At 40.7% G+C, this 72,089-nt stretch overlaps 1 protein-coding gene across 1 annotated transcript; it reads left to right on the top strand.

The window, feature by feature from the left end:
- Nucleotides 1-7,594: 7,594 nt before the first annotated feature.
- Nucleotides 7,595-53,193, top strand: NEIL3 (nei like DNA glycosylase 3). Its single transcript, XM_088021366.1, has 10 exons — nucleotides 7,595-7,813; nucleotides 21,754-21,881; nucleotides 30,730-30,864; nucleotides 31,156-31,369; nucleotides 33,606-33,680; nucleotides 35,286-35,452; nucleotides 43,666-43,820; nucleotides 45,267-45,690; nucleotides 51,170-51,344; nucleotides 52,911-53,193. Exons 1-10 carry the CDS (start codon nucleotides 7,658-7,660, stop codon nucleotides 53,091-53,093), a joined length of 1,812 nt encoding a protein of 603 aa, XP_087877492.1. The 5' UTR covers nucleotides 7,595-7,657; the 3' UTR covers nucleotides 53,094-53,193.
- The last annotated feature ends 18,896 nt before the right edge of the window (nucleotides 53,194-72,089 follow it).

The raw sequence follows: 72,089 nt of genomic DNA on the forward strand, positions 1-72,089 counted from the left end.
AATATTTCAGCAGAATTTGGGGGAGAACAGGAAACATTGTCTAAATATACCTTGAAAGCTTGAACATTCATGGAAAGCCTAGTATAATTTTGAGAAGGAAGACTGAAAAGCAGGAACTCACAAGACATTAAGACACAGTATAATATCACAGTCATAATAATAGTATAGAATTGGTGCAGGAACAGATAGATCAATGAAACACAACAGCGAGACCGAACATATTTGTATATTAAGGATAACTTTGCATATAACAATGATGGCATCATAGCTAAAAGACTTAAAGATAAACGTGTTTTAATTACATTTCCCTAGGTTATGCTACATAACGAACCATCCCAAAATCTCAGTGACTTCCAACAATAAACGTTCTATTTCTCCTTCACAAGTTTATGATCAGATAAGAGAATTCACGCTCCATTGAGCAAAGGTAGTCACATGGCTGGTCCTGACAATGGGGTGGTGAAGTCTAGTCCTCTATAAGAACACATGGCAAGGGTAGGGTTAATGATATTGTCTTGAAGAGGTGAGTAATAATTGGGAACAATAACTAATTGATCATAAGAAAACTATAAGTAAAGTTAATAGAAAAAATGTAGAGAGATATTTTATGACACTAAAATGACCTTGGACGGGGAGGGGAGTATGAATCATAATGTGAAATCCTGATAAATTTGAATATATCAAAAATAAAACTTTCTATTCAAAATAGAAAAAGTTAGCTGATGTACAAGGGATGGGGAAAGGAAATTAGCATTATACAAGAGATTATTTTCTGGAGTATAACAAGAACTCATAGAAATCACTAGTTTGTAAACTTCAAGAGAGCAGGAATTTTGTTCGTTTCCTGCCTTGCTCACTGTTGTATCTCCAGTACTCAGATAAGTGCCTGGCATGACTGACATCTCCTTACTGTTTATTCTGCCTCAAGATTTGCTTTCTATCTATCCCATCCTCCAAAACAGATATATCAATTTCCTATTGCTGCTATGACAAAGTACAAGTTAAGCGACCTAACACAACACAAATTTATCCTCTGACTATTCTGGAAGTCAGAAGTCCAAGATCAGTCTTACTGGCCTGACATCAAGGGGTCAGCAGGGCTGGCTCCTTTTGGAGGCTCTCAGGGAGACTCTGTCCTTGCCCCTTCAAGCTGCTAGAGGCCACCCACATTCCTTGGCTTGTGGCTCCTTCTTCCATCTTCATAGGCCTCAGACTGGTGTCACCGCATCTCCTTCAGTGACTGCTTCTGGGCTCACGTTACCTTTTCTGTCTCAGATCCTCCTGCTTCCCTCCTCTCAGCACTTATGATTACACTGAGCCCATTTGGGTAATCCAGGCTATTCACCTCATCCCACAGTCCTTAGTCACATCGGCAACATCCCTTTTGCCGTGTAAGGAAACAGTCACAAGTTCCAAGGATTAGTGCGTGAACTAGGGGAGCAGGGCATTAATCAGCATAGCACATCAGGGTTTCTCAACGTCAGCGCTATGGATATTTTTGGCTGGATACTTCTTTGTTGTGGTGGCCCGTCTTGTGCATTGTAAGCTGTTTTGCAGCATCCCTGCCCTCTGCCCATTAGATGCCAACAGCACTCCCTTCCCCCTAGATGTGACCAATCGTCTCCAAAAGGGCAAAATCGCCCTGGTTGAGAATCACTGCTTCACACTGTTCTGGTGACCATTAAGTAAAGTTTATATAATCACGTCATTCTCCTGCATAGGATTCTTTATTTGCTCCCCCGTTACTCTCAAAATAATATCCATACTTCTTTGCGTATCATCTTAGATTTTTCATAATCTTGGTTTGCTGACTTCTCCGGACGCCATCAGCCCTCACTTCCTGACCTCTCGTCTTCCAGACATTCTTACAGTTCCCCTAATATGAAGTTCTCTCACACCTCCTGGCTTCAGAAAGTGTTTCTTCCCCATCTGCCTGAAAATCCCCTTCTCTGACTCTTCATGAGATGCGCTTCTCCCTCTTCCTCCTCAAAAGGGAGCTGGGATGTCTGGAATCCCACGTCTCCTGGCCACATCTGCTTGTGGCGCTCAGAGTTCACCTGTTAAGAGAACTGGTATTCATTTCCTCTTCTCCCTGCGCTAGTCTGTGAGCTGCTTCAATCTCCGACTTCCATCCGTATGCACGGATCTAGCACCCTTCCTGCAACATAGGAGGAGCCCAGTGATTGTTTTTTGAATGAATGAGTAAATGGTGCATTTCATGCCTCAACCTGAATCCATTCTCTGGAGGCTGAGACTGTTGAAGAATGTTGCCCCAAGATATTAACAAAAAATAACTCACTGGTCTCTTTCAAAATAGCAAAGAAATCAATTCTCCTATCCTCTTTCATGGGGGAAAACCCTCACAAAGGGATTATTTTGGCTCTTCTGTGAGGGCTTAATAACTCTTTAGCTATTGATTTCCCCCAAATCAATTTCATGTTCAGAAACCACCTTTAGTTGCTTAATATGCTTAAGTTACAAAACAAATGAGAAGAATCCCTTCTGCGGAGAATTGTGCGAAACAAAGCTGGAATGAAAGCCCGGCCATCCTCGATTTCACAACACTCTGAAAAGCCTCAGTATGTCAGGGTGGTGGTGTGCATCACCCAGGAGGCCGTGGTTGGTTTCGTAGTTTCGATTGTGACTTTGCTGGCAGAAAACTATCACCTGGCTCTTCCGGCCTTGGCAGTGGGATGAAATCCACTGCAAAGTCTCAACATTTGGTACCTGCCTCAAACAATAAAACTGTTGAAATGGTTTCTGTTGCTGTGTGTTTTATTATTCTTCTGGTAGTCAAATGTTAAAAGTTTCTCTTAATGGGTAGAAACTGGAGACTCTTTAGTAAATACCACCAAAAACACCTGCACCTCATGTTCACTAATGACTGCTCTATTCAGAGCTCAAATTAAGAGGATGTTGAGAGAGGATAGATGTTATCTCTCTACTTGTTAAATATATTCAGGTAATTTATGTAAAACACAGAAATTAAAGAAATTACCCCCTTGCTACCTTTTTATCATTCCACCTAAAAAAATTTGCCCACAGACTTTGTAAAGAGAGGGCTGAAAACAAAATTTCACTATCCAAAATATGTCAAAACTTAACACACTAAGAGAAGGTTTTAAGATTGTCTTTAATTCCTACATAAGGCTGACTAAACGGTTGCTTTTCCTCTAAACCACCATTTCTTAAGTCATTGCAGAAAATATCTGGTTGAAGGCCCGTGTGATATAATTAATGTTGCCGAAAATATTTGGCTAAGACCGTGGCTTGCCTGGTTGGATCCCAACTCTGCGGCCTTGAACAAATTACCTAACCTCTCTGTGCCAGTTCCTTCATTTGTAAAATGAAGATAAGGATCGTGCGAACCTCAGAGGATTATTGTGAGGATCAAAAGAGTCTGTATTTGCACAACACTTTGAACACTGCCTGGCACATAAAAGCACTAAATAAGTATCTGGGATAATTGTTACTGAAAACAGAGGAATTTGGAACCAAGGACTCTTCAAAGTGGTATGAACTCAGCATTATGTAAGCAACTCTGCCCACTTAGTATGAGCAACTGTGACCCATCTATTTCTTTTTTTTTTTTTTAAGACTTTATTTATTTATTTGAGAGAGAGAGCACAAGCCAGGGGAGCAGCAGAGGCAGACGGAGAAGCAGACTCCCCACCGAGCAGGGAGCCCAATGTGGGGCTCGATCCTGGCATCATGACCTGAGCCGAAGGCAGACGCTTAACAGACTGAGCCACCCAGGCTCCTCCATCTATTTGTTAATGAAGAATAAGCAAATTAGGGATCCAAACTGCAGAGCGGGTTCCTCTTCATAGTTTGAATGGAGTTCTGGATTTCAGTTTTAGTAAATAGGTATCATGAATTTGTGGGCTTGGGGTCCCTACATCTGCTCAAATGTTTCATGGTTGCCCATATCCCAGGAAAATGAATTTCACTCTTCCTTATCCTGGGCTCTCCACCAACGGTCCCTAGGAGTCTTTCCACCATCATCTACCACTACTCCCCTGCCTGACAATGTCTGCTTTAATCACTCTTTCAAATATATCACATTTTTGCCTGTATTCCTCTGAATTAGAAGGCTCTTAATTGACCTTTCTACTCGCCAAGGGCCCTCCTTCATAAAGGACTGGCTCAGACTCCATCTCTTCTCTGAGCCTCTCCCAGATATATTGCTTCTGAGTGGCGTGTCTCTTCAATGAATTCTCTCCGTCTCCAAGTCCTTTTGTATACATACCATAAGCTCTCTTTTCCTTTTATATCTTATGTCAGTATCCCTAACTACATTGAAATCTCTCGTGTGCAGCCTGACTCAGCGCCTCACGCAGAGCAGACATTAAGTATGTTTTTATTAATGCAAATCTTTGGAAGTAAAATTCAGGTTTATGTTTAGCTCCTCTCCATCTCCTTTTGGCGATTTCTTACCCTGTTCAACACGTTTTTCACTAGTGCCACATACCTATATGGTATATTAGCGACTTAAGGTCCTGGAGAAAGCTATCTTTTCCAAAGTTTTAGACATCTTTATTTCATCTACACTTACTTGTGGTGTTAGTGAAAAGAATACTGGTCTCAGAGTCAGAAAATTTGGGTTTCATTTCTCTATGTTTGTTGGTCCCTACATGTGATTGTGGAAAATAACCACTGGTTTGAAACTCAGTTTCTTTATCCATAAAATACAAATATTAGCTATCCTGACTATCATACAGGGTTATTGTGAAGATAAATAGATAGAAATGAATGTACACAAATGATTGTACTTGTGGTTGATCTGATTTCCTCAAGATACATCAAGATTCTTGTGTTGTTGATCTAATAAAGAAAGTATACCATAGGGTAACTTAATGTATTACCTATTTTTGTTGATGTTTATTTTAGCAAGAACTTCTGAGAACATAAAATCTCAATTCATAAGAATGACACTAAAGATATGAGAAAAGGTATTTGGGAACAGAGAGTTCCAATAATAATAACTGAATTCAACAAATATTCGTTGAATGTTTTTTATGTGCAAAAGAGCATCCTGGGTGCCATGGGAAATCTAAAGATAAACAGGACACTCACTCGACAGTCTTCAAGGAATGAATCTAGTGGGAGACTGGTATGTGCCCAATTAATTCTAATACGAGGTAGGTTTGGTAAAACCAACTTCAGAAGACAAGAGATTGATTCTGACTATACCTGGAAGGTTTTTTTAGAAGTTATGCATTCAACTAGGATTTAAAGGTGGGAGAATATCAGTAAGCTAGGTTGAAGAGGAGTTAAAAAGAAAAAAAAAAGGTAAGAATAATAGCATGAGCCAAGAAACAAAATACAGAAAATCTTCTAAGAGTAGTAAAAAGAATGTATCCTAATTCCTTGAACTTCTAGAGTGTTTTCCATTTCTCAAAGTGCTTTCAAGTATGTTATGTTATTTGGGAATTAGAACAATCATGTGGAGGTTAACAGGAAAAATGTATTTGATTTTGCATATGAAGACAGGGAGTTTTATAAAGTCTTCATGCTTAAGAAGATGACTCTGATAAGAGTGTGAAAGGCTAAGGGCAGTTAGGAGGTCTCTGACACAGTCTGAGGAGACCACCAAGAGTCTGCATCCAGGTAGATTTGCTTGCAATGGTCAGGCAGCTCTATAAAGGCACCGCAGATGCATGATGCATGTGATTTTACTCGTAATTGGATGCAAGGAAGCATAACAAAGAGAAGTATCAAAAGACTCAAAGGCAAGTCACGTATAAACAAAATCTGGCTTGGCTCTTCAGGGCACATCCATGAAGTCCCTTAGTATCTTCAGTGTTACTCTCCAACTCTTACTGAGCTCTCTGAGGAATGGAAACCTAATTCTAACTAAAGATCATATTTGATCCAAACGGGCACACTGTGCAACCTGAAGAGAAATGAGAAGTCCATGATGAATCATTCAGATTAATGAAGATGGTGATGGTTTTAAAATACTGTCACCAATTATTTAATACTCTCCCCTTCAAGAGATAAAGATTCATTCCCCACCTCTACCCCCTATGGGCTCCACTGATGGACTGCATTCTAACGAATAGAAGTAGTGAAGGTACGGATGTGTCACCTCAGAGACTAGGTAATAAAGATCATTACAGCTTTCTCCTTGCCTTCTTAGATCATACCTCCTGGGGAACTCAGCTGCCATGTCGGGAGAAGATTCAGAGGATGAGACACCAAGACCTCCTGTCAACAGCTGTGCAAGTGAGATGGATCTTCCAGCTAAAATCAAGCCTTTATATGACTGCAGCCTTGGCCAACATCTTCACAGCAGCTGCTTGAGAAACGCTGACGCAGAACCACCCAGCCAGACCACTGCCACATTCCTGACCTGCAGGAACTCTGAAATAAAGAATGGGATAATTTACCAGGTAGCAGTAAATAATTAATACAAAGGTAGAAGCAAATAAGGTATATAGCACTTTCCTCCATCAAAGGGCAGAGATTATGACTGAATTTAGGTTGTAATGAGCAGAAGGATTCTTTCTCGATTATTTAGTAATTGACCTGGAAGAGTAAACAACAATTAAACAAGGGAGTAAGGTACAAAGAATCCTGAACGTGATCCAGCTAATCTGATCACTAATCTCTCCCCACAAAGAGAAAGATTTAATGCTCCTTAAATGTTTGAATTCAAGGCTCTAGTACATATATATATATATTTTTTTTTTCTTGTGGTTTAACTACAGCACAGTGATGGGCTGATTAAATCACAGACAAATTAACATTCTGTTTTAATGTGCTATATTTTAATTTTCAAAAAAGATTAGATTTTTTTATTATTTACAAAAGTGTATGGAGTCATTAGCTTCATATATTTATATGTATGCATCTTTGTGTAAATTTGAAAAGCTATGCATTGCCTTCATATTTCTATAGAGCCCTGCCTTTTACAAAGCAATTTCAAATAGCATTCATCTGGGGCATCCCATAAAAGAATGGTTGATGAATTTGGGTAGAGCTCACTTAGCTCAGCTATCTAAAAAATGAAAGGGTTTTTAATATAGAGACTAAAATGTATTTGGCATATAAAGCCACATTTTCGAAAATATGCTAACTCTACAGGAGAATATATATAAGCTGCTTGTTCTAAAAACCCTTTTCTGAGTCCTCCTCCTTACCCACATCTGAATAGGGCACACAAAAACCAAAGCCTGCCAAGACTGAGACGACCTTGAATTTTAGGGCAGAATATTTGGACAAGATCACAGAATGGAAGTGTACTGAATAGTTCAAGGGCAAGAGCAAAACCTCAAAACAAAAAGGTTTGGAGTTTCTGAGGTCCCAATTGCTTGGGCTCTTACAGTTTAGCGGGGTTGGGTGGGCTCCACGCACTGTGGGCGGGTTGGGGCGGGGCCAGGCGGGCCTCAGTGGGCGGGGGCGGGGCGGGGCCAGTCGGGCCTCAGTGGGCGGGGCAGGGGCGGGGCCAGTCGGGCCTCAGTGGGCGGGTTGGGGCGGGGCCAGGCGGACCTCAACGGGAGGGGGCGGGGCGGGGCCCGGCGGCCGAGGCGGTGCAGGAAGCGCGGGAGATTTGAATTTCCTCTCTGCGCAAGTACCGGCGTAGGGATTAAGCTGCACAGCGACTTTCTCCGCGGGGGCCTGCAACTAGTGAACCACAGTTCGGGGAGGGGAAATGGTGGAAGGACCAGGTTGTACTCTAAATGGAGAGAAAATTCGGACGCGAGTGCGCCCCGGCCAGGCGGTGACGGACGTGCGGGGAAGCGCCCTGCAGAGCTTGGGAGGCCAGGTCTTGCCTCACGCAGCCTCGCTGGCTGTGGTCTCTTCCCAGGTGAGCCATTAATATTATTTGCTCTGGGGTCAGCAGGGGACAGTGGAATAAAGACGCCGTCAGGTTTCCAGGGCCCAAAGTGTCATCTCTTTGCTCTGGAACAGGCGCCCTGGGGCTCCGCGGTTCCCTAACTTTAACTTGACTTTGCAAGGGGGACAAGTCAGTGCTCACGCGCCTGTGTAGTTAGGGACTACCTGACAGCCGAGCGAAGGCTGCCAGAGAGAGATGCCCAGGCAAGAACTGACCGAAGGTGTTTTATTACTAATCACCTTGCTTAACTTGCTCTAACCCAGCAAAAGATGTTCTCCTTGTGTCTGTAAGTGCATTTTCTGCTGTTAATATCATTAGACCTCTCCATTTTTTTTCTGCACATTTTTAAGACTATAAACTTTTAGCATGACTGCTATTCTGCGGTTGACAAGTGTAGCAGAACTAACATATAATTCTAAAATTGCACACAGAAAATTTAGCAGTGACCTTCCCACTCAATATTGCCAGTCTAATGAAGAGGCTGTGGAACCTAGCTCTTGTTCCCTTAAGTGAATTTCTTTCTTCTTAAAATAAATTGTAGCACAGCTTCTGGCCACTCAAGGCATTCATTGCAGATGGTGGAATATTCATTTGTTAAGAATTTAGAACTTGTACTAAAAATATTCTGATTAAGCCATCATGCCTTAAAAGCCCTTTAGATGTGTGGATGATTCTATTTCATGGATGCGTGCAATATTGTGCTGTACCTAATTTCTCCTGCAAAACTCCCTCCTAGCCTTTGGTCCAGGAAGAAAAAGTGGCTTGCTATGAAATTAGCATACGCTTACAACTTGAAAGAAATGAGGCTCTAAGGCAGAGAAATTAATATTTTTCAAACTTGGAAGAGAATAAGTTTTGCATCTTCTTCCAACAGTCCTTGTATTTTATTTATTTTGACTTAATACGACAAGTGCTCTGCACCTATTCTTTTAGTGTAGTGTTTCTCAAAATCAGGTCAGGGTACCACAGGGCTGGATCTTGAGTGTTCTCCTAGAATATTAATGTTTATAAAAATCACGCATTCCACAAAATTTTGAATATTCAAGTCACCTGCGGAGCAAAAACAAACGGTTCCCTTGTGGAGCCTACACTTGAGTTGGGAAGGTACCCGGGCAATCATTAAGAATATAAATTGATAAATTCTCTGAAGCCTCTCCTGCCTGGTTCTGTAAGGACTCGGGAAGGTCAGGAGAGGCTTGGCTGACAATTAAACTGAGGTATGAAGGGGGAGGAAGGAATAAGCAACACCTGGGTGGGAGGTTGGATGGCAGAACACGTTAGGCAGAGCATTAGCAAAGGAAGAGAGCTTCAAATATTTGAAGGATTGAAAGAAAATCAGTGTGACTGGAAAACAGAAAATGAGCTAAAAGGTAGGTCTTTTGAGGTTGCTGGGCAGGAGCCAGACCATGGAGATAGTAGACCTGGTTAGGGACTTCGTATTTATCTTAGGAATAATGGGAGTCTCCAAAGTGTGGTAAGATCCACTCACACTTTGGAAAGATGACTCTGTCTTGAAAAGGAAAAAGACTGGAGGAAAGTAGATACTGCACCCTCACTTAGGAGAGGGCTGCAGGAATCCGGGGGGAGGGGGCTGGTGGTGGAGGTGAAGAGGGGACAGAGTTGCTATTTCCCAAATAAAGGTAGTAGGGCTCAGAAATGGATATGATATGAATGTGTGTATGGGTATCATGATTTACATCATTCAACAGTCATGTATTTTGTGTTATGTTTTATGCTAGCTCCCGGGGATGCACAGGTGAATAAGATAAACTTCCTGCTGTGAGAATCCAACTTAATGTTTTAAATTAATATCACCTCATGGGTATTTAGGCCAAACTAGCAGGAACGTTTCCTCTAAGTTTGTTGTGATTATCTCTGGTGGCAAAGCATGAAGTGCCTTTGAAGAACCTTTACATTTTATGTAGTTAGGAGAAATAATAACCCTGTGATTCTACAGTTGAGGAATGAGAGGTTCAGAGTGAGTTTAATTAAGTTGCCCAAGATCACATGACTAGTAAGGGTTTGAACCAGGGGTGAAGGGGGGAAGGGTTCCCTCTTTCAGAATCCAAAGCCTATTCTCTTAATTGTAGTTTTTCTCAGATATAAAAGATTCAGTGGGAAAGTGGCTAATTCAGAGGCAGAAACACCATATTGCCAATATATAGTAGCGATTATTAACTAGGGAAGTGAGACCTTGGGTTTTTGGTTATATCCACCCACCGTTGTAGTTTTGTTCCATTATCAATTTACCTAAGCTGAGAATTCTCTTTTAAGGACTTTCAATCCTCTGTTCAGATGGCACAAGATAGTGCAACCTGGTAATAGAACGCAAACACTTCATTAATTGTTGGGCAGTTGTTAACATCTCTCTTGGAAGTAGTACTAAGTAAGCTATACCCCTTAAATAAAAAGGCCTGCACTTAAAGCTGTTCTGTTTAATACCTTGACATAAAGAGGTATTAAAAATTAGAATATGTCTCTATGACTGGGATCAGGAATCTGGTTTTATGGGAACTGGATTTGAAAATCAGTATGGAATTCATAGCAATCTCTTTGTGGTTATTGGGAAAATTATAAATATTTTGCCATGGTTTCGCTTGCTGGGCCTTTGATCAAATAATAATAATAACAACAATAATAATCTTTGTAAACAGAAAGGGTCTTTCGCATTTTAGAGGGTTGCTGGATCTATAGTAAATTTCATCAGCATGTGGTAGGTTGTCACTGATCTCCAGCATGGTCATTACTGTAACGGATGATCCCGCGTTTCCTGGGCATTTACGGCAGGGAGTTAAAGCTGTTTAAATGTGTCTGCTACTGGCTTGAAATCACTAGTTTTCACAAGGCAGAGTTTAAAAATAAACTATTGTTTAAAAATAAGTTGTTAACTTATTTTTAAATTTCTTTACATTGCACTAAACATGAAAAAATACAAAGAGTTAAAGAAATATTAACTGGGCCTTTAAAATAATGCAGGTAATCACTGTACTGAAAAACCAACCAGAAAACCCCCCATCTGTGTAGCTGCTGCCATTAATGAACCAGTTAGTGTATGGGATAGCATTCCTTGCTTTTTGCTTCAGTTTAGAGTTGAGAGAACACACCTTAATGTGTGTCTCCTTGTGACAACTGATCCTCGTTTTGAAGAAGCCTACCCGTACAAGATCTCAGCATCTGCTAGTCGTGTATGCATTATATTATTTCTCTGAATTTTGATCCACTGTCTTTTTTTTTTATTTATTTATTCATGAGAGACAGAGGGAGAGAGAGAGGGAGAGAGAGGGAGAAGCAGGCTCCCAAGGAGCAGGGAGCCTGATGCGGGGACTCGATCCCAGGACCCTGGGATCATGACCTGAGCCGGATCCACTGTCTTGTCAGCATAAAATTATGCCACTGTGTAAGCACATTGCATAAAACTCTGCTGAAGTTTGTGGAGCCTTATGGTAAGAAATAATATTGGAATATTGATGGATGAACGCTTCTGGTTGATGAGCTGCTAAGAGTCAATCCTCCGATTTTAATTGTCGGGTAGATACAATGTTTTAGTGAAATTGGTGTGTAATCTGCATATGTTTTCAATGTCCTTTTCACCAATCTGGATATGAAACAGTTTATTTATAAGCATTCTTTTCATTTGAAACATGATGCCCTGGCTCTTCTAGCCTTCCTTAAGATTTGATACATGTATTCAATATGATAGCGACTCTTACTCATCTTTATATGTCCTTCACAGTGTCGTGAAGAGAGTAGGCATTTAATAAATATTTTAAATGGATGGAGAACAGAAACGTTTGAATAGCCCAAAATGATTAAGGATTTAAAAGTAAATTCAGTCTGGACTCTTTCATTATGGGTATGTGTATTTTGTTATGTATGTTATGTGGAAATTCCTACCATGAAAAAATAATGAAGCCACAAAGTAAAAGATTTCCTCCCTTCTTCCTCTTGTTCATAGTGGGGAAAAAAGAAATCATAGCTCATTTTAGTGCCATTGTATGAAGGGATGAGCTAATCCACAGAGATTCATTTTCTAGCTAAAGGAAGCTTATTCCTTTCAATACAAAGGGGTTTTAAAATTTCATAGAACATGCAATATGATACTGACCTGGCAGGGGAGATACCGTGATCGAGAACATGCATTATATAATCCCTTACCTTTTTAAATGCATACTGAGAATGGTTTTACCTTAATGACTGAGGATCATTATTATCAGCTTTCAGCCTTATATGGAATCATGGAATAAAGAATAATGGAGAACAGGTAACAATCTTACAGATGAGAAGACTAAGGAAGGTGATTTTTCATGGCCATTGTAGCTTTTAATCTGACACTGAAGTACTTGGTTTGATGTAGAGAAGAGAACATTTGACCATCTTGATTTTGAATTCCAGCTCTTTTGTTACTTCCTCCTATAGAGATGCATTCACCCACATCTTTGCAGATTGGGTCAGGATTAGATTAGAGGATGCATGAAACTCTTAGCTTAGTGTCTAGCAAAGTAAATGTCCTGGAAATTGTTTGCTACTTTTTCTCCCAGATCGGGCTTTCTTGCCAGACCCATACATTGGAGTAACGCTCTTTTCCTTAATGAAGGGTTTGCAATCATCTGGTGCCCTCAAATTATGTACAAAGCATTTAGCCTCTGGGTAAATGCTTGAAGGCTCTGCTCTTAAAAAGATTGTAGAATATGCTTTGATGTATGAACCTAAAGACCTCTCTTTTGGTGCTTAGAGACCATTTTAAAATTAGGTTCTTTGATGGTTTAAATTGGTAGGTAAGGGACCTCTGATTAAGAAAAGTGTTGTAATAGGGGAGAAAAAGGCATGTGGCAAAAAAAAAAAAAAAAAGGAGAGACTATGAAAGTAAATATGGTATTTTCTTTTCTCTGTGGGGAAAATATATAGTTACACTAGAGTTAGAACATTTATCTATGGAAAAGTCTTGCTGTGTTCTGAAAAGTTCGTCTTCCTTGTTCATCCACTGATGGGCAGGATAAATGGTAATCAGCACAATAAATCATGTGCTGTCTCTGAAGATACATGTTGTTTTGGTGATTTCATATTATTAAGCCACTTGAAAATGGGAAGGTGAGCCCTTCTCAATCATACTTAAAATTGTGGCATAGGAGATTTTCGTCTCTATTTCAGGGGAAAAAAATGAAATGTTCAAATCACACAGTAACAGGATTATAAGTGTCAATGTGAGAAAGTCAAGCATCTATTGGGCATTTGTTTATGTTAACAAAGATAATAGGCTGGTGGAAATTAATTTCTGAATTTGTCAGGGCAGCTGGAGCTTATACAAAGAGGTGATAACCCCAGATTCTACAGTAGCACAAGTGAATATCTTACAAATCTTAGGTTTATTGCAAAAGCCTTGGCCAGTTCATACACAATAGCTCTCAAAATAAGTGGAACAAGCCATCATTGGTATACCAGAATTTGCTCCTAAGATGGAATTAAAAAAACAAAACAAAACAAAAAAAACCCTCCAAAATACATGCAAGTGCTTGAGATGGTCATTCATAAGTTGAAAATTTTATTATGTCCTAAGTATATTTTCCAAAGCTGATTATTTTTAAATGATAGTGTGCCGGGAATCGGGTAACTTGGGTCTAGTGCCCAAACGATAGACGACTGAATTAAAAGAACTTCATGTATCATTACCCTCAAAACCCACATGAAGCAGTAGAATCGATGTTTTAAAGCAACCATTTAAATGCTGAGTAAACATCTCAAACAGAAACCAGGGCATGCAGCACTGGTACTGGTAGCTGAAAATACATCAGTCCTTTCCTAAATTCCTCCCCCTGAAGAATTTTTAAACAGAATTCCTAAACCTTCCCATAAAGCTTACTTTATGCGAAATTCTGGTAAATACAGGATTTTACTCCCATCTAGCTTTTGGTCCTTATGCGAACGTGGTTCTCTAAAATGTAAGCCTCACTCCATTGCAGATCATTAGAAAACAAGATATTAGGGGTGCCTGGGTGGCTCAGTCGGTTGAGCATCTGACTCTTGATTTCAGCTCAGGTCGTGGTCTTGGGGACGATGAGATCGAGCCCGTGTCAAGCTCTGAGAGTCTGTTTGGGATTCTCTCTCCCCCTCTGCCCCTCCCCCTGCTCTCATGTGCTCTCTCTCTCATGATCTCTCTATCAAATAATAAATCTTAAAAAAGAAAGAAAGAAAGAAAACAAGAGACCGTAGTGTTAATAATTTTCAGAGGAGATGAAACAGTGGAGTAGAAGTTTTTGCCAAGAAATCCTGGGAAAGGTTAAGTAAGGATGGAGATGGTAGGTGGGGAGACAGCCTGTATTTTTTTTTAAATCATTAAAGTAGAGTTGATGCGCAGTGTTGCATTAGTTTTAGGTGTACAATGTGGTGATTGGACGTGTCTATACATTATGCTATGAGTGAGTCTGTATTTTAAAGCCACACGTAGTTTTAGGAGGGGAAGGAGGAGGGATCTGATTAATCCCACACATGTTTATGTCACTCCAGGCACTGTGTGAAGCTCTCAAACCAGTTAAACACCATAGTCACTGTCCCCAAGGAGCTTAGAGGCATTCAGAGGAGAAACACAAGTCCTGGTCAAATACTCGCTCAGTATGGAAAGTACTGTGATGGTGGTTGCTCTATTTGGCAGGGAGAAAGCCTCAAGATGACTCTGCTTCCCAGGTGGGGGAAATCCTAGTCCCAGAGAAAAGTGCAATCTATATGTGTGAGCAAGGAAGAGGTTAGGCTAACATCTCATTTTAATTCCCAAACACCTCATCAAGTATTAAAAAACTACTTCCGAAATGTATTCAAGCCAAGGTCATGCAGCCTCTGTAGCTGGAATGGTTTCGGCCGCCCTGAAGTCGTCTGAGAGTCCTTGCCCTACCTGCGACCCTTCCTGCACTTGCCCTCCTACGGACATCTGTGTTGTCCCGCACACTGTCGTCGGGCCATAAACCTCTTTTTTCAGTATGTGTAGAGCTGTTAGTTTCATGACCGTTTCAACATTCCTTCCTTCCTTTCTTTTTCTTTCTTTCTTTCTTTCTTTCTTTCTTTCTTTCTTTCTTTCTTTCTTTCTTTCTTTCCTTCCTTCCTTCCTTCCTTCCTTCCTTCCTTCCTTCCTTCCTTCCTTCCTTTTACTTTCTTTCTTTCTTTCTTTCTTTCTTTCTTTCCTTTCTTTCCTTTCTTTCCTTTCTTTCCTTTCTTTCCTTTCTTTCCTTTCTTTCCTTTCTTTCCTTTCTTTCCTTTCTTTCCTTTCTTTCCTTTCTTTTCTTTCTTTTTCTTTCTTTTTCTTTCTTTTCCTTTCTTTTCCTTTCTTTCTTTTTCTTTCTTTCTCATATTGTGTGTTATCTTTAATCATAGGAGGGTAAAACACCAGTAAAATAGACCTGTATTACACCTGTAAGGATTTGGTGTGTGGTTCTCTTGGAGGCCCTCTCAACCAGAAGGACATATTTCACTTTTCACTGACAGCTGTGCAAAGAGATTTAATAGTCTCATGCATTTTAAGTATATCAGCCTTTATATTTTTGGACTCATCCTCCTAAGCATGACAGAATTTATTTACAAGGGCACGTACTCCCCTTTGGTCTTTTAAATATGTGGTCCAATAACCATAAAGTTTTGGAGGGCCATGCACTGAGACTTTCTTTTGCTAAATAGCCAAATTTCCCATGCTTGGATCTCTTAAACTTTCTAAAATCTCTGATAGCTGACAATAATTTGGGGAGTGTATAGGTGCCTGCACCAGGACAATGTCTGATGTCTTGAGGAACTGATCCTGGATATAAAAACATTTTTTTAACCTACCTCTTGGCATTGGCCATAAAGGATGTGTCAGCTGTGCTCTCCATAAGCTGTCTGTGGAACCAAATTTCCCACAGTGAGGGTTCCAGATAGTCCTGAGGAAGGACCTTATAGACCCCTTTCGCACATTGTTAGACATCCCTGGGAGGGAAATCTGGGATAGAAATCAGGATAAGCTAGGTTTGAATTTCTTCTTGATAGACATTATTAGGAGCTCTGGGGCATTTGACTACACGGATTAAAATAAAACAAAACAAAAGACAAGTTTTTATTAAAAACCCATATTTTTTTTTAACCAGGTTTTTACTGTTTCTTTCGATGAATCTCTTCTGAAATGTATGTCATAGAGTGGTTCAAAGAATGAGTGGCACAAAAAGTTTGATATGAATTGTACTCTTAAATATTTTGTTTAACCAATTACAACAAGACCCACTGATGTATTACTGCTGAATTAAATTCGGATGTTTTGATAATGCGGCAGCTATGGATGGTCCAGTCTAGCCACTGAACAGTGAGCGCTAGTCCTTACAGAGTGGAAAATTTCCCAGGAAATAATCTGGGTTTTCAGAAGGCATAGAATAAAATAAAAAATCAGGGAACATTAAGATCCTAGTAAGCCCGATTATGTAGACAAATACAAATGGGTACTTCCTTTTAAGAAGATTGACGCCATCAACTGATGAGCATTAGGTTGATGTAAGTAATTAAGGATACCCAATGTGGTCCTAAACAGTGCGGTTTTAATGACATTTTTTCATAGATGTCTCTAGAATGGAATGAGGGACACCGTTTGTGTCAAGCCATTGGCCTCTACCTGTGAATGATGATTCTGAATCCAGTCAGAATCTGGCAAAGATGACTCTTATTATTAGGTGCTGCATATACCTACAGAGGAGGCAGGGTGGTGAGGCCTACCTTTCTCTTAGCTGATCCTTTGATTCCCATTTTACTGAGGAAATGTATCGACCACTAGAGAATCGGCACAACCACATCTAACTGCAAGCATCTGAAGGAAGAAGCTGCCTTCTTCCTGATGCTATAGATGGACTGACCATGTTCCCTGACGGTTTCCCATTCCTCCCCTGAGCCCCACCACCAGGACATGGCAATGCGCTAGCCCACCGTTCTTGGGCCCCTTCTCTTGGTGATCTGTACTTACGCTCCTGCTGACGTCATCCAGTCTCAGAGCTTTGGAAACCATCTCTCTGAATGCTGACGGCTAGATACATTTACATCTGCAGCCTAGACCTCTCTCCTGACCTCCAGACTCACGCCCAACTGCCTGCTCGATGTCTCACCTTAACTTACCTGAAACCCAGCCCTCACCTTCCTCTCCCATCCAGTTCCAACCCAAATCTTCATCGTTGCCAGTGCCACTGTCTTCCCAATAATTCAGGCCAAAAATCTCCCACATCCAGGGTGCCAGCAGATCCTCTTTGCTCCACCTTCAAAATCTCTCCGGCAATCTGGCCACTTCTCACCACCTCTGCCGCTACGGTATCGGCCCAGAGTTCCTTCCTCTCTCGTCCGGATCGTTGCAGTGGTTCTTCTGAGTTCTTCGCCTGCTTGTACCCTGATCCCTGGAACCAGAATTCTTTTTTCTTTTTTTTTTTTTTTTTAATAATTTTTTCCGGAGCCAGAATTCTACCCAGCAACCAGAGAGAGCATTTTAAAAAGTAATGCAGATCCTATTTTTCTTCATGCTCTTTTGTGTCGAGAAGCAGCCAGTCTGTAGAGTGGACCTTGTGGGCCTCGTGGTCTGGTTCTCATCTGTCTACACCTTCCCCTGCGAGCCATCCTGGCCTGCTCGCTCACTGGTTATCGGAAACACTTTACTGGAGGGCCTTTGCATCACTGTTCCCTATGCGTGGATCATGGCTCACTCAAAACCCCCTTGAGACATGCTCAGATACCATTTTCTTCATGAGATTATGACTGCCTCATTTAGAATTAGAACCTGCTACACCCTCCCTTAATCTTGATTTCTTTTCCAAATGTTTTAACACAGTTACTATAGTTATTGCTTACTCTCCCCTGCCTGGAAGATTATAAGCTTTGTGAAGGCAGGGGAGTTTTAATTTTTTTTTTTTCTCTCACTGATGCATTCCCCAGCATCTGGAACAAGGTCTAATACATACTGGAAGGTCAATAAACTTTTCTAAAATGAATGAATCTGATGAACAGTCATGAATGGTCCCTCTTTAATGGTGAGGGGCATCTTTCCAGGTGTCACATCCCACCTTTGTTGTCAGATGGGGTCAAATTACAGACACAGCCCAGTGAGTGAGTAACAGTGAACTGTGGTAGCTGTTGACAGTGCGTTTTAACCTGAATGGTGCGAGTGCTCCTCAAAGCTGTGAATCTGGCAGTGTGAGCAGACTTCACGGGACTCGTGTACTGTTTATTAGGTGTTGTGCCATCCTGTCTAGTTCAAGGTTACCTTGTCTGTCTCTTTGCCAGGAGCCATGATAACACACGGTAAATTCGGAATGAGGTGGAGGAAAGGAGGTGTGGGCAGGGAACAGAGAAGTGGTCGAGTAAGAGCTGCTTCCCATTGGGTGAAGTAGCGCGGGGGGGCAAGATTAGCTTCAGGGCGATACCGTGAGAAACAGAGAAACCGAAACGTGGGAAGTGAGAGGGATACTGTGTTTTACCATTCCCTGGGGGTCAGGCTGTGCTGAAGGCTAGACCCTAACAGGACGGTGGCCAAGGTAAAGGGCAGCTAAGTGCTACTGGAAGAAACCAGCCTGATCCCAAGTTGCTGAGAAAACATGCACAGCAGGTTCAAGTGGCCCAGTAGGCGCTGACAGCACCAGGCGAGAGAGAGCCCAAACCCAGCCCCTCACAAGGCATGGGCCCCACGGCCATCAGGTCCTGTGTGCAGGAGACACATTCAGTGTGACTCCACACCCCCCACTTTGTGCAGAGGTGGAAGGACGCCGAGCCCTCCCCCTGGGGTCTGCAATTCAGAAAGCTGGGGGGGTCGTGCCTGAGGGCCAGTGGTGCACACAGGAATGTACATCAAGCCTGGATGAGGGAAAGATACTCGCTCCCAAGGCAACAGAGTGTGAGTGCTCTTTGTCTCTAGCCGGGAAGTGTTCCAGGCCCAACGCCCCTCCTTAGGCAGCCAAGGGGATGGAGGTATGATGGACTGCATATGATTACCTTCCCAACACACTGGAGACAGGTTGAGTTCTTGGTGAACTTGTAAAACTTGGAGGGTTAAAGGAGATGGAAGCACTATGGTGGCAGTGGTCGCCAATTCCCCCTTGGCCAGCAAGCAGGAAAGCCACGACAGCGTCTGGGGCTGTATGTATGACATGGGATCGACCAGCTAGCCTCTGCTGGGAACCCTGACAGAAGCCAAAGGACTTTGCAGGGCGTGGCTAAAAACACTTGCTAGCAAACATTGTTGGGAGAGGATAAGAGATTGTTGACATGGGAGCGGTGGGGAAAACATTAATCTAGAAATGAATGTTTTTAAAATGTCCCTAGGACCTTAAATCCAGGATCCAAAAGTGTATCAAACCCAATCTATGCTGAGGCAAAGGCGATTCATAACAGATCTGTATCTGCTCTGTATATCATCATCTTAAAAGTGTCCAGGCTAGTTTAGAAGAACTTTTTACCTACTAATTGGTTGTCATGGAAACCTGCATTGAAACCTACCCTCTTAACCTACCCTTGGCTCCAAGTATATTTATGTGGCAAGGTAAAGTCTGTTAGGCAGGAAAACATCAAGACTCCTGGTGCTTCTCAATTCAGGGCTGTAGCAGATTCCCTTCTGAAAACAAGGCAAATGTGCAAGTATATTTTTCCCTCCCTGAGTCCTCAAGCCCATTGTGAGAGTGCTTGATGATCCCCGCTAGGCCCTGGGGTTCAACCAAGAAAGAGGAAAGGAATCAGAGGCAGACCCATCACTGGGCTAACACATCCCCCACCCCTCCCCTCTAGAACCCTCAGTTTGTTTCTCAGAGTCCATCGTCTCTCATGGTTCCTCTCCCCCTCCAATCCCCGCCCCCCACCGCCCCTTCATTTTTCCCTTCCTTCTCCTAAAGGTTCTTTTTGTGGTTTGGGCAGAGCTGGAAGACTGCAACTTGTAATCCCTTCTGTGCATTGGTTCGTTGGTCACTCCAAGCGTGTGACTGATTCCCAGTTCTTATTATGTGGAGGAGGGATTTGAAGCCCGTCCCCTGAACGTCAGGCAGCTGGGAGATTCTAGCATCGGCCGTAGCCATTGTAACTGAACGGGGGTTTAGTGGAAGGATGTTGTCTGTTCCTGCCTTGGTCTGCTTGGGCTACCATGACAAATGCCGTCACCCAGGAGGCTTACAGAGATTTATTTTCTCCCAGTTCTGGAGGCCACAAGTCCAAGGTTAAGGTTCAGGCCAGTTTGGTTTCTGGTGTGAGCTGTCTTCCTGGCTTGCAGACACCACTTCTGTCTCCCGTGGCGCCACCTGTGAGCACACAGGATGGGGAGAGGGAACTCTCTGTGGTCTCTTCTAAGGATGCTAATCCTGCGGGATCGGGCCCCCACCCTATGACTTCATTAACCTTAAGTACTTCCTTAAGGCCCTATTTTCAAAATTGGTCACATTGGAGGTTAGAGCTTCAACGTATGAGTGTTGGAGGGGACAAAATTCAGTCCCTAGCCATTTTCAATCTTTGTTTTTTGTTTTTGGGGGTTTCTTAAAAATCTCTTATCCTCCTGTTCCTTTGAATTAAATACTATAATGTGTCTTTTTAAACAAGGCCCAAATGAGGAAACTAAAGACTAGAGTGGACATACCATCTTAACTATTTAGAATGACAGATGTCTGTAAACCAAAAGTTTGAGAATCACTGAATATCATTCTACCGTAAGTGGAGGGGAAGTTGTGATTTTCTCCTAGACTATGTCTAAATTGTTTTATAATTATTGCCCTGTCACCCCCATCATCACTACCTCACCACCCACCAAGATTTTATCCTGGATCTTCTGAGAATGAGTAGGTCCATTTGAGAAAAAGAAAGGTTAGAAGTATGTGAGGATATTCCCTTAGGTGAAGAGTTAATGTGTAAATATAATTATATGTACCTATTGTATCTTATAGAATAGCTAGGTATTAATGATTGTTTTAAATTTTTATTATATGTTGATTGCAAATTAAAGAATATTTATAAACGTTATCTCAAGAATGAAAAATAACGATACAAAGAACACCAGTTTACCTACTACACATTGAGAAAAAGAGCCTTACCAATATCTAAACCCAGTACCATTCCTTTCCCTGCCCCACAGAAGGGAAAGTTTATAACTTCCTTGATCTTGGTAGTGTTTAGGGCATATACTGTAATCCTCACAATATATTGTTTGGTTTTGCACGGTGATGGGAGGAAGAAGTAGTGGGTTTCTTTTTCCTTTATTCTTGACGTTGTGGTTTGAGGAGGGAGAGAAGAGCATGTCATGCATCAGCTCCTGTCACTCAGGGGAGCCTGGTCTTTACCACTGATTCCCTACACCCCACAAGACCATGGAAACTGAAACTCCTTCCCTGGGGCCCGTAGATGCCTTTCTAACAAAAGCCTGCTTTAGAGAGCTGCTTATCTTTGGGGTTCTCACCCATTTTTACTTGGTTTTCAACCTCTTATTGTTCCTTCCTGGCTTTTGAGTTCATCATCAGAGGTAAAAATATTTGGTTTCCATATTTTATCCACTGTTGTTTAGCTCTTTCTGAATCCTCTCTCAGAGACCTTGGCTATGCTTCTGGAAATGGAAGACTGTCCTATATTTTAGTTTTAAAACATTCACATCATTTTTCTGTGCTTCTTTTCATATGTGCAGAGCTATATGGTCCTGGAAGAAACTCATTTTGGTTGTGAGCCAATTACATTCTTTTGCACTTAATTTTTTTTTTTTTTTTTGGCCTCTCTCTTGAAATGACTCCACAGTAATTTGACAAAATGTATGTAAACAGCTGATTCCATTACTTGACTTGCTGGAGATTATTCCTTTTACTGGGATGCACCTGGGCATGAAGTAATAGAAATACGTTTAAGAACGAAATTATAATTTTGTTTAGAGTTTGTACGTGTGTTTACGTGGGTGTGGGTGTATTTTCTCCTAGGCTGCTGCACTGAACAATAACAAAGATTCCAGCCCGAATTCCTTGAGACTGTTTAATGGATACGTTTACAGTGGTGTCCAGACTTTGGGGAAGGAGCTCTTTATGTACTTTGGGCCAAAAGCTTTACGGTAAGATAAACCTGCATAGTACATCTTATCTCTCTGTTTAGAGATGTGTAAAAGGCTTTTCTCGCCGCTCACCCCGTGTCACATTTAATCATGTAGAAAGTACTCCATTTTTAAGAGAGCTCTAATATAAGAGGTTGAGATTCTATCGTGGAAAGCAATAAGAAAATGAATAGATTGTGATTATTACTTGGAGGGCTAGTCAATGTATTTCTTTTAAGAAAAACAGATCTGCTAGACAGGCTTCCAGGGGCTGGTAGAGCAACACAGCTCGGCTTGGCTCTTCGCAAATCTCCCACACGGCTCTTCTCCCAGCCCTTCTCCCCTCCTGTTTTCCCTCGTGTTTTCCCCAAGCTTTTATTGTATTAGCGACATTAGTTTCTTTCTATTTATAACAGCTTCCAGTTTGGTTTCAACCTGTCTCTAGATTTTTATAGTTCTCTGTCTTCCTTCTTTTTCTGAAGGCTTGTACGGAATTGGAAACTTATTTATAGAATTTCACAACTTTTCCCAGAAGTCCCGAGTTCTCCATTCTTCCACAGTCCTTAGGGTAATTCATTGCTGATGGGTTGGCAGTGAAGGACAGGCAATCTCCCGCCTTGGTTGACTTAATGATTAGAATGTCAAAATGTGTGTACTCGCCAGAGCATGATCACCTGCTGAATTTTTGCAGGAAAAAGAGAAAGGCCTATGGATTAACATGTCTACCAAATCTTTGTCTTCTCCGAGTTTACCTAAGGTATTGCAATGCGTGAACGAAGGTAGTGCTCCCTTGAATCTCTATTAATGTTTCTGGAAGCTATTGAAGAATTTCACCTTAAAGGAAAGCCCTGTTACTAGGCCGTGGGCCTCTAACTGGAGATGACTGATGCTCACAGAGAGCTAATATGACTGTATGATGGTTATTTGCCGCCCCTCATCTACTGCACGTTTCAAGGATGTCAGAGTTTATGTAATTGCTTCCCCTTTGAAATGTTCTCTCTTTGTTGTCAGCAGCTGCCGTCCTTGGACAACAGCGTCACTTGGTGGGTTTTTTTTCTCAGTCTGGAAAGGATAATGTCAGCATAGGCTTCCTGGCTCATGCAGCAATGATCTACTGCAGGTTATATTGCTGTGGTGATAGATGGATGTGATGGAAAACTTTGCTCTGAACGGAGGAGGACACAATGGCATCCATGGAAGATGGTTGAACATTGATATGTTATTGATTCCCTCGTGTTAGGTGCGGATTTATTTCTCTAGGATGAGACGGTGGTTTTTATCAAGTGTTCTCCACCAGACTGATAAAGGAAGAATCATTTCTCAGTGCAGGGCTGTCAGTAAATGTTCCCTGAAGTTCTAAACAAGGGCAGTCACTTCCTTAAATTCACTGAACTAGTACCATCCCTGGGGAGTTCGTATCTCAGTGTATGCATGGGGAGAAGTGCAGTGGCTTGCTTCCTTTTAATTTCCTACAGCCCTAATGACTATTTGATATAATAATTCAAGGGCAGTGGCAGATCAGCTATTTGAATATAAACCGAGCAACCTAAAATCAACTGCGTCCCTTTCACAATTTAATAGAAGTTTGTTTATATACATACATACACACACTCTCTCTCTCTCTCTCTCTCTCTCTCTCTCTCTCTCTCTCTCTCTCTCTCTCCCTCTCTCCCTCTCTCCCTCTCTCTCCCTCTCTCCCTCTCCCCCTCTCCCCCTCTCTCCCCCTCTCCCCCTCTCCCCCCCTCTCCCCCCCTCTCCCCCTCTCTCCCCCTCTCTCCCCCTCTCTCCCCCTCTCTCCCCCTCTCTCCCCCTCTCTCCCCCTCTCTCCCCCTCTCTCCCCCTCTCTCCCCCTCTCTCCCCCTCTCTCCCCCTCTCTCCCCCTCTCTCCCCCTCTCTCCCCCTCTCTCCCTCTCCCCCCCAACCTATGCTTCTTAAGAGAATGGATGACTCTGTCACAGAAATGTGATCGTTGTGTGAGGTTGCAAGTCTGTGAGTATGAGATAGAAATGTAGTCTTCATTCCTCACCTCTTCTTGCTACCCACCAGGCTGGTCTGCATTTTAGAGAGCATGTAGCAAGAAACACGCTTAATGCTCACTTATATTTACCCCTTAACATGCACCTTTTTACAGTTAAAATTGCCCTGGATTTTAATGCATCTTACAGGGCAGGCCATGAATCTTCCTAGGATTCATTTGTCACAGAAATAGAATACAGACCTAGCCCTCTGAGAGAGAATCTACCATGCAAAAATCCACACTTCAGAGAGATACAAATTAGAATATTTCTGTTACTAAAAGATTTATCAAAGTGCTCAAGTGATCCTAAAAGTGCCATAGAATGCAAAAAAATTATTTGATATGCATTTATTCCAAGAGCACAGTTGTGGTGTTATGTGTGATTAATAACTATACTCCTGAACACTTTGAAGAAGCTCATCATCTTTAACAAAACAGAAATCATTTTTAAGTTTTTGGCTATATATGTAACAAATACTCATTAGAGAAAACTGAGACATAAGGAACAAGCAAGGATAAATTTATACATTCACAATCTCACTCCCAAATATAACCTCTATTAACTGTGGATGTATATATATTGCCAGTACCGTGTGGGCATGTATCTACCCGCCTATTCACTCAGACACACCCACCCCACCCTGGAAGCTGCCATTTTCCATCAAAATGAACCCAGCTGTTACATCTTGGACTTGCATTTAAAAGATATATTTTTTTAATGAATCTCTCTTTCCAAAACACTTTACTATTTCCAATTTGTGATTTATATGACTCTGATGGTTTGCAATGATCATCTTCTGGAAGCATATCTGAAATATTTTACAGGATTGCCATTTTAGAGAAGCCTTATACATTATCAATTTTGTAATTTATTGGAGTTTAAGTCATCTGATCCTCGAAACAGCAATGCATGAGATAATGTGACAGTTCTTTGTAGTTTGTGAAACAATCTTTAAGGAGTCTATTCTACACTACTCAAAAAAGGGTTTTACAGCTTAGACATAGTTTTTGTGATCTGCCACGTTACCATGTTAGAAAAATTGAAGCGTGATAATGGTTCTAAATGAAATCAGATACTTGAAGCGTAGTCAGTCCTGCTTTCTGTCTACCCAACATGCTCACTTGTCTTTTAGGGACAGCGTTCCTTCTGGAAACTGGTCATCCGGCCACACTGACCACAGAGTTCAAGTTAACTCTAGCATGATCTTACTGGACATTCTGTCTCATACATAGTCAGTTGGGTCAGTGTGGTTCTTCCGTGAGATTTCCTTATCTGGAGCCAAGGAGGGTCAGGCTCTGTAACGTAGGCAAGCTAGGATGTGAGGCCTTCGGACTTGTAGGTGGCCATGTTACTCGGCTTGTGAGGTGGTAAGAAATAAAACCAGCCTGCACAAAGCCGAGAATCTGAAAGGGCTTCTAGCCCCTCCTTCCATCTGTTTCTGAGGTCCAGGGGCTTTCCTTCCTTTCCTGCAGCTTGATTCTTCAACCCTCCCTCAGGTCCTGTGAGCTACTAAGTATTCCTTAGTGCCTAAACCTGTTTGAGTTGGGTTTCTGTCGCCTGCAATTTAAGAAAACTGACCATTGTCAAAAGACACAAACTTCCAGATAGGAAATAAGTCCTGGGAATGTGACATACAGCACGGGGACCACCGTGTTTCACAATACCGTCCCGCAGAGTTGAAAGTTGCAAAGAAAGTAGATCTTAAAAGTTCTCATCACAAGAAAGAAGTGTGACTGTGTCTGGTGACTGATGTTAACTAGACTTAATTGTGGTGATCATTTCACAATGTCTACAAATACTGAATCATGTTGTACACGTGAAACTAATTTAATGTTATATGTCGATTTAAGTGAAGGAGAGAAGGAAGGAAGCAGGAGAGAAAGAAAGAGAAAATAAGAAAACTAACCATTAAAAGTAATCTACAGGCAGAAAATGAAACATCTTTAGTTTTTGAAATGGTAGATTTTGAAATTTTTATTTTCTATTTCAGTTACCATGATGCTTTCAGGTGTAACTGGAGAAAATCTAGAAAGCTTTACCTTTTTCATTGGCTTTCCCTTCTGCCCCTGACAGCCTACATGATTACTAGTTCTGCTTTCCTTTTCTTGCTTTATTTAATAATACACATCATTTTATTGCATTTTTTCCTTATTTTAAAAGTAATATAAAAGTCAGTTATAAAACATTAAGATAGTTCCAAAAAGTCTAATGGCAAAAATAAATATCACCCGTAATTATTACCACCAAAAAAGAGCACATTTAAAAGTTTTTGTAAATATCATAGATAAAATATAAATTGTGTATATACCATATATTCATACATAATTTATATTACATATGCACAGATCATGATATCATCACTACTGATTAGCATTTTCCCCCATTTTTCATTCTAATGAATAACTCTGAAGTTAACGTCCTTGAGCATATATCTTTTACCATTTTGATGTTTTCTTAGGACAAATTCCTAGATGTGGATTTGCAGGATCTTGGTTACTGGTGCTTTCTTATATCCTTTTTGAAGGCATATAGAAATCTATCATGAGTGGGAAGCATCTACAACGGGCCGTACAATAGAGAATGGCCCATGCATGGCCTGCCTTGGCTCTGACTGTGTAGATTTATCTACACCTCTGTGCAAGGTTATAAAAGCCTGGAAACATGTTAGCATAAAATGCATGTGCAGCACTATAGTAGTTGTGGAAGGTAGAGATCTTATCGTAGCAGAATTACCTGGCATGGTATTCTCAATTGACAACTGTAATTTTAATTGTTAAGTTGATTTTAAATTATCTGCCTCATAGTTCCAACATCTGGCACATCTTTGGGTCTGGCTCTGTTGACTGTTTTATCTCTTGACATTGAGTCCCTTTGTTTTTTTTTGTTTTTTTTTTTTTTCCTTATGGGTCATAAATTTTTTGAATTCCAGATAGTCGTGTTTAGAGGAACAGTAGAGACTGAATTAAATAATCTTTAACCCCCAAAATAGTAATGCCTCTTCTATCAGGTCATTAGTGCAGGGGATTGATTAGTCGAGCTTGGTTCAGATTTTGTTGTGTTGTAGTTGGCTTTGGTGCACCAATGACATCAAAAACTTCAGCGGCTCCAACTTCTTTATGCCTCAAGTGTGGCCTGGTGTGGCTGGAGCTGGTTCTCTGTGTTTCTGTCCTCTACTCTCAGCTTTTAGCAGACCCTGGGTATTCGTAGCATGAGGGGATTTCTCCACACGCTTCCCTTCCCCTCCCCCACTCCCCCCCCAGTGGTAGACTGCTGTTGTCCGTTTTTCAGGGAGAAGTCCATGATGGGGAAAATGGTTCTTCTAGACCAGCCTTAATCTTAGGCCCTGTGCACATGGACCTGAGGGTTGCACTTTTCTCAGAGCTACTGATCCTTTCCTCCCCAAGGCAGTCAAATTCTTCCTTCCACGTGTGGGTGATCTCCAGTAAAAGAGCATTTCCTTCCTCTCTCTCAGTGGGAACAGATGTCTCCACATTTCACTGCAGGATTCCGTGACAAAGCTGATGCCCTACCTCACCCCTAAAGACAGATGGCTTTTGCTCTGCTCATCCTCAGCAGAGTGCATTTGGCCTGAGCCTGGTGGCAAACACTTTCCTGCCCTCCCCTATGGCCTCCTGCTTCTGTTTGCTGCCCGGTGCAAGGCTGACTCTGTGTGCACGACGTTTTCTGTTATTCCTTCAGGGACAGAGAGCTTTTGGTTGGACCTCTCCCTCGGCTACAGGCCGGTGCCATGTTACCAAGAGTGGCTCTGTCCGTCCCCTCCCATGACTCATCTTTGTCACGCCCAACTGGTGCATACCCGTGGACAAGAGCTTACGTGTGAGCCCATGCTCTACTTGTGTCTGAGACTCCAGGGATTCTAAACAGTTAGCCACACCTGGTATTTAGAAGTTTGTGGAAAATTTTAGCGGTTTCCTTCTTACCTATTTTTACAGTAGCTGACTCTTCTGCCTGTACTCTGCCACAGGTAAAATAATTTGTGTGTCTGTCTTTCCCCATGGAGGGGGAAGGGGCTTGTTACTCTTTGGAATTTAGCTCACCTGGCTCCCTGCAGCCTGATGTCTCTGATGGGTTCAAGAGAATTTACGGTTCTGTAAATAATATGACTTTTCTCTCCATGTTAGGATAGGAGCTCTATGTCCTTTGAGCTTCTGTACCCTAAGTAGATGCAGAACTCCCTGTTCCTTTTTTAACTCCTATGTTCATTCCATATTGTTTTATAACTTTCTTCTTTGAATTCCTAGCATAAGCTTTACAATAATTCTATTCAACTATTTTACACTCATTATTATCCTTAGGTCACTTTTGACCACTTGATAATTTTCATACACAGTTGCCTTATTAGCAATGTAGTTAGTCGTCACTCAGATGAACCTGTGACAACACCATTATTTATGCTACTTATGTTTGCTTAAGGATGTTCTGATCATTCTGATCATTCTCATAGTGATAACCTGGAAGCATGTGGCTGATGTTTAAAATAGTATCAGGTCTTATTTATTGATTTGTTTTAGGAAGTTATTCCTAACTAGAGGCATTTTCTTAATATCAATTCAGTGTTTAGTTTGGACATAATTTTTATGTTAGAACTTCGGTTGTAAGTGACAGAAGTGACAGAAGCCCAACTTAAATGAGTTTGGTAATTATTTCTTACAAGAATATGGGGTATCTTACCTGAAGATAATGCGGTCGGGTTTCAGGCAGAATTGGAAGCAAAGGCTAACTGCTACGAGGACTCTGCGTTTTTTGACTCTGTCCCTCACTGAATTCTGCTGTACTCTTCCTTTCTATAGACAAGCCTCCCTTGGCTTCTCTGCTGCCCATGTTGGGTAACATTCCCGTAGACAGTTCCCATGTTGGATCTCCTAGTACTAATGGGAAACTGATCTCTCTGCAGCCAAAATCCATAAATTCGTCAGGAGAAGGCAGATGAATCCAGGTACTGGATACTGATAGATCTAGCTTGACTTGGGTGTCCATTTCTGATTCAACTATGTCAAAACCCAAGATCTGAGACAGGAACAAGACACCAACTCAAAGTTGGGCCTAATGCCCACTATTGGCAGGCAGTCATGTTATGCAGAGTAAATGATCTTAGGTAAGGTTGGGTTGGGGGTGGAAGGGATTTGAGAGGGTAAAGAGTTAGAAATAGGATCTAATAAAATTTTCTTAAACTAAGTTGATTATAATGAGGAATCTTGAAAAGCAAATCGAACTCTTGAATGTAAATGTGATATGAGCCTATGTCCTGGTCTATAAAAGATCTATATGGCAATTGTTATAACAGTACAGATGTTACTGTGCCAAAAAATTTCCATGATAGTGGTGTATGTTTCTCAGTTTAATATAAAAGGTACTTAACAATAAACCCAACGTTTGTTGGTTGATTTGGGCTCAATTATCACAACATTTTGCTATTTAATAAAAATAAAGTAAATAAGAATGACCTAAAAATTGTGATTTTTTTATGCATATGTTCTTCTAAATTGAATAGATTTAATAAGGCCCAAAAAAGCATACTTAATTTGATTCAGAGTTCTTATTGGGGGTACTCCTGCATTTCATTTGGGTCTTAACCTTTGAGATTTTTTTATGTGGATGCAGTTTCATTATAGAAAGTGATTTAGAATCCACTTTATGAGCCATGCAGCTGAAAAGATTTTAGATATGATGGCTTCTGGGCATGACAGTTGTACACCTTTCACTGGGGTTGAACCTCCATAAGCTAAATTATGGAGTACTTACAGGCACACATTTTTCCTGTCAAGAACCATGGGGCATGCATGTAAAATGCATTTATGATTGATAGTAGGGCACACAGAGTTTAAAACCCACATTTTTAAAGTTAGACTGGTTAACCTTGTACAATACTATAACGTGGTGCTTTTGAATTAGAAGCACAGTGCAGTAACATTTGCTGCCAAAAGAGCCGTATTTATTAACTCAACAAAGCTAGAAGGAGAAGGATTTGAAAGGCGGAACACAGTATTTCATCTTGAGAATCATTTTTGATCTTCATCATCAGAGGTCTCATAAAACCACTTTCTCTCTCTCTCTCTCTCTCTCTTTTTGTTTTTACTGGACATGCTAATCAATCCTATAAAAACTGAAAGATTATAAATTTTTCATCACTGCATAGTGGCTTTCAAACTAACCGTAAATATTTATAAATCCCCTCTTCCCAATACATATAAAGGTAAGAGAAAACTAAAAGAATTGAAGACAATAGCATTTTGACTTGTTTTCTTCTCTTTTGATGCATAAGATTTTGCAAAAAAATTGTTTCATTGTGTATCCTAGAGCAAGGGGGAAAAAAAGAGTGTCTTCAACTGTAGATATCATTTTGGAGTAGGTAAACATTTCCCATCCATTGTGGCTAGAAATACAGAATTTGAATGTCAGTGGCTTTATAGAATTTATTTAAAAAAAAAACAAAACTGTAGGCAATTTAAATTTAGCCTCATCTCATCCAAAGCCTTTGACTCTGAGAGAAAGCTGAAACACTAGACTGTTCCATGAATAAAAGTACTTCATCTGACAAGAAAAGAAGAACAGGGTATGTTTTCTTGGGCTTATTGTCAGACCCTATTATTTCTCTAGGAATTTATTTTATTTGTGGTTTGAAAAACTGAATTGTCACATCTTCTAGTTTTATGAGGATACAAAGCCATAACAGAGAAAGATATAATATTGGCTTACAGTTTTTGTCCCCTAAAAGTGCCTATCTTGAGTAACATTTGTTTGCTTATAATCCAAAAAGTGAAATGAAGGAACAAAAATTAGGTATACTATGTACTTGCTGCCACTCAAAGCTGTGCTTTATGTTGTTTCAGGATTCATTTTGGAATGAAAGGCTCCATCATGATTAATCCACTTCACCATAAAAATAAAAATGGAGTTTCTCCTGTTTTTGAAGTGCAGCTCATCAAGGATCTGATTTGTTTCTTTGACTCATCAGTAGAACTCAGGTAAAAAAAAAAAAAAAAAAAAAAAAATACTTCAGCTGAAAAATTGCAGTGATGGGTCTGCAGTTTGGTTTGAAATGTGGAGATAGATGTTTTACAAACGGTCTATAATTGATAAAACCTCATTTTGAAAGCGCCTTCAGATAATCTAGTTTGTTGGGGTCTTCATTGTTTGGCTCTATAACTCATACCCCGATTAACAGAAAGTGTTTATATCAAAGCTCTTTTTTAAATGACACTTTGTGAAATTATAACTAGACTTATGATTAATGTGTTTTATATTCCTTGCCACAGAAACTCCACAGAAAGCCAACAGAGAGTAAGAATGATGGAAGAATTAGATGTATGTTCCCCTAAATTTAGTTTCTCAAGAGCAGAAAGTGAAGTTAAGAAGCAGAAAGGACGGATGTTGTGTGATGTGTTAATGGACCAGAAAGTGTTGCCTGGGGTAGGGAACATCATCAAAAATGAAGCTCTCTTTGACAGTGGCCTCCACCCAGCTGTTAAAGTAGGTCATAAGTATTTTTTTTTTTTAAATGATTTCTGTATTTTTAGATACTGTTGAGGGACCAACAGGGAACACTTAAGCCTGTGTTTCAGTAAAACATTCTCCCCAAAGAGAGGCTTCTGGGGTCTGTCTTTGTGTCAGCTTCTCAACGCATCCAACACTGACCACTCCGTGCATCCGCTCCTCCCACTTCACCTTCCCTGTCTTCTAAAACTTGCTTTGCTTTGCATTTCCCCCATACCATTGATCACTTTCGAACATAACCTAGTTTTTACTTGTTAGATTTATTATTTAAAATCTGTCTCTTCCTGCTACATCGCCATCTCTTACGAGGAAGGTGTCTGTTGTGTTCACAGGATGGATCCAAGCCTCTAGAACGCGGTGTCTAGCACAAGGAAGGCATTCAGGAATTATTTTTTGGGTGTAGGAATGAAGTAAGCTCATAACTTGCTCTTTGTACCTGGCATATTAAGTTCACACCCTATACACAGTCCTGTATTCCTATTTCTAGCTACTTTGACGTTAGCAAATGCTGTTTTGAGGGAATAAGCACTGCAGTTGGGGAGTGGGGACTGAGGAATAAGGGACTAGTGGTGAGATGGAAACAAAATTTGGAGCACTTGAAAAACAGCTCTACTGAAATAAAGGGAAAACACAGGCCACAATGGGAGTTGGGGCGGGCGGTCAGAACAAGGACCGGGTTTGTTGTATTTTCCTTGTTCTTCAACGGCAGAGACACAAACTTATTTATATAAGAAAAAAAAAAATAGGAGGGAAAGGTTAAAATTGTAGGAAAGAGAATGGTGATTAATAGGGCCAAGTTGTAAGAAAGTCAGAGAGATTAGAACCCAAAGCCAGGTAGAAGGCTATGTATATTTTAGTTTCTAAGGGAAGAACTCTACTTTAGGGCTCTTATCTACATCCAACTGGTCTCTTTAAACGAAATCATTTTTCACGTGAGTCCAAAGATACCTTTTGATTTTCTGTCATTATTTCCTAGATAGTTTTCGTTAAATCCAAATCAGTAAGAAATAAGTTTTCAAAGAAACCAGTTAGTGATTTTTCTAGATTAGGTTCTGCTTTTTGACTCTTGGGACAAGTTGGTTAAATTTCTGTAACATGGGAGTAATGAAGCAGAATTTTAATAAGAACAAGCTTTTTGAAATCATCTAGACCTCAATGGAAAAATGTTTTAGAAAAAAAGAACCCAGAGTATTGTTACTCAGAGTATTGTCATTATCTATGATAAACTGGGAATTTACTTTTTATCTGTATATCCAGCAGGCCATTTCATCTAGTAAAAGATCATTTGCCCATATGTCTGGGAGTTTAAAAGTTAATGACAGTTCTCAAGTTTAGCTATTAGCCGCCTAAAAGCGCATGCACAATTATTGAAAAAGTGCAGTTTAACATTTGACTAAACATAGTATATAAGATATGCTAAGAAATAACTCAGTTTCAAAAGTGTTTATGTTTTAAACTTTAAATAAATGAAAAATATACATATTTTCATAATGATTATGTTGATTCAATGATTTTAGGTTTTATAGTCACTGATAAATTAGTTTCTATTGTATATAGATGTTTGTATACATTCATGTACATAAACAAGAGTAAGTCATCAGACAGGATGTTTTCTGACATCACCATTGAAAGCACATGCCAAATGATAATGTATTCTACAAAGATAACACTGAGATTTATGCCAGGCCATGACACAAAAAATTCTTCTGTAAGGGCTATTTCTGAGTTCTTCCAGGTGTTAACAAGTACTCTGATACTAATACATGTATATAAATTCATATCTTTTTTAAAGCTTGAAGGTGACCTTGATGGTCATCTATTTCTGTGCTGATTTTTCCCTTTTCCCTCCCTTCCTTCTTGCTGTTTTTTTGTTTGTTTTGTTTTGTTTTGTTTTTGCAAATCCAGCGAGACTTTTCAAGGTGGCTGACACACAATGCTGGGACTTTGACGATGTCTGATACAGAAGAGATACTCATTTAGAATGACTTGTATTTAAAATTAAAATTTATAAACAAGAATGGTATTTTTTTATCTGTAATGCCGTCACTTAAAGCCATTGTTAATGACATTAAATAGATGTGTGAGAAATAGAGATCTAGAAGAAATGCATATATTTTAAATCTGTGTATGCTTTTCTTAGAACTTGCAACTGGTATTATTTTTCAACAGAAACAAGTTATGAAACTGTCCTCAGTTGTTTTTCTATTTTAAGGTTTGTCAGTTGACAGATGAACAGACCCATTACCTTGTGAAAATGATACGTGACTTCAGCATTCTTTTTTACAGGGTAAGAGGAAAAATGTTTCTACTATGTAAACTGTCAACTATTTGCCTTTGGATTGCACCAAAAATGTTAAGGCTGTTTGTAGCCATCTAGTGGTCAGTATGTAGAGGTACAGGAAGGGAGATGGACGTGTGTGTGGCATAATTCACTTCTAGAAATTTTATGTCATGGGTCAGTCCAAACTTGTCTAACAATAATTGTATTAAGTTCTCTTTATACTAAGTTGGGGAACAACTATGTTAGCATTTTACTTAGATTCTTGTTCTATTTTTGGACATCTGAAAGTAAAATGTAGGAACCCCAGAGAGAGAGAGACTCAATTCTTTGGAATAAATGGATCTCAATTCAGTCAGATTTTGCCACTTTCTATCAGTGTGGTTTAGATTATTTACATAATTTAGGTTTAGTTTCTTCATCTGTAAAATGGGATAATAATATTTTTCTATCTACCCCAAAGACTGTTTCGAGAATGAAGTAAGTACTTGTTAGCCTGTAAATTTTGAAAGTTGTATATATGCGTGTACATCTGCATATATAGAATTCAAAAAAACACATTTTCTCTTTTCAACAAAGCATAATAAATATGTCTGTTTTTTTTCTCCACAGTCCATTTTCTGTATTCAGAATTTTTATTTTTACTATGTTCAGAAAGGCAGGTATGATAGGAGTCTTCATTTATTGGCCTAAAGTCTTAATGAACCTCTTGCTTTACAAGTCTGCCTTGAGGATTATGGCTATTTTAATATTCTGTGTGCTTACTTATTCTTTCAGGGAAACATGATTGTAGACCACTACCCATTTTTGACCCAGATTAAGTTTTGGATATTTTAGTACTTTGCTTAAATCAGTAGAAGTTGTTTGTGTAATTTTCAACTTATATATGGCAAGTCATATTTCTGCGCCTTGAGATTTTTTACAGTGCTGATATAAACCCCAAACATTGTCTTTTTGGAAGCCTTAAATATATATGAGTAGAATAAAACTGTGACCGAATATCAAAATGTCTTTTGAATTAGAATGTCTACCAAATGGGACATGTTCTTTGCTAGGAAGGCATTTGAATTTTTATTTTCTTTTTTAGTGAATTTGTGAGATTAAAAATGAAAAAGCATCCTTTGTCAGGTCAACGAAAAAAGATGATCTCAAGTTTTTCACTGTAGAAATAAATTTTTTGTTTTTGGCTGTTGAAAGAAAGTGAGCAGCTTTAGTGTTCTAAAAATAATCAGATTTCTAGCTAATCTAGTCTTTTTTCTTATAACCACATAATTATGTTTAATTTAAAAAAAACTTAAAAGCATAAAAGACATTTTAAGTTGTAGAACTTTTACATCCCATTTAGATAAAAAGATAATGCTATGCAAAGGACAATTTTGAATACTAATTAAGTTATAAAATAATGGGTTATTTCACACAAATCTTGTTTGACAAATATTGCTGAATCCTATCAATATCTTTTTTTCAGATGAAAGAAAAGATTATACGGACTTAGGTACAAACATGTAAATTTTCAACAAATTATTTTCAGAAATGACTTTCAGGAATGTATCTTTGGCTCCTTAGCAACACTGTTTTATAGATAATATTATAATGTTGTTTGTTTGTTTTTAGTGCCATAAAACGGGATCTGTTATCTCTAAACACTATAAGGTTTATAAGCGTCCTAACTGTTGTCAGTGCTGTTGCAAAATAACAGTGTGTCGCTTAGGAGAGAATAACAGAATGACATATTTCTGTCCTCACTGTCAAAAAGAAAATCCTCAACATGTTGACATTTGGTGAGTTATCTGCTTTAAACGTATACTATTTGCCCTAATCACTAACTCAAAGGCTATTAGTAAGAACATAATTCAAAGGTATTTGAACCCTTGGAAGGAAATAGTAAATAATATCATCAAAAAAACTGGATAAGCTGAAGATGATGTATGGACCACTTCTGGATTCAGTAAAAAATATCCAGCTCAGATGTTAATATCGAGCATTTTGCTTTAATCCCATTTGTAAAGTGATCAGCAGGAGGCGTAGATATGTCAATAATTGGAAAAATGCAACTATCTTCAAAAGTTTTTGCTTTATTTAGAAGTAATACTATAAAACACAAGCAAGATGTCTTTACAAAATTCATGTCTTTTTGGTGAAACAGTCGACTTCTTACTAAACACATATGCAGTGCTTCTTCCAGCTGCTGAGTATGTCTCTTCTAACCACACCTTCCAGAACTAGGGAAATAAATGAAGGTTGGGCTCAGGGACGCACTGAGCTGGATCTGAGCTACAACTCCATTCATCCCCTGACTTCCATAAGCCCCAGCTCTGACTGGAGGAGCATGCTTTGAGTCTCTTGAAATTAGGGTCTGTTTGGAACCAGTGTCCGGTAGTTCCCAAGAGGTCTGATTACTTCCTTTTCCCCGATGCACATTTACCCTGAATAAAAGGCCCTACATCCCTCTGGGAAAGACTAGAACAAATATGAATAATATAAAGGAGTGTGTGTTTATAAGCAAAATAACCAGTGCAGACATTAAGTGCTACAAGAGTTCAGGGATGTTAGAGGCTATATATGCGCACAAAGCGGGAAAGATACAGAAACAGGGTGATTTTGAAGTTTACTTTAAAAAGACAGAATTTTGGGGTAAGTAAAGGAGAAAATGGTGAGGCTAAACCTCAGAGGTAAAGAAGCTAGTGCAGTGTAACAGTGAGAGAAGGTGACCGGGCCTGAGGTCAGGACACTGGACACGGAAAGGAAAATGGGTACTTCAGTTAAAAGTTGTAAAAAGTCGACAAGAATTGTGAAGGATCTGATACTGTAGAACAGTGCGAAAAGTTTCAGACTAAGTAAATGTTCACCGTATGGGTCCGGGAGAGTTGGGGTAGAGTGGAACAGATGAACTCTGCGTCTGTGAAGCAACAGCGGACTGTCTGAAGAGATGTGTGATGGGTCATCTCCCGGGTGGCGGGTAATGGCTTGACGGTGGCTAAGTGAAGTATTCAAAAGAGATCAGTTCACAGGGAAAGTAGAGAGGAAGGAACCAAGGTCCGAGCTTCAGGGAATATCCAGAGTAGGAAGAAAAGAGTGAGCCAAGAAGCACAGTGATGTGGTTGGGAATAGGCGGCCAAGCGGGGCAGGATGCCACTGTGGAACCTGGGGCGGGAGATGCCATCTTGCCCATGGCAAGCTTCGGTGAAGGCCAGGGGCTGGATGTGGCGTGCGGGGAGGCCCCCACCTGCGCCTTCCCGAGTGTGTCTGTGACTTTCTTCCTCTCCTCCCTCCCCTCGCGACTTCCTGTCCTCCCTCCCCTCGCGACTTCCTGTCCTCCCTCCCCTCGCGACTTCCTGTCCTCCCTCCCCTCTTGATTTCCTGTCCTCCCTCCCCTCGCGACTTCCTGTCCTCCCTCCCCTCGCGACTTCCTGTCCTCCCTCCCCGCTTGATTTCCTGTCCTCCCTCCCCTTGCGACTTCCTGTCCTCCCTCCCCTCTTGATTTCCTGTCCTCCCTCCCCTCGCGACTTCCTGTCCTCCCTCCCCTTGCGACTTCCTTTTCATCTCTCCTTCTCTTGTCCTCAGCTCCTTTTCCCTGAATCTCTCACGGCTCCTTCCTCACCCCACCGTACTGTCATAGAGATCTACATCTGTGTAGATCTATCTACATCTGTGTAGATGTATCTAAATACATCTGTGATGTATTTAGATAATATATTTATTGTGCAGATTTGTGGTTTTCTTATTTTTAATATTATAGGTGTACATACGACCAAATGTGTTTAACACAGTGTCTGGTATATAGAGGACATTCGATAAATGTTTGTCTACTGAAAAAATGCTTAATCTTCTATATTTGTTTTCTTTGAATTGATAACTTTTGAGGCTTTAAAAAATAAAGTGTTCTTGGGGCGCCTGGGGGGCTCAGTCGTTAAGCGTCTGCCTTCAGCTCAGGTCATGGTCCCAGGGTCCTGGGATCGAGCCCCGCATGGGGCTCCCTGCTCGGCGGGAAGCCTGCTTCTCCCTCTGCCACTCCCCCTGCTTGTGTCCCCTCCCTCGCTGTTTCTCTCTGTCAAATAAATGAATAAAATCTTAAAAAAAAAAAAAACAAAAAACAAAAAAAGTATTCTTCCAAATCATCAGAGAAATATGTTATTTACCATATCAATAATTGTCAATTCCAAAGATTTTTTGAAATTAGGTTTTAAAAGCTCAGGGGTTCCCTGCAAGAGACATGGGGCACCTGTGGGCTAGAGGAGGCCCTGCTCTACTGGAAATTCCTGAGCTGCAATCCCTCCTCCCTCCTCAGCTACTTCTGATTTATATATTGGCATTCAGCTTAAGAGGTCATTTGGAAAAGCAACTAAAAATAAATGTGTACATAATAAAACATTTGAAAACCAGTAGTATTTGCCTTATTAGAGAGTTCTATAATGAAGTATATTCTGTTCATTTTCTCCATGAGTTTTTGAACATTTTATGTTGACTACATTTTCTCATTTTAAGTTAAAGTCATTTCGAATGAATTTGAAGCAATAGGAAAAGCCCCACAGCATTGATCTAAATCCCCGTGTTCCTTCGGTTGTACAGAGTTGACTTAACTTCTTCATGAAGTCCTCCCCAAATTTTGCAGTCTTTATTGATTTGAATACCTGTGTCATCTGTTGTTGGCTCTAATTTATATACGGGCTAGCATAGTTTATATAGGTAAGTATTTTTTCCTTGAGAGGAAACTGCTATCGTTTCTTTTTCCGTATTAGTCCTTATTTTATAAATTCTTAAAAAAATCATTTGTTATGACTTTTTTTTATTAGTGTCTGCTGTATTCCCCAGTAGCGAATACAGAGACAAAATAAAATGCAGCCCCTCAAAGTACTCAAAGTCTAAGGCAGGGAGTCAATGAGTAAATAGTTCATTAAAACCCCACTGGGTTTGGAATGGAAGCTCTGCAGAGGGCACGGTTTTACTAATGGCAGTGGGAGTCGAGAGGAGGAAATACTTAAATCTATGCAGGAAGAACAAGGAAGTCTTTCTGAAGAAGGTGAACTTTGAGATCCGTGTGGAAGGAAATAGAGATTCATTGAAGACAAGAGGAAGGAACGTGCTTTTGTAGAGCCACACGAAGGGGAGGGTGTTTTGTTCCTATAAGAAGACACATTCGGTGGGATGCCTGGGTAGCTCCGTCAGTTGGGTGTCTGCCTTCAGCTCAGGTCATGATCTCAGGGCCCTGGGATGGAGTCCCACATCGGGCTCTGCTCAGCAGGGAGTCTGCTTCTCCCTCTCCCTCGGCCTGCTGCTCCCTCTGCTTGAGCTCTCTCTTTCTCTGTGTCAAATAAATAGATAAACTCTTAAAAAAAAAGTTTGGGTCTCTGAAAGCCATCTAGTTTGGAAAGTATTGAGAATTGTTTGCTAGTGCATGAGAAGTTACTGATTTTGCAAGCCAATTGTTAAGGCAGGTCTGAGCTGGTAGAGATTTTTGAGGAGGGTGGAGCAATTACAGAGCACTTGGGAGTGGAGACACGAATTGAAGAAAATCTGTAATGGGTTAACCTTAATAGGATAGGCTTGTTCTGGCAAGACGGTTTGATGACCCAGTTGTCATGTTTAAAAATAATTTAAAAGGGAGTCTTTTCAGGACAACGAAAGAAACCCAGCTCAAATGATCTTAAACGAAAAGGGGAATCTTGGGGTCATGTGGCCAAAATGAATATTGGTGGAATTCACAGGATTAATAACAAAGCTATCAAAACTTGAGTCTCGGGACGTGGAACCCGTGAAGACCACCTTGCCTGGGCTCTCCACAGCTAGAACGAGGAGAAAGAATAAAGGTAGGTGTGAGCTGTTTCCTGCTCAAGCCTCGCCATAGTAAATTCCTTCTGGTTTCAGCAGAAGAAACACATTCTGGAGGGGCTTCCAGAAAGTATTGGTGCTCCATGAGTGAGGGATCAGATTAGACTGCAATAGCAGTTGATTGCCCTGAAATAGCAATTGGGCAGCCACTTAGTCGTTCTTTTTCTTCCAACCTTTAAATGCTACTTTATCTTGTGTACCTTCTTTTGTTTTATTAACATTTACATTGCTGTCCTTAAAAAATAATCAATTTGGTAGACAAGGGGAAATCAGTTGCTTGCCATGCCAGCAACTGATCTCCACTGAGAATTGCCAACACTCCTTAGAGACACGGTCGTCCTCCACCTGTTTTTTATGGCTCTGGCTTCTGAGAACAGAGCTCCTCCCCATGACCCGTCTTGGAATAATCTGAGCTGAGAGTCAAATCTGGTCGTATTCGCACTCCCTGAGAGTATGCACAGAGAGACGCTAGGAAGGTCCAGGAGAGAGCCTTGAGGTTACCTGGACTTTGCTGATCAAAAGAAGAAAACGCGCCCAAGGAAGAGCAGTGGGAAGTTTTGACAGAGTGACATCCAGGGAGTTTGAGCAGGCGGGGCTTGAGGGACGGCCACCGCCTTTGACTACTCAGAAATGCTGATCTTCCAGAAAGTAGCCTCCCTAGGCACGCAGGGCAAAATCCATTCATTTCACCTGTATTTGTGGCCTATTCATGGAACTCTGTATTCCAGTGGGAGGAGATCTTAAAAATAAAGCTCTATGTCCCTGGATGTATAAGGTATCCGGCAGCGATACACAGTGCTCTGCAGACGCATCCCCCTCAGTGAGGGGACACATAGTGACGGGGAAGGTCATTTTCAATAGTTTGGGTGGATAAAGTCTCTGAGGAGACTTTTGAAAGAGTCTGATGCCTCGTGAAAGTGGAGGAGAAGGTGACTGGAGAAGCATGAAGGCTCTGACTTGTTTTTGGGGGAGAAAGAGGTAGGCGTGGCTGTGAGCCGAGCAGAATGAATGCGGGCCGAGGGGCAAGAAGTTTTGGATTTATTCTGAGTATGATGAGGTGCCTTTGGAGGTTTTGAACAGGAGAGAAGTAGCTGATTTATATATTGAAAGATGGCTCTGGGTAACGTGGGGTGTATTGACTTTGAGTTAGCTGGGAAGCCGCAGGAACGTTTTGAGCAGGGGGGTGACATACACGGATTTGTGTTTTATGAGGACCGTGAGGCCACCGTGTGGAAAAGTGACTGTAAGTGTGACCAGAGTGAAGAGATGGTGCCTGGGTGCCCTCAACAGTAGCGCCCGTGATAAATGATGGCAACTTGTGGAGGGAGTGGGGGCAAGAAATGGCTGAATTAAGGATCATTTTAGAAGTTGAGGTAGGGTTAAGGGCTGAAACTTACACAATTTAGGGGGCCTTCTTTATGAAAAAAACATGTATAAGTATGAATGCTAAGTTTGGTCCTACTATGAATATTTAGAATAAGAAACAACAAATTATAATTTGTAAACACCACAAAGATGAGATAAATAAGATACTCTTACCAGCTGCAAGCCACAACTGTGTAATCACTTTCTTCCACGTTTTGGCCTCATACTTCTTGCCTTTGCTGGGGGGTGCATGTGTCAAATGGCCTTGCAGCCTGGGTCATAAAGGCCCTTTAGCAAAGAATGGGGCAGACCTTTTCAGGTCCTTGTGAAAGTAGAGACAGTTCTGCTCCTGATGCCACCAGGGCACCTCGTGCCTGGCACTGAGCAGATGCAAGATGGTGCTGGCGGTGCATGGGCCTTGCCTGGCCAGAACCCCAGGACTGACGCCCCCGACAGTGCTCTTAGCCCCCATCTCGTAGCTGGGGTCACTGCCTGCATTCTCCCCGATCCCCACTCTGGTCTGTAGAGGAGAACACACCGAGCTATGGAAGCTTCAGTAGCTTCAGAGTAAATTTGCCTCTGGAGCAGAGCCGACAGGATTTGCTGGTGGACTGGATGTGGGACGTGAGGGTAAGAAGTATTAAGGACCACTCCCGGGTTTTTGGCCTGATCCGTGGAGGGCACAGTGAAGCCATTTACTGAGATGAGACAAACTAGCAGAGTTGCAAGGTGTGGGTGGGGGGTGTGATCTTGAATTTTACTTCCACTAGTTTCCTGTGGCAGCCCTAACAAATGACCACAAGCTTGGTACCTTAAGGCAGCAGAAAGTTATTCTTGAAGTTCTGGATGCCAGAAGCTCAACATCAATCAGCTCCAGGGGGCCAGAGGTGTGGGCGGGGCTGTGCTCCCTCCAGAGGCTCTAGAGGAGAATCCGTTGCCTTTTCCAGCCTCTGGTGGTGGTCGGGGCTCCTTCCTTTGTGGTTTGCCTCACTCCAGTCTCTGCCGCTGTGGTCATATCGCCTTCTCTTGCAGGGGTATCAAATCTCCCTCTGCATCTTTCTTGCAAGGACACTGGGGTTTAGATTAAGGGGCCACCCAGATGATCCAGGATAATCTCCCCGCATCACGGTTTTTAATTACATCTGCAAAGGTCCTCTTTCTTTATAAAGTAACGTTTACAGGCTCCTGGTATTATGACCCATTATTTTTGGGAGATGGTTACTCAGTCCATGACAGACGTATATTAACTTTGAGATTCCTGTTGCACATCCAAGTGGGGATTGGAAAGAATTTCTTAGTAGGTGATTAAGAAGTGGGACAGTAAGGGGAAGAAATGCTTCCAAAGCTTCTGCATGTAACGATGAACATAGGTTTCATGTTCATGATTAGTGAAATCCGTAGGTTAGAAGATAAGAATGGTGAAAATTGTAGTATAGAAAATCCGAAGATTATTTAAATCGTGTTTGTTTAATTATGAATAAATGCATTTTGCTCCCTTTCAGAGTAAGGTGGTAGGAGGGCAGGAGTTAGGTCAAGTATACAAATTCTATGGGAGGTCTGGGGCTCCATAGGAATAAGAAATACTGAGGGGCATTACAAGTCAGTGAAGATAAAAGAACCATAATGAGATGTGTCTCACTTTCAGACTTTCTTATGCTATTTGTTATTTCACCAGACAAGCCTGAATTTAAAAACTGGTGTAATTATATGTACAGAGCAAAATGTTACAGGAGACAGGGTACCTCTGAAGTCAAAGAACTCATGCTCTGAAAAGGGAGGTCCCATAGCCTTTACCAAAAAGCTCTTCTCAGTATGAATGTTTGGAATCCTGAAGGAATCTGCGATGCTCTCCTGTTAATTACCCACGTGACATGCTCTGTGGAACTATGTATTTAAGAGTAGGACTTTATCAGAGCTTTTAATGGCATTTTGTGTAACAATAAATAGTCAATTAAGAATTCCAGGTGGGAGGGGCGCCTGGTGGCTCAGTCGGTTAAGCGTCTGCCTTCGGCTCAGGTCATGATCCCGGGGTCCTGGGATCGAACCCCGCATGGGGCGCCCTGCTCAGCGGGGAGTCTGCTTCTCCCTCTCCCTCTGTTGCTCCCCCTGCTTGTGCTCTCTTGCTGCCAAATAAATAAAATCTTAAAAAAAAAAAAAGAAAAGAATTCCAGGTGGGAAATCATGATTTACATTTGTGTCCAAAAGTCAGCGTTGGTTTTATTGTTTTCTTACCGATCTCTTCCTTAGATACCTAACAGGAAACAGTTTTACCTTAGGGGAAGTAATATGAGGCCAGGTATCTTTTTCTTCATTACAGATCAGCTGATCGATATAGTGCTTAGCAGACAAGTGTTGAGAAATTCTAGAGAGACATGCACATGAAGTAACTAAAATTTTTCTCACTTTACTTTCCATGTTCTAATTTCTGCCTAATTCTTTTCTCCCCCCATCTTGCCCCACCACCCCCCAAATTTGGTTCAGTGAAGATATCTTAGTTTGGCTTTGGGAAGAGTACCACGTACTTAAAACCTTATTTGAGAAATGCTTCCTAGCAATTATTGTCGACTATTTTTAGTGAGTTAAAAAAAAACAAAACAACTCTTGTTCTAAATAAAAAGGTTTATTTGTTATTTCTGTCTTTAACAGCAATCAACAGGGCCCAAGAAGAAACATCTTATTCCGAGAGAGTTAGGGCCTGTACCCACTTGGGTATTAAGATTATAAGAATTTCTAAAATACCTAGAATGTACAAGAACAACAGTAACAGTGTTAATGAGTAACCTTAAAAATCCTTTTGTAGCAATCTGCCCAGAAGAAACACTACAATCAGGTGGCCATCTAGTAGTGGGGAGCACTTGGCTGGCAAATGTGAAGAGCAATGGACGTGTGTGGTCTGTACGCTGATAAATAGACCGTCTTCGAAGACCTGTGACGCTTGCCTGACTTCAAGGCCTACCGGTAAGCCTGAATTCTGATTTTGAGTTCCTAACACTTCAAAGAGGGCTAATGATACAAAGGTATATATCTTGTTCCATCTTGATATTTCATAACTAAGTAAAATGCTCTCTTTCTGAAAGGTTTAAAGGAATTGCCAGACTTTGCATGTAAACCACGCTAATATTCTATTGAGTACTTTTTTTTTTTTTCCCAACAGGGAGGGAAAACATGCTTGTGCTAAAAGAGTATGTGCCTTTGTATCTCAAAAAACGGAGATGATCACATCTGTTCTCTACTATTTCTAATGAATTATTCAATAAAGCTTTGTTTTATGCAGATTTCAGCAACTTTTGGGTTTGTTATTCAGTCCAAGTGCTTTATAAACAGAAAGGCAGGATTTCTGCAAGAATACCGTTGCAGGTGGAATAGAAAAATGCTGAATTTTTTCCCTTCTTTATCCTTCCTACCCCTTGTTATTAAAATCTTTACCCAGACAATTGTACTGATTTCATTGAAATCCTTCAAAATAAGTCTTTACAGCTCACAATTTCATGCGTTCAGAGAAAGTTAAACCTCAGAGAGAGCCCGTGATTAAGAACCCGCTCACTGATGCAGCTCCTATTGTGTTCTCAAAGCATTCTTTCTTCCTTCAATTAGAGATGAGAAAGTTCATCCTTGACTTGTGGACCCCACATTGTGCTGGCTGCCAAGCTGCGTTTTGTTCTCTGGGCCAGAAAGGCGGGCCTGGCCCCGTGCACAGCTTTGCTGGAAGGGACAGCGCCTCCTGTTTCTGGATCTTTGAGCAGAGAGCCCTCAGAAAACCACAGGCTTAGGTCTCCTCGTTCATTTCCACTGAAATGGCTCTTGGCCTCTCATTAACTATCTTCTTGTTATTTCTCTGAGTACAAAAGACTACAATTTAGAACATATTACAGCACCGATTCCAAAATCCTGGGATGCTTTGCTGAAACATTTTTAATTAATGTTGTCTTTATAATTCATCTTTGCTTAATTTTACTAAGCCTTTCCCTTTACTATGTCATTCACAGAAACATTCCTGATAATCTAGAGACAGGTCTCTAGCTACTGATCTGACCAACCTCTTAATTACGACTGCTTTAATATGTTGCCTCATAGTAACAGAATTGATAGCTGAATGACCTTTAAATGGTTAGACATAGTAAGAAGCAAATATAAATCTTTGTTAAACCCACCTCGGAGCCTCTATGAGTAATTGAACTTTTGACACTTCATTTTCCTAGCAAGAACATGGCTAATCCTGTATTGTCCAAAGTAACTTTGTGTTATTCGTTCTATGTATTCACTATCATAGGGGAATAAGTTTTAGTCATATAAATAGATGTTTCAAATAGTCAATATATTACAAATATATATGTTTTTATATATTTCAAATAGTCCATATACTATAGGAATACTGCAGAATTACCTCTCTCTCTCTCCTCCCGGATTCAGTAATCAGGAATGAAGAACATTCTATTGACTTTAACAGCTTAGTGAAGTATCCGTGTAATAGCTTTGGAAAACCAAGTACAGAAGTGAAGATCAACAGGAAAACGGCATTTGGAACTACAACGCTTGTCTTGGCTGATTTCAGCAATAAGTCCAGTGCTTTGGAAAGAAAAGGAAGCCAAAAGCAGATACTAGATGGAGAATTTCAAAACCCTCCTCAGACTGACGTTTGTTTTAGTGATCCACTGCACCCTTCCGAGGAGAGGGCACACCAGACAACTCAACCATCTAACAAAGTAAACGTATCGCCTACGGTCTGCTCTCGGTCTAAATTATTTAGCCCAGCATATAAAAAATTGAAAACAACCCACACCTCATCACCAGACCTCAAGAGTGGTAACCCTGGATTTTCTAACAGGTGTGATACTTCTAACCTTGATCTTGAAGGTATTTGCATTAAGTTTTAAGAAGGCAGAGAAGTCATTCACTGCTAAAGCAATTGCATTGATTTTGGAAGGTAAATCAAACCTGGAAAGATGATTATGGTAATTTACTTCCCTTGCTTTCTCTAGCTTATAATGTTAGAGAAGGGAAGAGAATGAAAACAGAACCTTCTACATCTCTTCGTAAAAAGTTATTTTATTCTGACTGTAACTGTCTACAGTTCAATACAGAATAGTTGGAAAATATTAGAAAGTATAAAGAAAAATGTTTAAATTCCCCATAATCCCACCTGATATCAGTCACCACTGTTAAAGTATTTTTTTATATTTCCTTCCAAAGAAAGATAGTTCTTCTAAAAGGGAGACTTACTCATGACAGTTAAGTGTCTTCTCTTCTAAAGAGAGGGAATTGGAGATACTTTTAGTGACATTTCTGCTAAAGAAAGTGACTTTATCTCAATAGCCGTGTGGGATGGTGTTGTGTGTTTCGGCCAATAAGGCCCAAAGAACACGTCTGCCACTTTTGTATCTGAACTTGAAAAGTTGTCATTTTGATTAGTAAATACTAGCAGACCAGATATGTTTTGAGACTATGAACTTCACATCTAGAAGCCCCCACCCCCCACCGCCAATTGCTGTCACCAGAGATAGCAATGTTAATAAACAATGTCACCCCTTCTCTTAGGATTCTTGGCAGCGCCTAAAACTACCTGTTCCATACGACCTTGCTTAGACCCTTTATCTAGACTTCCTTACTCTCACAACCTGATACTAGGCTTCCCTCAGAGAGAGACATTTCTCCACAATTTTTTCCCCAGCTGTTTTTTTTTTTTTCCTTCAGAAAGCGAGGGCTGTCCATCCTGCATTTTTACAATGAAGTGAAGGTGCAGAGTCTTCTTCCCATGGGTCTTTTAGAGTCTTTCTGCCCGTGGGAGATGGGCAGAAAAGAGGTGGTGTGCGTGGGACTTAAAGTGATCATTGTGGGGGCGGGGGGAGTTGCATTATTAGCTTCTCCCCAGATGGGCTGTGTCTTTGCTGAGGGGAAGATTCCTCCCTCAGGCGGCAAGACGGGGGACCAGCTGGGGTACCGTCCCAGACTAGCCTCTGGGAACCCTTGGAGCATATTTCATAATTCTGAGGCGGTGTTTGGTTGATAGATTCTTTTGTCTCGAGTCTTCTATCCCAACTCTAAATTTACCATCAAGTTAGTCTTGATGATTTATCCTTGGCTGATTTCTTAAAAAAAAATCTTGCTCATAATCATTTATAACTGCTTTAACTTTTGTCCATAACTTAGGAATGACAGACATGTGAATTAAGCTGTGGAGACGAAGCGTTTAACTGCCTGGATCAGGACACTCCCTTTACACTTTCATCCTAATTAACGTCTAATGAACCCCAGTCAAAGGTCATGAAGGAGCTAGGGTCTGGAGTGTCTGAGTTGGGAGGCTATCCTCTAAGAAAATCCGTACTGAAGTCTTTTCTGTGCTGTAGCTTCGGCGGAAAGAAGTAGATGCGAGCAATTTAAAGTGTTGTGGCCTTCCCTGTACCCAGATGAAATATCTTGGCATATTTTTATTTCCTCAGTGCTTTGTAGAAAATCTCAGACAATTTAACTAATGAATTAGGGACTTAAGAAAACATTAATGTAACCTTAAATTTAAATGATTTCTTCATAAGCCATTTGTAATAGGGTCATATGATTAATCACAGCACACAGCATTACTTAGAAGCACTGCAGCCTGAGTATGTGTTGAATATAAGAACCCCAGGACTGAGACTCTAAAATCAATCAAGATCAACTAGCAGAATAAATGTCAAGTGATGAAATACATTCACCCAGCAGCCCTTCTGCACCCAGCTACTTTACAAGGAATAAATTGCAAATTACTGTCATTTATTTCATTTTTCTCCTTGTCTGGCAGCTACAGTGTTCATCTTGTGGACAAGATGCCGAGCAGAAGCTCACAACATAATACGATTAAAGCAGGTGGTCCACTCAGAGAATTTATAGCCAGTTTCTTTTTTTCTTTAATAATTATATGGTAATTAATTCGCCTTTTGTTCTCTTAATTACTGATCTCCTCACCACATGATACATGCTATGTTGATGAGGCATATTTCCAGATTGGTCTTTGGATATACTTGAATTTTATCCAGCTACTGGATTATAAATTAGATGGTTGAACCGGTTTTTAAGCAGCTCAGAAGAACTGCTAGAAATAGTTTTAAGTCTTTGATCCAATTATTCTAAAGGCAGAGCAAAACACTAGGGTGCGTCTGCAAAGAACACATGTGTTTTCGGTTAAGGCTTTTCCCTAGCTGAGCCGAGGTTCACTCGCAGGAGGAAATAAAACTGGCAGAATCACCAACACTTTCTTCTGTCCCTGGTCAGGGCTGGCAGGCTCCACCTCTCACACTGGGGAAACACTGACCCCTCAGACGCACTTCCTGTCCCCTTTGCAGTTTGCAGCCCCCAAGGATTTTAGAACCACCTGGGACCAGCTAGGATGAGTCACTGAACCTCTGTTTTATTTCTTGAAATACACTGAGCTCCAAAATCTACATTCAACGGCACTGATTAGTTCAAAAACATTATAGGCAGTGTTTTCATTGTAATGAATCACCCTATCTGTAAGATAAGTTAAGCCATGATAAATCGATGGTTGAAAACTGTCCATTTTAAAATTACAGACTGTGCATGGTCATGTCCTTGTTCTTGATAATAGTCTTTATCTGATCTCTGTTCAGTGTTATTTATTAACAAGTATTTATTGAGAACCTATTAGGTATCAAGCATTGCTCACTTCTAATGACTTTTACTTTACCATTGGCAGGGCCAAATCCGGCCCACCGCCTGTTTTTATAAATAAAGTTTTATTGGCACACCTTCCATTCCCATAGGCTGACGTATTTTCTATGGCTGCGTTTTGTGCTACAACAGCAGAGTTGAGTAGTTGCAACAAACTGTTAAGACCCACAAGCCGAAAATATGTGCCATCTGAAAAGATTTGTCAACCCCTGATCTCTCATATTAATAGGCCATTTATAATCCACTGTTAATATTCAAAATGATGGTCCTCGTTATCAAAATAAGTTAAACTATTTTGCATGCTAAGTTTACCTTAAAATGCTCTGCTACATTTTAGAAAGTTTTTAAATAATGATGGAAACAAAGAGGAACCAAGATATCCTCAATTAATCAGAACATTTAATTATCCTGGATAATGTTTTCTATCATAAAATTAAGATTAACTGCATATTTAGAGTTGATGTGATCACAGGTGGCATCAATATCTTGGTTACATTAACTCAGTGGCTCACAAGTTAATGTGCATATGAATCACCTGGGAATCTTTTTAACATCCAGATTCTAATTCTGCGGCCGATCTGGAGCAGGGTGGGTAATTCTGTGTGTCTAAGGCTCTCCCAGGTACTGCTGATGCTTCTGGTCAGTGGATCCCACTCTGAGTACTAGGAATAAGGTAGCATGTAGATATTTTTGTCTTTAACTTAATACTAAGGAGGAAATGGAATGACAGACAGAAATGAGGAACCCGGGGGGGACATGGGGGCCTTTTCTTCCCCCATCGTAACCCTACCTTCCACCTTGCCCCTCCCCAGGAAAGCTTCACTGGTAAGAGAATTTAAACCTCTCCTGGGTATTTGGAGCCCTGGAGATATCTAGGTAGAAGCAAATGGGTTAGAAAATGTTCAACTAATTGTTATCTAAGGCGGCCACCTTCAAAATAATGTAGAAAACTATCTGCATGTGTGGATTTTTTTTTTCTGTAAGAAAGCATTTCTCTCCTTTCTATTGGCATTCTTCACCTTTTTTTCTTTCTCTCAACAGTTTTTTTTTTTTCCCAAGCACATTTATGATCCCCTTGCTTTGGTTTTGACATTTCTTGACTTCTCTGCAACCATCTACATATTTAGTTTCTCTCGAAGTTTAAGTTCCAATATCCCCTCTCTTGGAAGAGGTATTGGTAAATGGAGGGATACAGAAAAAGAAAGTCCTCTTGTCTTCAGGCTTTGCTATTTCGGGATGGTATGACCTCTAATTCTAAAATACTGACTACCGTCCCCCACCCCGAAGAAGGTAGCCACAAAACAGTTGCTGACAAAATATTGAACTATAATGATTTCCTTAGCAATGCCTACTGCATGGCCAGCTTCAGAAACCACCCTCAGAATATTTGAGTTAATTAATTTATTTCTTTTTAAAGCTTTTATTTATTTAAAGTTGAGTTAATTTAAAGCCATGTATAAGTGTCTGTTTTATAGGTGATTTTAAACCAATTTCATCACAAAAGACCTCGTATGTCAGTTCGGTCTCAATAAAACTGGAAGGAAAAAATACCTCAAACTCTGAACATTTCAGTTAGATATGATACCTTGAGGTATCATTATAGGAACAAGTATATGAAGAATGTAGCTTAGGAAGCAAGAAAAAGGGGATGTATTTATGATTTTTCAGTATTTTTTAAAAAATTGTCTAAGTAATATTCCATCATAGAAATTATTTAATAATGATATTTTAACCAAAACAAATTTTATCATTAAAACGTTTTTAAAATAGGGATATTAAGGGGAAGGACTTCTGGTTTTAATTAATGTGAGCTCTTTCTCTCTTCAACCGTTTTATTAAAAAGACTAGTTCTTATAAAGGCATTATTAAAAATATGCAAATATTAAAAAAAAAACCTTAAAATAATCATGAAGCTCCTTTTCCAAGAGAAAATTCTGCTTTTCCAGCTACAGTAGAAGTCCAGCTTCTGACCTTAGTCCACTCTGTGTGGGAATAACCTGCAGATACTCTTGATCGTAATTGTGGGGGAGAATAAAGCTTCCCTAGTAGCTTTACAAAACACACATTCCTGCTCTGCCAGGCAGCCCGTGCCTTGCTGAAATATGATTGCAACTATTATAGCAGCCTTGATCAAAGAAAAGCATAGAAAATTGTCTCTAAAGTGGACAATAGAAAGGGTGATCTCTTTGGCCTTGTCAGAGCCATCGGCGAGAGTTTGCTACCGATGAGAACATAATTAGAGAAGACTCATTCTAGTTACTTCGGGGGGTGGGGAGCAGCGGACTTGAGAATATTTTAAGGGAAATAAAAGGGGCCACACTGTAATCCTGAGGAAGGGAAGAACTGGATATCACAAATGAAAAGTAGATAAAGTGGATGTACTGGGTGCACATTTCAGCTGTTTTTATTCTTTAGAAATTTTAATCGTGTGCTTTGGGTGCATAGGTAGCTTCGGAAGTGAATTTGGATTACCTGGGGAACCCAAGAGTTAAAAAGATGTCACAGTGTGTGTAATGACCTACAGTTGGCCATGGTCCACTTTTTGGTACCATGTCTTGGTACAGAAAAGACACGGGGAGGTGGTGGGAATGATCCCTTTTAGCGCTGTTACACTGTAGTAACTTTGTAACCTGTCATTTCAGTGAACTTGGAATTAATATGACAGATGGTACTCGTGCATTAAATGCTGATAGTCCTCGCTGCAGTAAACACAACCGCCTCTGCGTTCTCCAGGTTGTGCGGAAGGATGGTGAAAACAAGGGCAGGCAGTTTTATGTTTGTCCTCTACCTAGAGAAGTGCAGTGTGGATTTTTCCAAGTACGTGTAAGATTTTTCAAGCTCGCTCTCATGTAATTGAATACTTCTGTTATTAAAATGTAATGAATAGTGGTGCGCCTGGGTGGCTCAGTCAGTTAAACGCCTGACTCTTGATTTCGGCCCAGGTCATGATCTCAGGGTTGCGAGATCGAGCCCCACGTCGGAGCTTAAGGTTCTCTTTCTCCCTCTGCGCCTCCTCTCTGCTTTTCCAAAAAAAAAAAAAAAAGTAATGAATAGCAATTTTTTTTCCCATTTCATCTTTAAATTTTATTTCCCTTTTCACCTTTAAATTTTAAGTTGTCATATTGACACTTGATTCGAAAGCCTGAATGTTGAAGAACTTAAAATTCAAAGAGCTTCATCAAAAAAAGAAAAAGTAATCAAATAATAGCTGTTAGATGATTCTGGTTATGTCACACACGTAACCACAAGTGTAGATGTGTTGCCCTTGGTTTATAAAGATAGGAAGGTATTACCCAGGTGGCGAATAATCCAAGATGCAAACGTGCTCTTCCTAACTTCTGCTATGAAACCCTTGGTTTGTGCATTGGATAGAAGTACCCAGGAAGAATAGTTTATATACCTTGGATTTAGAGTAAACGTAGTGAATCCGATTACACAAGCTTGCACGGTAACAATGTAAATAGAGGGCGATTCCTCCCTCCTTGCCGATCTGTGAGTGTCCCTGGGAATGAAGATGGGATAGGACACTTGAATCTGGGGTCCTTCTCCTTCCTCAGGCTCACCTTCTGTGTTTCTCAAGGTGTGAGTCTCTCACTATGCTGAGTGTGACTCTAATGTGTAAAGATCTGTGTTTTTCCAGTTGTTGTATCTGGTGAATAACTGAAAAAAAGAAAACGCTGATCTGTTTCAGTGCTGGAACAAAAATTTTTTGGTTGGGCTCATTGAGAGAGAAAATCTTTGTCTTCAGGAATTTCCCAGGCCTTAACCCCTGCACAAGATGTAACTCCATCCTCCTGAACTGACACATTTCCTCCTCAAGGAGCTTTTGTGGATGTAATGGAAAAAATATTAGGTAGCAAATTAATAATATCACAGCTTGTTCTAAAGCTCCCTTGAGGCCAAAATTTATAAGAACAATACAAGGGAATCTGCCTAAATTCATCCATGTAATTCTGTATTGGATTCTTTCTTTTCCTAAGAGATGAAGGAACTTTAGTATCAAACTCATAACAAATCTTTGATCTTAATCATTTTAACTGAAACAGACTGATAGAAACATTGGTGATTGCTTTCCAGCAAGATTCTGATCGTTTCCAAATATTTTCAACAAAGAGGAAAGAACTCCTATAAGTATGCCTTTAGACAAAGAGAAACTCAGAATCATGGCAGTTTACTGCATAATTCAAACAAATTTGTAGAAGAGATGCTTATAGTCTATAAACTGTTTTAAGGGCAAGAACTAATGACTTGTGTCCATTTTACAATGTCAGATTAAGAGTAGCAGGGAATGTGGGGTGCACTGATCATGTGCACCCAGGCTCAGCCTGTACATATTTCTAACCTGCACTTGAACTTTACAATCCTTCTGTTTTCACCCTGTAGTGGGCAGATTTGTCCTTCCCATTCTGCAACCATGGCAAACGCTCCATCATGAGAACGGTGTTGAAGATTGGACCTAACAACGGAAAGAATTTTTTTGTGTGTCCTCTTGGGAAGGCAAAACAGTGCGATTTTTTCCAGTGGGCAGAAAATGGACCAGGAACAAAAATTATTCCAGGGTGCTAATGTTTTCTCCTTCTGTAGAATATCTGGCATTTGATTTCTTCAAACCATATATAATGTTTAGTCCCCTTTTGTTTAATTGTTTAATCTTTAATAGAAAGATTGTAGAATGTGGCACATTTTATAGTTCTTGCAATATTTGAGATCTGTTCTTTTTTTTTTCTTAATGTGTGCCATCTTTCCATTCTTTGGGTATTTCTTTTACCTTGACAAAGACTGGGTGTTTCATCAGATGTACCAAATATTCTATTTATCATGTATATATAATGCATTTAGTAATGACAATAAAGTATTTTTAGTGTGCTGTTGGTCTCTTGTAACTTCTTTGGGGAAGCAGTTTTTTTTTTTTTTTTTTTTTTTTTTAAGGAAGCTTACATAGTCCAGTGAAATAGCTAAGACTTCCATCTGTAATGAGTCATGTTCTTGGGTACCGCCACTCTTCACGGCATACGATTAAAGTACTTCTTGTTTTCATAAATGAAATTTAAGGAAATGAGATCTCCTTTATGGAAAAGAACATTTGCTTGGTTGTATTCTATTCAACAGACATCAAGTTCCCCGTTAGATGCCAGAGAGAAGCCAAACACTTGGATAACTTCAAATGCATTTTCCTAGAAGCCTATGGGGATTCAGAATATAAAAGTAATATTTAGGAACGGAAGTTGTCTGCAGATCTTTAAAAAGAGTTGATTTCAATTTTTCTGATCTTGATTTTAATATCTGAAATTAATTTTTAAAATCAAGTCCATTTAAAAAGCTTACTAATGTGCTATTGTTTTTTTATTTCTCATTTTAACTTCCCTCTGTGTTTTTGTACCCCCCCCTAAATTTAGTGCAGGTAACTATATAATTATTTACCAAAAGAAAAGGAAAACCTCAGTCTTATGTTGTTTCTGCATGTTTGTGGAAAATTCCACTTAGAGCTCGTTCAGTCTATTAAAAAGATTTTTAGACAAGCAAAGGACCGCGGAGAAGATGGCTTGACCCCCTTTCCCATTCTGTCGCTACACTGTCCATGCAGAGCTCTCAGAGTTCTCAGCATATGAAATTCTCAGCAAGGCCAGAGCATATGCTGCAGTGTAATCTGTGTTTGAACTCTGTGTTGAAGAGACAGACTTGGAACCAGCCCAAGATCGGTGACCCCAACCCGAGGAGCTCAACAGGACAATGACTACAAGGCAGACCCGGGCTGGCTGGACCACGGGTGAGCTTAGCTGACCCGGGTGTGCGTTCAGAACAAAACTATAGACTCCTTGTGCCACAGGGAGGGAAAGGCCCGTCCCTAACGAGGCTTCCATAAATGAGCGAATTAATGCCAGGGAAATAGAGGCAAATGAAATGCAATCAATTTCAGTATAATGCATGTAGATACTTACCTGGTGAGAAATATGCAGGATTTATGTGAAGAAAATTTTACTGAGAAGCATCAAAGAACCAGATGGACAGGCAAAACAGGGTCTTGTTTGGAAAGAATGGATGTTTGAAAAATGACATTCGTTCAAACCTGCTTCTGGGTTTTGACTGCGTTTCCCTTCAAAACCTCAAGGAGGTTTCTGCTTCCATGGTGGGGCAAGTTCTAACTGAACCCAACTCTAGTTTCTGGGCAACCGGATAAGCAGGTTCTGCACACACTCAGCAACAATCCTAGGGAGCGAACCAAAACTGGCAGATTCTGGAGAGGTGTAAGTTTTGGGAGGCGAGACCAGCTGGGGGTAACTTCTCATGTGTTAACCGTTTTTATTCTGAGGGCAGAACAAAGTCAGTACCAAGCAGGCTGGCCAAAGTCTGGCAGAAACGGGGCCTGAAGAGGCCACTGGAAAGGGGGGAAGTAGGCGAGATCCCAGAGGGGGAGCCCCAAGTTCGGTGCTTAAACTCTGCCCTTGTCCTTGCCTGACCCCTGGACCACCCCCACCATGTTCACGGACAGAATGAACACAGAGCAGCTAAGGACAAAAGAACCAAATCAAGATTTGATCCTTTGCCTGAGAGAATTTGCAGTTCGAATCCAACCAAATTCATTGCCAGAAGAGACAAAAACATCAACACTCTCTAGAGGAATATCCCAAATCCAGACCCACCTCCATGTGATATTCAGGATTCCATCCAAATTATGCAACATACGAGGAACCAGAATAATGTGACCCAGTTTCAGAGAAAAGACAAACACTAGAGATCGACTCCAAGATGACTGAGACATGGGAATTAGCAAAAAAGGGTTTTAAAGCAGCTATTCGAACGATGCTCGTTGAAGTCCATGCCAAAAGAGCGTGATGCCAGATGGAAATGCAAATCGTTAAGAAGCAATACAGACAGCCGGAAAAGGCAAATATCTAAGAAAGTATAAAATATTTCCTATTTTCTCTTAATTTCTTTACAATACATGGGACTGTTGAACGCAAGATAATGTAAGATTGTCTTGTGAGATGCGTAACGCGTGCAGGTATACTATGATGACTAGAGTGTGAAGATGGAGAGGTTGAAGGAGCTATAAGATTCCAGGTTTTCTACATCTTAGGCGAAGCGGTACCGTTTTATCTCAGTTGTCGGAAGTTAAGTATGTAGATGTAATGCCTACTGCTTTTCAACCACTCTTTTTTTCTGATATTTTCTCGGTCCCACACACTGCCACCATCCTTCTGAGATCTCAAGGATATAAATATTAGCTCCTCTGTTTGCTTTGGTCCCTGAGTCGGCTCCCTGCCATCTCCAAGCGAGACCATCCAGCAAGCTTGTTTATGTTGGAGACTATGCTTCTCAGTCCTGTAATTTCCAACCTGGTTCTTTTGTGTAACATCTGGTTGCTGAGATTTTCCATTTTTTAAATTGGTTTCAAGAGAACTTAGAATTGATTCTGGAAGCACTTTGGAAAATCCTGATCGGATAATCCAAACATCTGATTCACCTCATTATCGCCACTGGTGGAATGTCTTTTCTTCTTGATTGTGGCTTTCCTGGTTTGGGGCCTGATGGGTGATCTTTTATTATATCCTGGATATTTGGTTATGATGTTAGGAAACTCTCGAGCCTGTTTAAGTCTTCTACTTTAGCATGTTGTTGTTCCACTTGGATGCATAGGTTCTGGCGTAAATTGTGGGCGTCAGGCCCAGGGGCGGTGTAGGTCACAGAGCCCTTGCAATGTGTCTGCTTGGCTTCCTCCTGCTCTTGCTGAGGCTCCTGCTCGGGGCTTCTGGTACTGTCTCAGGCAAAGAGGTGACTCCCCCGGGCTCCCGGAGGCGTCTGGGCCACCTTCTGCAGGGGGGCGAAGGCAGAAGCCATCACATCTCTGTCTCCTGATTCTTCCGGCTGGAGGGAAGCAGGTATGGGTCTTGTCCCACATTGACAGCATGGACCGGGGCTCAGCCTTTGGAGCCTGCTCTTCATCACTGTGCTGCATTTCCAGGACACGCTACATGGTCTGCTGCTATGCAGCTCTTTGGAGTTAATCTGCCTGTTCCTTGGGATTTCAGACCCATAGCGTATGAATATGAAGGATTTCAATGGGGCTTGGGGGGGTATTGAGAATGAGGTAGGAGGTAAAGTGAGGAAGATGGTGTGAAGAACCACTGTTGTCCTGGGCCCTTCTGTTGTGACAGTGGCTGTCATTTCCCTGGAGCATCTCACTGAATCCTCTTGACCACCCAGGAAATCGGCTTTATTATTGTTGTCGTTACTTCTTTTCCAGTTTAGAAAACCTGGTTCACGTAGGTTAAGTGCGAGAGGTGCCTGTGTCACACAGGCCGTGGCTTGAATGAGGTTTGCAGCATGCGAAAGCTCACCCTCTGAAATAAGCTGTTCTCCTTTCTACGTGTTAAAGAAAAGTGCTGTTCTCAGAACTGCACGAATACCTAACATAACACAAATGAAAATAATCGTAGTGCAATGATAAGATTATGCTCATATTCCCCCTAAAATCTATCATGTTAAATGGGCAATGTTAAAATGCCCATAAATTTGTGCTATGGTGAGCACTGTGAATTGTGCAGGACTGTTAAATCACAGACCTGTACCTCTGAAACAAATAATACATTATATGTTAAAAAATAAGAAGAAGATAGTAGAAAGGGTAAAATGAAGGGGGGGAAATTGGAGGGGGAGATAAACCATGAGAGACTATGGACTTTGAGAAACAAACTGAGGGTTCTAGAGGGGAGCGGGTGGGGGGATGGGCTAGCCTGGTGATGGGTATTAAGGAGGGCACGTTCTGCGTGGAGCACTGGGTGTTATGCACAAACAATGAATCATGGAACACTACATCAAACACTAATGATGTAATGTATGGTGATTAACATAACATGATAAAATAAGAAAAAATGCAAAAAAAAACCCAGAAAACAAAAAAATAAATAAAATATCAGAAGCAAGAAAAAAATAAAAAATAAAATAAATAAATTTCCACTGCCTTCTCTTGCTTTTACTTATTTAATTTCCATTCATTTTTTTAACCCATTATTTTCATGTACTTTTTAAAGGCACCTGTCATTGCATATTCCCAGTCACTGTTACTAGCAAGTTGGTGTATGAAATGGAAGAATAAGTGTTCTAGTGAGTTTCCCAAAAGATGTCACCTCTTTTTTCTCTTCGTCTACCTTTACAGAACTTGCTGTGTCTTCTGGCGCGTACGCCGCGGTGTGTCTCCTGTAATGTTACTTGTCCTAGCTGCAGTTCCTGATGGTCCCCTCTTTAAGGGATTTTATATAACTCTTCTTTGTCCTTCACAGAATCTTCCCAAGCTCTGTGCCTTGCACACAGTAGAAACTTGCTAAGCATCTGTTGAATTTAATAGATAAAACTTTAATATAATGTCAGTCTACTGAACATTTTTAACCTTGTTACCACAACTCAAACATGAATACACTTAAATGTCATTGAACAGAGTGTTGCTGGTTTATTATAAAAGAGAAAGAAATTCCTCTGTGTCTAAAAGCTGTTCAATCTTTCCAGTAATTTAAATGAAAGTCTCTCTCTCTCTCTCTCTCTCTTTTTTGGCATTCCGTAGATATTTGCGAATGCCAAAAAGAAAAAAGAAAAAAAGAATTCTGCCTTTACTACTCAACTGTTTTTAATTAATGTAAGGTTGACAACGTGTACCTACAACTCCCAGTGCCCATGAGTTTGAACCTCTTCATTTTATAGGAAACCAAATCAACTGGTTTAAATAACTTCTTAGTTTTGAATTCATTTAATCTCTCCCAAGCACCTACTATGTGAAAAAATCAGCATTACATGGGTTTAAAGAAGAGCTTGGCAGTCTGTGACGTAGAAAATCATAAGGAATACTAGCCCTGTAAGCAAGGGGCGTTAAGAACAGTGAAGGAGAGCTCACTCAAATCGGATCCATGAGCTAGAAAAGCTTCAGGAAGGTGACAGCAAGCAAGTGGGATTCCACCTTGGTGAAGATTTGCGTATGTAGAAGGGCATTTCAGGCAGTGAGGATTGCATACACCGAGGGCATATGTGGGGGATAGCAAATAGTCCTGGGTGGCTTGAAACAGTGTATCTTAAGGAAAGGTACCTAAAGGAAGAAAAATGTACATAGGGCATGTGCAGAAAGAAAAACCTTCGTAAAGGAAGACTTAAATCCATTTCACTACTACAAGATGGGCTAGTTCTTTGTTCTGAGGATGTAAAAATAAGTAAGTCCCTGCCTCCCCTGCAGGAGCTGAGGGGCAGATAGCAAGCCAGTGCACCCTGGGACCTGTGCTGGATCACCGATGTGAACGGGGGCTTTTTGAACAAATGAGAAGGCATCATTCTGCCAGCATTGCGGGGAACTGAATGTATAGTCTTTAATTACACAGAGTCTGGAATAAGATTGAGTTCTTAAGACTGCTAGTTCAAAGACCCGCCCTATCGCTTATCTTGACCTTGACCGTGCGACCTTGAACATATTCTGTTAAGCCTTGGCTATTGAGAGCAAAGTTCCAGTTAACTCATCAATGAAATCATGGTAACAGTACCACCCACAGCACTGTTTTGAGGATAAATTGCTGTATCCATTTAAAGGGCTTAGCACAGCACTTTGTGGTTAAAAAACTCCATTTCATTTCATTTTCTTTATTATTACTACTCTTACTACTACTGCCACCGCTATTGTGGGAGGTTTCAGAGAGGAAAGTGCAGTGCTGGTAGTCTCACAGAAGGATTTGATTTTCACCGGACAGAGGCTTTCGTGAGTGCCTGAGGAAGTACGTGCTGAGTCTGGGGAACAGAGAGCCCAAAACTTTAAAAAAGGAAGGTATGAGGAAGGAGATGCTGGAGGGAGTTTTATGTTTCCAGTGATACCTCAAAAATTTAGAAATAGAAAACATGAAAGAACCATTAAGAACCTTAATTCATGAAGGAAATCCAGTTTCAGAGAAATCCAGGCATATATTGCATTCGGGATGGAAATCTCATAAATCCAATAAGGAATGTAAATCACTATCAATACAATTTTAGTTCTCTTCTCTCCCTGTTTCTTTGACGGCAGAGGAGACACGGCTTGGGGGGCACCTGGGTGGCTCAGTGGGTTAAACTTCTGCCTTCTGGCTCAGGTCATGATCTCAGGGTCCTGGAATCGAGCCCCACGTCGAGCTCCCTGCTCAGTGTGGAGTCTGCTTCTCCCTCTCCCTCTGCACCTTCCCTGCTCATTCTGTCTTTCTAGTAAAAAATTAAAATCTTAAACAAAAGAGAGAGAGAGAGACAGCTTTAAGTTCATGGAAGTACTACGCGTATATGTATTTCTGGGAAAGCCAGTTATAGAATTGTACCGTGTCACCCAGAGAAATGGACCCCAAAATCCACAGGGTCCCGTTCACTGAAGTCTACTTTAAAAGGGGTCAATCCAGTGCTAACAAGGTCTGGAGCAGGCAGAGTTTGGAAGGATCCTGTTCTTGGAAGTTGCAGAAGGAAAGCCAAGAGTTTGGGGGTTGGAACACTTTCTACTTATTATTTGGATCCTATTGGCTCCTCTAATCGAAGAGTAGCGGGAGAGGAAAAGGAAGTTTAAAGGAGATGAAGATATGAAACCGTGATGATAGAAGGAAAAATAGAGCTTGTGAACAGCAAGGGAAAGAGGAAGAGACACCAGAGCATCTGCGCGGACACTTGGCATCCTTTGCTGGCAATCAGAAACACAAATATATGGCAAGTCGACAAAAGAAGAACCTTCTAAATTTTTAAAACTGCACACTAGCTTTTTGGACTAAACGCTATCCTAAAATGCAAAACTGCAAAGCAAATTAGCTGCGTTGTTACAATTCCTCGTCCACCTTGTGTGTTAACGCCTCTGTGTCACTCCGAACGACCTCTCGCATCGGCATCTTGGCTCACATGTTAATAAATACTTGTCTGCTTTTAATATGCATATATTTTTCTCATTATTGTGTTATTACAGTCAGCTTGTTTGGCCGCATTAAAAAGAATTTATTTTGCTATCAATGGCAGAAAACAATTTAGGAAGCTGAACGGAGCAGGAAGAATGTGAAATCTAAGTATTTGAGTTGGTTATTGACTCATTAGTTTAATAACGTGTGTTCTCCAAACTTGAATAATTTAAATGCATTAGAAATGATACAGCATTAAAAAGTGCATTCTTAAAATGGTAAACACTGGATCTAGGATCTGAGTTTGTAGTTATTACTTATTTAAAATAAACAAGCAAATTCCATTGAGATATGGTCTCATTTTCAGGAATGGTCTATTAGCAGGCAGCAGTGAGCACAACAATTAACCATATCAGCGCATTAAAGCCTAATGTCTAAACTCGACATAGCAGCAAACACACATCCTACCATGGCCTATTAAGTAATCAGAAATGATTGCAGATAATTAGCTCATGAACAGCTGCATAAACTCAAGTATTCCATTTTTTATCAGACATGGAGACTTCAAGCGGAAGGGAGGTTTATCAGCTCTGTCCTGAACTGGGTAGGAGGAGCACCGTGAAACAAAATCAGGGACGGGATTCTAACATTTGATGGCATACGGCCATTTTAAATTTTCTTTTGATAGTACTCCTTATGTTCACGCGAATAAAGTTCCGTAAGTGGAAAATATAGAAACAAGGATATTACTAGTGACCAAAAAGCGCTTATGAAATAGGACAATAGGGAAATCCATTAGTAAAATTCCTGTAATGAGTGTGTATCATTCACATTTGTTTGTCTTTTGTGACCAAATGTGATTTGCACATTCCCATACATCCCTTCCGAATGAGATTATATTCAGATATATACCTCAATGATGGTATTTTTACAGTAAACATATGGTTGCATTTGAATTAATGTACTTGGTAAGTATTTCTTTCTTAAATGAGTATCCTTTTTTTTTTCTGTCTTTTTAACTAAAGGAAACATGCTGAACAGAACATGCTAATTATCTTTAGAAATCTGAGGGACTGATATGACAAAAAAAGAATTGTTTTCTCATACAGGTCCAGAAAAACAGAACTGAGAGACACGAGATTATGGGTTTAACAGGACAAAATATCCAAAATTAGAGTTCTTAAAACTGAACTGGGTACAGTGTGAGATGTTTAGGTCCTTTCCGGATGTCATCAAATAAATTCAGTGACTGACCTCCACCAAGGGCAGATGTGGTTAGAAAGGACCTCAGGTTCCATCAAAGGCTCCTTCCCGTTGTGAAATCCTGGGAATTAAACCTCTAAAGGAAATGGTTCAGCAATCAATGAATCATCATTGATGGTGCTAAACTTTTGGGTGGCGTTTCGGAATATTTGCATTGAAGATTTGTGTCATGTCAAATTATGTTTAGCATGTTTATTGTTTCTTGACAGAAGTTAGTTTTCATTTCATTTATAGGTCTACAAAGGATAAGATAGATACACAGATAGAGGGTAATAAACAGAATTAAAAACCATGAATTTCACTCACAGAGAATTGGTGCTATTGTATGTGTTTTATATTTGTTTCCTCTGGTTATCCTCATTTTTGTGATATTTTAACAAATATTTAGGGAGCTGTTACTGTGCTTGACTAAGTTGTTTGAAGTCTTGGGGGCAAGCAAACATTCAAAGCAACAATTGCAGGTAGATCCAATATGACAAGAGCTGTCATAGAGAAACAGAAAGGACAAAGAGCTCCCATGGCAACCTGAGGGACACCAGGAAGGCTTCCTGTAGGAGGAAACACTGGAGGCAAGGAGTTGGCCTGCCACAAACAGGTAGAGATTAGGAGGAGCCCATAGGCACAGAAGAGTTTGTGCAAGGTGTTTGGCATGGAGTGAGGCTATTTATTGTATTATACCTACGGAAGATAACTAGAGCCCAATAAGCCAACTTGGGTTGTGATAATTATTTTCATGTTGTTCATTCAGTGCAAATTGTTGGTTACTCTCCACGCAAATTTCCCAGAGTCGGTCTACTATAAACACTAGCCATTTCCGGGAGCCATGCTAGGAAAACTAATAAAAATGTGGGCCCGCCACATCAGCATCACCCTAAAGCTTGGGAGACTTTCTAGGATTAGGGCCAGAGATGTTTGCCGTAGGGAGCCCTCGGGGAACTCTTGTGCAAACTCCAGTCTGTGAACCACTCTTCTGGAATGGAGTGTTTACGTGGGTTTTAGGAAACGTTTTAATCCACTATGTTAAAATCAACGTGTAATGCTTCTTTAATGTGCTGTAATAATGACTCATTTTGAAATGCAATGGGAAGGTGAGGTTGAGGAAAGAGCAACGGATGGTCAGGCGACCTGGTTTCTAATGCCGGTCCTGTACATAATAAAAATAATTGCTGCTAAATAGTGTGCAACCCTGCCAAGAGACGGAGTGTCTCTTGGACCTCAGAGTCTTCAGACATAAAACAAGGAGGTGGTGGTGGAAGAACGCTGATATTCCTTTCCAAGTCTAAAACACTGTCAATTATTTGCATAATTAAATAATGTAATCACACCAGTCTCTTTGCTGATGCCCTTCCATCGTTTTTTTCTGCTTCTAGTGTATTTTGCAGGCCCTCTGATCCTTGCGTTCTGCTGGGTTTCCTGGCCATGACTTTCGACCTGCTTTTCTTTCTGTCTTCCCTCTTTGGGTTGGTACATTTACAGGATTGTTTAAAATGAGATACTCTTACTTTTATACATGTTAACTCCCATGAAGTCTCCTTCATTAAAACTCCCCAATAGACTTTTAGATGAAAACAAAACAAATAGCACTCAACTCAGAGTGAAACATCCTGTCTTGAATGTCAATTGAACAATTCACAGAGGATGGGAATGAAGAAGAAAACAAACATTCACTGAAGTTAAGATTTCAGAAACGAAGAGACCCAGGGAAGAGACTTTAACTGTTCTGTTTGTACACAGTGCCTTAGAATTTCTTTCCCTCCCTCCCTCTTTCCCTCCCTCACTCCCTTCCTTCCTCTCTCCCCCACCCTCCTTCTCATTTTAAAGATTTTTTTTTTTTTTCTGCAGACTTTCTTTGGGGTGAATTGCTTTGTCACCAAATTGCGTATGTTTAACCGTAAACTTCCAAAAGGCAAGGTTTGGTAAAAACCCTCCATAACGTTAAGTCGAGCACCCTAAACAAATGATTTCTCAACCGAAGCTTAAGGAAAACATAAAGAATCCAGTGCTTACTGCCTTATAATCCTGGTCACGGTCAGTAAATCCAGGAAATCAGTTTTCTTTACAGTCCTTGGAGCTTCTTCCCAAAATGTTTCCTGTATTTTTGCAAGAAGGTACAGTGTTGCCATTTGCCTATTTGCGGCTTCCTTTCTGTTCTGATTCCTGTTCTGCCCCTGCTTCCTTTCTGTTCTGATCTGTGACTGGGGAGCGAACATATGCCTGCATTTCCCTTCTATCTTACACAGAGCGGCGTTTTAGCACTCCATATTTTATGTCCCGGCACTCCGCTCCTAACACGTTCCTGGGTAATGCAGCTTCTGCCCGAGTGCCCTTGAGATCCACTTAGAGCATGTGCATGGTTGATCTAAAATTTTCAATAACCCTTTTCTGCCTCGGATAGGAAATTACAGGGGAGCGCTCTATTTGCGCATCGCTTTGCAATCATTCTACCTTTATGCCTTATGGTCTTGCATCCCCAAATCGGTCTAACTGCCGTAGCCGATCGTCTGGTGCTTTGCAATATGGGGCTGCAACCATAACCCGTGTCCAGCATTCTCATTTTGTTTCTGGAGTGAACATAGATAATTTTGATCCATGGTCAACTCCAGGGGTGTAAAATCTTCCCAGCTCTAAAAATGTCGAGGTGGTTCATTTCTAAATAGTAGATCATCTCTGGAATGTGGATTACTAGGTAAGCCTCCCCTGGTGCTGCTCTCAAGAGAACATTAGCAGTCTTTCTAGTCTCTGTGTGGGTAATTGTTTTGTCACAGATCATTTCTGAGCTACTTATTGTCACCCGCTTTATTCACAGGGTTAGTCTAATTTTACTCCTCAACTTGTATTTATCTTGTCTTTTTCATCCCTTTCGCCTTCATAAGATATGCGTAGATCGACCAAAGGGATCCTCAGGAAAGCTATCTCTAAACCTCCCATCAGCTCAGGGGCCTCTGTAATGTTTTCCTGTTCAAGCAAATTCTGTATGTTTTCTTCCTAGAAATAGTCGCAATTATAACAAAATAGTCTACTGTGTAATTAGTTCTTTAATATCCGTCTTCCTTCTTACAATTCTTACAATGAATGCTCCATGTGGGCAAGGATGCCCTGATTCAACACTAACACCCCAGTTCCTAGGCCAACAGCCATTTCCTAAATGGTTGTTGAGCTAATAGTATCCAATTACTTTATTAATTTTACTGATTGTTCTTCGGTGATTGCTGTAATTCTAAAAATGCAATCCTTTGGCCTCAAAATTGATAAGGGTTGCTGCTTTGCTGACAAGTGCACTCTCTCCTTGTAGGCAAATGGACAGTGAATTCAGAATCCAAATTACCATGGAAACAGCCTTCAGTCCTACCTGTTTGCTGAGCCTGCTGAGGCTGAACTTCCCACGCTGGAGGGAGCTGGAGTCCCAGACAAATCCCCGAGTCCTGTGCTCCACATTTCCTCCCAGCCACCCTTCCTTCAGGTGGGCTGCAGGACAATTGATTGTGATTAGAGTACTTAATCTATTCACTATAACTGATTAAGTTACTGCTTGATTGTGTTACAGCTTCATCCATTTACTTTGATTAGATTGTTGCTGGAAATATATGGATACAATCAAGCTTCTGCTATTGTCAAATTCCTCAGGGTGTTTCTAAATTTCTCCACATAATCTTTTTGGCTACTCCTTAGGGTTATGTCATTTCTACAGATAACTAATCTCATCCATTATGTTTTGAATCTTCCTGATTTTATTCTTGGAGGGCAACTTTATCTCAAACTCCTGGGATGATTTTCCTGCTCCTAACCACGCCCGAACTCCTGGGGCTTGGGGAGGCGACCAACTAAGGCTCCATGCACCCTCTTCCTTTTCTACTGAGGTTCCCTGTCTCCGAGGACTGGTGGCAGAGACTTACTGCTGTGTAAACTATCAGAGAAGTAAGAGAGTTTTTCATGAATGTTTCACTGAGGGTCTGGGATGCAAGTTTATGTCATTGTCTCCCAGATATTAGAGGAGAGCAGGCAGAAGCACAGTTGGTTAAAAATAATAATAGCAGGGGCGCCTGGGTGGCTCAGTTGGTTAAGCATCTGCCTTCGGCTCACGTCATGATCTCCGGATCCTGGGATCGAGCCCCGCATCGGGCTCCCTGCTCGACGGGAAGCCTGCTTCTCCCTCTGCCACTCCCCCTGCTTGTGTTCCCTCTCTCGCTGTGTCTCTCTGTCAAATAAATAAATAAAATCTTTAAATAATAATAATAATAAAAGTATCTGATTGCAGTTTCTTGAAAAACACCTCAGTTAAAAAAAAATAAGAAGTTTCTGATTGCGGTGTCTTGAAAAACACAACTCAGTTCATATCCAACCACTTATATTCAGATCCTTTTTGCAAGGCTCAGTGGGTTCAGGCGTAAGTCCCAGCCAGGCCGCCCTGCACCTTTCCTGGCTCTGGGAACTGCAGGTCAGATATCAGGAGGGCTCAGCAGAATACCCTTGGAAGCTCTTCAGCTCTTTGTTCTCAAAGGAGGGCATAGAACAATGGAGTGGGCTCTGCTCATGTATATATTTGACTTTACAGAAATTTCTCCTTTGGAGGAGAAGTGAAAAGACCTCTTGGTATTCATGGAAACCAAATATCAGAGGCTTCCCTATGGCTCCTCCAGAGACATTAGGGTGTAGCTAGCCATTGTCTAAGCCTTTTTTTTTTCCTCCCAAAGGATTCAATAGAGTGTGAAGGATCTCATAGTAAAAATTAGTGACTGAAATTCTTTTAGTCTGTGAATAATGAGTGCATTGTCTTTATATTCCTTGTATACTGTCGAATTATTTTGCTGCTTGGGAGTCCTAGTTTTCCAGAATTTCTGGTACCTTCCATTTGTGCAGTCAGTTTCACCCCTGTGCTCTGTCTCTAGGCCTACTTCTAATTGCTTTCAAGAGACAAGAGGTACAGGTTTACAAAGTTAAATGTACACAAAACGCATTTTTGTTTCATTTCCTCAAATATTTCTAACCTACGGGAAGTGTAATCTCTTGACATATAGCCCAAAGAGCTTGAAAGGGAAAAACAAAAGTACAAATAACTGTTTTTTGAAATTTCAAAAATAACTTTTTTGTTATAGAATATCACCATTCCCAAAAGCTTCAAGTTATTCTCTTGATCAAAATGAGTGGTCGTGCATCTCAGAGGTTGAATAAAGTTTTAGCATACCTCATTGACAGATTTAATAACCTCTGCATTTTGAACCCAGGTATCTAACAGTCAACGGAACACTGTGGGTGCAAAATGTGCTTTTGAGGAGATAGAATATAGGTCCTTAAGTCCAGGCACTAAGTTTCTATGACTTACTTTCAGGATTGGACTCCTACCACCCTAAAGATGAGGATCAGACTCTGAGCCTATTTACTTTTTTTTTTAAGATTTTTATTTATTTATTTGACAGAGAGAGAGACAGCGAGAGAGGGAACACAAGCAGGGGGAGAGGGAGAGGGAGAAGCAGGCTTCCCGCTGAGCAGGGAGCCCGATGCGGGGCTCGATCCCAGGACCCTGGGATCATGACCTGAGCCGAAGGCAGACGCTTAACCGACTGAGCCACCCAGGTGCATCTGAACCTATTTACTTTTGTACCTTATTTTCATAAAATTGGTTGTCTGGTATTCCAGACCTCAGAAGACAAAAGCAGAGAAGTGAGAGGGAGGAAGGGAGGTTGCTTATTTGTATCCACACTGATAAAAGCAAGAAAACACAAATGCAGGAAACTATAGAAAGCAGAGGTCAAGAATTTGAAATGTAAGCGGCCTTCCTATCTCATTTGGTGTTAAAGTCAGACCTTTGTTATGGCATCGAATAGTAATTTCTGTTCATAATGTTACTCTGGAGTCATCAACATTTAATGGTAGATGCCCTGTATACAGTGTACCATTTTTGTATGCAGTTTCCAATACATTTTTCTGGCACAGACTCAAGAGTTCAGCTGCTTTATGTTGAGTGATACAGTGAGATAAACTTCACAGAAACACAATGAAATTAGGTACATTGTAGTGTGATTTTTTTTTTTTATGGGACTATTTCAAGAGAAGGGTATGCGAAAGTTAAAAAGATATCAAGAATAAAGCAAGTGAGCTGGTAACTGAGAGTTTTAAAAAAAAATGGATGAAGAAGCCATCAAAGATTATAGGAAAAGGTCAAGAATATAGAGCTTTGAAAAATGCAGAGGTAATACAGTGTAGCAGCAGGATCCTGAATCTTCTGAAACTCACAGATTAAAGATTTAAGAAGGCTATAAATGAAGTAGAGGTAGTATTTGATGTAGAAAATTATTAAAATATAAATAAGAGTACCAGCATAGGCACGCCTCCGGTGAGGGAGTATATTGGAAATGCTCAGGAGTAGATGGCCGATGGGAAGACAGAGGAGAAAATGGCGAGTTCAAGTCAAAGATAACTTAACCATGTGGGGTCTTGGGAACAATATAAAATGAGAAAATTTGGAGGAAAAAAGAGCAAAATCAATTTACTGTCTAGCATAACTAGAAGGTAGACTGCATTCTTTCAAGAATGAAGAATGGATTGACAGAGAAGTTCAGGAAGGAAACAGATTGAAACTAACGAAAAGAAGAGGTAGAAGGGCGCCTGGGTGGCTCAGTCGTTAAGCGTCTGCCTTCGGCTCAGGTCATGGTCCCAGGGTCCTGGGATCGAGCCCCGCATCGGTCTCCCTGCTCCGTGGGGAGTCTGTTTCCTCTCCCTTTGACCCTGCTCCTGCTATCTCTTTCTCTGTCAAATAAATAAATAAAATCTTTAAAAAAAAAGAAGAAGAAGATGTAGATAGACTAGGTTGGAGACCAGGAAAACTTGTTAAATACTGTCACCAGAATAACACTGAGAGATTCAAATTCAGGCTTCATTACCCCCCATGAAGGAAGTATTTTGTGAGCTAAGAATGAGAACTATTTTAAAAATTACGGAAAAATGCACCAACAAAGATGGTTGTACATCGGCAAGAAGGACATGTATGATAGGACCCAAGTTCACCTCCCATTGAAGTGTCTGGGACTCAGCTTCTAATAATTATTCTTCCTCTGATCTTCTAATTAAAGTGTGTTCACGAAAGGGAATGATACCTAAGGACTTTGACAAAATTCCGAGACTGCATTTCTATCACTCTTGTCTTAGCAATTAGAATTATTTTTCCAGATCTTCTTCTTAATTATAAAAATGGAAATCATTGCACTTGGTGCCTTACAATAAATATTCAAGCAACCAAAGCTGTAAAATATAACCTGGCAATTTAAGTGATTTATTAGAGCAGCATAGTGCTTGAGACATTCCTATTAACTGAAAACTTGAAATATCTTCAAGTGAAATATTTAAAGAAAAGAAAGTGTCTTTAAATGAAATAAAAGCAAGACATATTGAGAAGGGTAGCTCTTCCGCCTTCCCCTTCTCACACAAATATCATCAAAATAACCCTTGACTCTATTTCATTATATAAATCGCACAACTTGGTATAATGCTGTGTATGACATGAGGAGGAAAAATCCACATCTAATTGCTTGCTGGATTACTTCTCGTCAGTATGAGAAACATAGGTGTAGTGCATTCTATCATCATAACTGTTATTTTATGATGCCTAAGTTTGTTATTAAATGATGGTGCTTTTGTGTGGAATATTATTCTAAGAAACGAAAATGACCAAATTAAAGTGGTGAGGTGAACATTTTAAAAAATGACTTCTGGGGCCCCTGGCTGGCTCAGTCAGTAGGGCACAAGGCTCTTGATCTTGGGGTTGTAAGTTCAAGCCCCACATGGGGTGTAGAGATTAATTAAAAATAAAATCTTAAAAATAAAATATGGCTTTTTTTTTTCTCCACAGAGATGATAAATTATAGGTATCTTCCAATACATTAATATCTTTATGGTGTCCATTTAACCGCCCTGGAAGTTACAGAGAAGGACTGTGGCACAAGAAAGCACAGACTATTTCAAAATTCATTTATATCTTGTCTTTATTGATGAAGGGAGACGTGGCTGATCTGATCATTCTCCTTAGTTAAAAGAAAACAACGAAGCCAAACATAATTTTTCAGGAAGCTATCATGTAAGTATTCTGGACCTTAGAGATGTAATTTTGGCCAACCTAACAAAATGTCAGGCACAGTTCTTGACTCCAGGGGGAAAGGTAACAACCCTCCCTCTATACATGGGCAGAAAGGAAATCCATTAGGGTCACAATATAAAGCACATTGTACAGATGTTGTGATATTGATTTAAATAGCATGGTTTTGACAAAAGGGGATAAGTCAATGAAACCCCTGGAGTTACACCACGCCTATTCAGGACTATAAAGCTTCCACTAATTGCGCACATTCTCTGAAGTGAGTGGTGCAAATTTCAGCCTGCAGGCAGGTGCTTTTGGCCCACCCATTTTTTTTTTTAATTTTATTTTATTATGTTATGTTAATCACCATACATTACATCATTAGTTTTTAATATAGTGTTCCATGATTCATTGTTTGTGCATTAACACCCAGTGCTCCATGCAGAGCGTGCCCTCTTTAATAGCCATCACCGGGCTAACCCATTCCCCACCCCCCTTTTTATACACTCCATACATTTACATCGTTTGCCAGCACTGAAAGTTAGAAGCCGTGACCCATAAATCCAGATGTATGGGTTGTCTTTTAAAACTCTGTCTCATAACGATGGCTCCACATTCCCAGGTGGGCTGCCTCTGTCTGTGAGGAGCTCACTCGCATTTGCCCCGGCCCCATCCCTGCTGCCTCGGGACGCTGAGATCCTGGTACATTTCACCAACGCCCAGCCCTTTATCTTCTTACACTTAGGCCACCTGCCTGGCAACACGTTTGGGTCTGAAGCCCACTCTGAGAGCCTGGAGAGCTGATCCCTTCATCTCTTATCTCCCAAAATACCGTCCCTAAAGCTTGGGGTAACCTCAGACATGTCTCTGCCCTCTGCGGTCGTGTTTCTGGGCTGGCTCTCTCTTCATTCAGCTGCTTATCAGTGAGTGTGTTCTCTATGTTTAACATCTTCAGGTCCTGCATTAGAGGTGAGTTCCTCTTAGAGTAACATTTTGATTTGTTTATTCCCTCGTTAATCTGACCCAGTCCCAGAGCTATCATGTACGTTTAGGTTTTGTTCCAAAGTCTTTGTTTTTCTTCCCCCAAAATGTTAAGCATTGCTTTTCCCTAACCATTTGTGATGTAACTGCCCTGTGCTGTTTTGTGATTTCTTGCTCTTTCTTATCCTTCATCAAGTGTCCTAAACATACATATTTTAATGCAATGTTCCAAATGTTCTGTTATGTTCATTGTTTTCTGGTGTGAATTAATCTCCTGATTGTTTTGTTTTTTAGCTTACTGGTTGCCTTTCCAAGCTTTATCTTTTTCCTCACATGTTTGCAATTTTGACTTGCATGCTCACCCTGAATGTTGGTTTATTCTTTTGTTCCCTTTGTCTCTCCTTCCTCCTCTGCCTCTTTCTTTAACTTCTCTCCATCTCTCTCTCCCCTTCCCTTCCTTTCCTTCACCTCCCTCCCTCCTGTTCACAGACAATCCCTCTCCATCCAACTGTTCTCAAGTGCTGTCACTTACTTCTCTCCCCACGCTGACTCACCGGTCCGGGATGAACTCTCATGAGGATGGTTCAGGGCTCGGCTCAGATGCCCTTGGGATCACCACAGCCCTAGTCATTGAGACAAACAGTCCACATTCTGGCTGCAAAGCTGTTTCCCTGCCTCCCTATGTAAGTGTATTAAGCGCAGCAGTCAAATAGTCTTGTGGTCATTTTTCCTAATATTTATTTTACAAGCAGGGCGATTCCAAATAAGCACTGGGTTATAGCTTCAAGCTTTGCCCTGGGTTTGGCCCCTGCTTTGATGAGGAGACATTTCTTATTGCACGTTGCTCTGGAGAGGTAACAGATCTCAGTAGTATCTGTCTGCCACGGCTCCTGGGTTCAGCTCCAACTCCCATTTTGTGTCTGTGTTCCATGTCCAATCCATGGCAATGATGATCTCGTGTGGGGCTTGTGAGACCTTACAGTTTCCATTCTGAAATGTCTCATTGCTATGCCTGAAGCAGAGGAGTTGTCTCTACAAGAGTATGTCACGCACCCTCTTACCTGGAGATTTTCCTCTACTTCCCCCCTCATTCCCTAAGCTGCCTCCACCATTTGTCTTTCTTGCCCCCACCCTGCCCTTTGAAACTATGGACTCTCACAGCCCTAACCAAGAAAACCTGCTCTGTCTCCAGGTTCTGCTCTAAACATTTAATTTACCTTTGGTCTTAGCTGTCACTTTGATGATATGTGAAACACTGTTTTTTGCAGCCGTTTTAAATGAAGACCTTTATTTTTCCCTTGGCATCACAACCGACTCAAGATAAAGAATTCGACCTCCTTGATCTCTATCGCCACATCTCAAGTGGTCCTCTTTCCTCCTGGA

The sequence above is a fragment of the Eumetopias jubatus genome, unplaced genomic scaffold (assembly GCF_037043125.1).
Source record: "Eumetopias jubatus isolate StellerSeaLion01/CBP00866 unplaced genomic scaffold, mEumJub1_p1.0 scaffold_2, whole genome shotgun sequence".
Lineage (NCBI taxonomy): Eukaryota > Metazoa > Chordata > Mammalia > Carnivora > Otariidae > Eumetopias > Eumetopias jubatus.

Excerpts from the sequence above, each read along its gene's own strand:
- NEIL3 (XM_088021366.1), top strand. The coding sequence starts at position 7,658 with ATGGTGGAAGGACCAGGTTGTACTCTAAATGGAGAGAAAATTCGGACG. Across the intron at positions 30,865-31,155 it reads GACTCATCAGTAGAACTCAG|AAACTCCACAGAAAGCCAAC; the intron begins GTAAAAAAAAAA and ends TCCTTGCCACAG. Across the intron at positions 31,370-33,605 it reads GCCTCCACCCAGCTGTTAAA|GTTTGTCAGTTGACAGATGA; the intron begins GTAGGTCATAAG and ends TTCTATTTTAAG.